At 34.5% G+C, this 72,089-nt stretch overlaps 2 protein-coding genes across 6 annotated transcripts; both read left to right on the forward strand.

The window, feature by feature from the left end:
- Positions 16,630-54,497, forward strand: LOC18587138 (probable cyclic nucleotide-gated ion channel 20, chloroplastic). Of its 5 annotated transcripts, none has more exons than XM_007010818.2 (14): positions 16,636-17,073; positions 18,493-18,633; positions 21,466-21,988; positions 26,178-26,369; positions 28,293-28,391; positions 30,481-30,618; positions 31,117-31,365; positions 34,242-34,490; positions 35,857-36,002; positions 46,354-46,431; positions 47,269-47,398; positions 52,112-52,358; positions 52,528-52,690; positions 53,925-54,497. In XM_007010818.2, the coding sequence occupies exons 3-14, from the start codon at positions 21,482-21,484 to the stop codon at positions 54,040-54,042; spliced, it is 2,316 nt and encodes a 771-aa protein (XP_007010880.2). In that variant the 5' UTR covers positions 16,636-17,073; positions 18,493-18,633; positions 21,466-21,481; the 3' UTR covers positions 54,043-54,497. The 5 variants fall into 5 exon arrangements, with proteins under 5 accessions (XP_007010884.2, XP_007010880.2, XP_007010883.2 ...); XM_007010821.2 differs by having other exon boundaries at positions 18,493-18,583; XM_007010822.2 differs by lacking the exon at positions 52,528-52,690 and having other exon boundaries at positions 16,630-17,073.
- On the forward strand, positions 64,867-69,102 carry LOC18587139 (homeobox-leucine zipper protein HDG11). Its single transcript, XM_018118346.1, has 11 exons — positions 64,867-65,287; positions 65,427-65,575; positions 65,705-65,822; positions 65,904-66,092; positions 66,201-66,674; positions 66,779-66,880; positions 66,953-67,153; positions 67,262-67,442; positions 67,513-67,781; positions 67,897-67,986; positions 68,131-69,102. The coding sequence occupies exons 1-11, from the start codon at positions 65,264-65,266 to the stop codon at positions 68,518-68,520; spliced, it is 2,187 nt and encodes a 728-aa protein (XP_017973835.1). The 5' UTR covers positions 64,867-65,263; the 3' UTR covers positions 68,521-69,102.

Genomic DNA, 72,089 nt, shown 5'->3' on the forward strand with positions numbered 1-72,089 from the left:
CTCTTTTTCATTTTTTAGATTTAGTTCTTTAAAAAAAGTTGTTTCATTTAAAAGCTTCTCAAAATCTTGTTTGACCTAGCTTCTGCTTTTAAGAGATAAATAAGATGAAAAAACCCATGATCAATCCATGAAATTAAATGGGTGAAAAATATGTCAAAATCAAGCAAGGTAGAAAGCATGACAACAAGTTTCTCGCTGTAGCGAGAAACATTCTTGGTTTGCATATGTTTTGGTTTTTCAAGCATAACTCTTATTACAGAAGTCCAATTGACATGATTTTTGGACCATTAAAAATCTAAGAGATTGGGATACAACTTTGATGTTTACCACTTTGCCTAGTTCTAACCGGAAGGTGGTCAAAATCATTGTCAAAGTGAAAGTACTGCACTAGGATTTTGGAACCACCCGAGAGTTTCTCGCTGTAGCGAGAATCCATATTTGCTACAGCGAGAATTCTTTTTCGCTACAATGAGAAATAGGGCTGGTTTGTGCCCCCACCACCCGAGAGTTTCTCACTGCAGCGAGATTCAGGGCAGATGACAATTAAGGGATTTTCACATGCCACAAAATCTATTCTTACCATATTGCACATCAAAGTGAACACATTGACAATAATCAAGTTTCTCATTATTCATTTCAATCACATATTATAATCATAAACTTTCTATCACATATACATATATAAACATATATAAACACGTACACCACCCCACTTCATTCATCGTCATGTGCACTCCATGCTCGCACATTCTATCATCATCATGTGTGCACTTCCTACTCACACGCTTCAACATCATCACATAACATTATTCATCAATGCACAACATATATTCATATATATACATACCAACATAATATAGGAGTACATGGATTCATCTTTCTACACATTTCACATTTTCACAATATCAAAACATTTTATCAAGGGCTTGTTCCTATGCATAATTTAATGAAAAGCCAAGTAAAATCATTTAAATGCTTCATCCCAACACATATGTATTTCCCAAAAACACTTTGATGTAAGTTCACTCACCGATATTTGTTGAATCTTTAATTGACTCTAACTTCGATTATTACTTCAAACGGACATGTGAGGCCTTGTTGGAACCTATCACACATAATATAACCATAAAAAATATAACAGCACACAATTCTAATTATTAGCCATCTCTAACCACTTAAAATCAACCCTAACTCATCTCTCACCTTGGTGGACTTATAGTTGAACTCCTTTTCAAGAGTTTTCAAGCTACAATGGCAAGTCTCTCTTTCTCTCTCTAAAACTTCCAACTAGTGAGATAAAGTGCTAAACAAAGACTTTTGAGGGTTTTAAGGTGACAGAGTGAAAGAGCACAAAAGGTTTTATGAAAAAGTGCTCAAAAGCATGGAAATTGAAGCTAGAGAGAGAGAGAGAGAGAGAGAGAGAGTTATGGAAGCTTTAAGGGAGGCTTCCATGGAAGATGAAGAAACGTGAGATGGGAGGAAGAAGAACAAGAAGCTACTGAAAAAATGAGGAAGTTGCTGGAGAATTGAGATATTTATAGCCTAAGCTTATCCAAACTTCACTTAAATTATGAAAATGCCCTTAACAAGTTGGCTTTGTCTTCTTCCAATCCTTTGTGCAATCTTTTTACTCTTTTGACACTGAGGCAAAGTCCATAATAGTCTAGAAATACTCGGGTTCACAAAAACTTGAAAATTTTGACCAAAGATGAAAATTGACCATTTTGCCTCTACCTTGGAAATCATCATTATTTCTATTTCCTTCGTCATTTATCCTTATTTTCATCATTCATTTATGTCTTAGGCCTACTTAGGCCTTAATAACATTAGAAAACCCACTTCTAGGAGCTTGCCAGGAAAATGACCAAACTACCCCTACTCCACATCATAAGGTCTACCTCCACTACATGTCTGTGAAGGTGAGGTCTCACAGATTTGTCGTTTGCGGGCTTGACGAAGCTGGTTGAAGATGTTATTGGGGTAAACTCAGAAATTCACGAGATTGAGTTACATGCATTGATCAGTACACTTGGAGAGCTATCACTCCCAATTATCAAGGACAATAAAGATGTTGCATTAATTCTGCTAGAGCAGAGAAATGTTCTGGCAGTGTACATCACTATTAAAGAATGCCATATAAATGTTATGTCACATGACAAAGCTGTACAACATGGTAATCACCTTAATCAAAATGAGATTTACAATGCTTCACATATACCACAACATTTAGTCCCTAACCCACAACAATGAAAATTGATGTATGCACAAGCGTTTGTTAGCCCAGTAGACAAACGACATTCACAAAACAATGTGCTACACAATTTCGATCAGCATATGCATCGAACTAATTACTTGCTTCTGTCTAACAAATACAATGATCTGGTGACACTGTAGAGAATGTAATGCCATTTTCAAATGAGACTGCAACACTTGAGGACAATATGCGACGTTGGAGGATGACATTGCGACGTTAGAGGATAATGTTGCATATGATAACGAAAATGAGGATTTGTTCTTTACTAGTGAAGATAGATTTGATGACAATTCAAATGATGGGCTTGATGAATGGCATGCTAACAGTTTAGACAATGATTGGCTTTATGACAGTGACATTTCAAATTGCAATAATGTGGAAGGTGAAACGGAACATATTGAAGGTGTTGATGTAGGAAATGTTCAGTTTGATGACCCCATATACAATTACCCCATCGCTGGTGACAACGACATTCGTTCGCCTAAGACATTGCTCGATGATAGTTATCAGAAAAAGAAAAATGTAAGGATATCTCATACGTGGCTAATTCTAGTTGCAGAAAAGTTCTCCTTCCAAACAATTACCATAGAGGAGTTGACATGCGCTAATGATCGCTTATACAAAAGAATAATGTTTTCCTCAAATGCTGAGTTGAAATGAGCTTTGAACATGTTGGCTTTAAAAAAGCAGTTTGAGATAAGAGTAAAAAGGTCATGTAAAGGTTGTTTTGAGGTTGCTTGTAAGGACAAGGCATGCAAGTTCGGTGTGCCTGCAATGAAGTTACCTAAAGAAGAATATTGGCAAGTTCGGACCTTCCACAAAATACACATGTGTACTGTCGATGGTTTGCAAGGGCGATTTCGAACCACGAGTGTGAAAATAATTGGTGAACTTATGTCACACAAGCTTCAAGCTAAAAGAGTAGCATTGAGACCTAAAGACATAATTGGTGAGATGAGGGTTTAGTAGGGATCGAAATGCTTGTATGGTAAGGCTTGGCAAGCAAAGGAGTGTACGAAGAGGCTAGTTTTCGGTCCCCTTAAGGAGTCATTTCAACTACTACTATCGTATTTTTATATGTTGGAATGAGAAAATCTTAGCACTGTCACTGCAGTGGCTACTAAGAGGCACAATGATTCAAATATTATTTCTGGTCATACGGAGCTTATATTCGGGGGTTTAGGGATGTAATGCATCTTGTAGTTGCAATTAATGCAACACATCTGAAAGGTAGGTTCAAAGGTGTTATGTTTGTTGTTGTATGCAAAGATGCGAATGAGTGCGCATATCCAGTTGCATTTGGAATAGGCCATGTTGAGGATGAAGACTCGTGGACGTGGTATCTTAGCAAGCTACATTATGTGGTTAGTTGTCCTAAAAACACTATGTTCATTTCTAATCAACATCTCGGCATTAAGAAAACAATCCAAAATGCATTCTCAGAAGCACACCACAGTTTATGCGGTTACCACTTGAAGAAAAACTTTAAAAACAAGTTCAAGCATGATGACGTTTCAATGATTTTCACTCATGCTCAAGACTGCTATAAGGTTTTTGATTTCAACAAACATATGGACCAGCTCAAGCAGATTAACGCGAAAGCCCATTTTGACCTTATGAGAATAAGCCTTGGGAGATAGGCATGTGCACGATCACCCGTAAGGGAATACCAACTCATGACATCTAACATTGCCGAATGTGTTAACTCATGCTTGAAGCATGCAAGACAAATGCCAATCACTGTTATGATCGAGTTCATCAAAGACATGTTCTAGTGTTGGTTCCATGATCGGTACGAAGAGGTCGTCAAGGTGTCCATGCCCCTCAGCCCTTAGGTTGCCAGGTAGTTGAGCAAACGGTTCAATGATGCACATCACTTTGTAGTTAAACCTATCAATTAAGTAGAGTTCAAAGTTAAAGACGAGAAGATGGACGAACTTGTAAACCTGTCGAGGAATATGTTCATCTTATGAGTTCCAAACAGATTTACTACCATGTAGCCATGCCATTGTGGCAACAAGGTAAGGATATGTTTATTTCTTATTTGAACCCTGATTAACATAGCTTTTACATTATGCTTCAACATTGAATTCATTAGATTTTTCAGTAAATGAAAACATGAAGCCATTGAATTCTGCACTAACTACTACAAGACAACCTTTTGGTGGAAAGTTACGTGGGGTCCATTCGCCCGATAGGGCATCCCAGTGACTAGGACATCCCCCTTCATTTGAAACAAATCATCGTTTTGCCACCACCTTGGTGTGGCCAAACAAGAAAACCTAGGAGGAAAAGGATTCCATTAGTTGTTAAAGGCAATCGACCATGGAGATGTTCACAATGCAAGAGGTACGGGGATAATAGATAGAATTGCCCATCCCCATCTGTAGTTCCATCCACAAATCAAGCACCATCTCCAAGTCATCAGTGCCTCCACAAGGACGACGACCAAAAACATGTTCAACTTGTAGACAAACCGATCACACATGCAACACTTGTATAATACGAAAGACAATGTCTAAGAACATAAGGTGTCTTGTAGATGAAGACAATTTGTCAACCTAACTAAATGTGTGAGCCATGTCTTGTACCTTTCTCAAAATTTCCTCTTAAAGTTTCTTACATTCATATTTTGTGTTTAAGGTTTAATAATGGACTAAGAAAATGTCGTTGTTGTATCCATGGGCGAACCCACATTGGAAGGAATATGTAGATATATTATGAGTCTTTCTTTTGTTGATTTATTTTGTAGATATATTATTTGATTATTTGAATTTTGTATTTAGTTTTGATCAATGAATACAAAATTGTCATATTGTTTGTTATTAAACCTGATAATTTGCTATGTAAGATCATATATTATTTATTTCTAATATTTTAATTTATGTCGATGAATAGAATTTTTAACAAGTTTTATAATTTTAGATAAGTAAGTCATAGAAAGATATTCTACAAAAAAATGATCTCACAAAACTCAAATTTTGAGCAACAACAACATTTTACTAATTGTCATATTACATTGTTACATGCTCCAATTATTAAATTTCGTGGCGCACTGAGTCGTTGCAATATTATAAAGTGACACGCCACGTTCCAATTGTTAGATGTCGTTGACATCTTGTCATGACACACTGAGTCATTGTAGTATTATAAGGTGACACACCACACTCCAATTTCACCTATGTTTTTACATTTTGCCGTGACACTCTGAGTCATTGCAGTATTATAGGGTGACACACCATGCTCTAATTTCACCTATGTCATTGGCATCTTGTCGTGACACATTAAGTCATTGCAGTATTATAGAGAGGCATGCCACGCTTTAATTGTTAGATGTTGTTGACATCTTGCCATGACATACCGCCATGTCGTTGCAATATTATAGGGTGACACGCCACGCTTGTTAGATGTTGTTGATATCTTGTCATGACACGCCGCCATGTGGTTGTAGTATTATAGGGTGACACACCACACTTGTTAGATGTCGTTGACATCTTGTCGTGACACGCTGAGTTGTTGCAGTATTATAGGGTGACACAACACACTTCAATTGTGTGGCGTCATTTACATATTGTTGTGACACGCTGAGCCGTTGCAATATTAGGGTGACACGCCATGCTTGTTAGATGCCATTTACATCTTGTTGTGACACACCATCAGTAAAAGAACCACAAGCTGAAGGTAAAACAACCAATTAATTTAATTTACATCTTTCGATCATTATAGGCACTGTGTCTAAAATGAAAAATTAATGTATAAAATATACGTATATTAAAATTAATTGTATCTACAAAAAATGTGTATACAACTTCCCATATTTTCATTGCACAAAGAGGGGTTCGCTTTCACAACTATTGCTAAAAATTTCTAAGGCGTATTGGCTATGCATATTTGCAATCATTTTCTACTTAACTCTGATCGGTTCTAATTGCAAAATATCATTAATGTACCTTACTATAATTATACTGCAGTTGGCACTATCATTCTAGTGATGCACTAATGATTTTGGCAAATGAGTTCCAATGGTGTCGGCGTGGAATCTCATGTCTTGCAGCTCGTTTTGTTGAAATAACCGAATTGGTGGCAGATGATGGGCATCATCATCATCATAAGGGATGTCATATAAGTTACATGCAATCTAATATCCTTAGCAGTAGAACTTCTTGCGGAGTCCACCACCTTTATCGTCCACTTCACCAAGTCGATCTTCACAACAACTTAATGCCCACCCACATTGCAAAAAGTAAGGATGAAATCAACATCTTCTGATTTTTTCTCATATTTCGGCCTACCACCCTCCACGTACATCCGCAACTCAACTAGAATTTTCATAGTCGATCATTCAACTTTAGTTAGATATGTGGTGTAAAGCATAAAGATGGTGTCTTGTGAAATATGTTTACATCAGCGTATAGGTCATGCAGTCTAAAACACATATGTAATTTCAAAATTGAAAAATTTTCAAATAAACTTATGAAGAATATCGTATCAACTACACATGCATGGGTGTTGTACAACTTGGACTTAGACCTTGTAAGTCACTTACATAGTACATTAAGGCATGCGTCAATTTGTTCACTTATCTTTTCCTCTTGAGGATCCTTTAATGATGTGAAAAAGTCAGGCTTTTGATCCCTTAAGATCCCGACTTTCTGCCTGCACATATAACAGAATCAATTTAAAAAGGTTGGGTGAATTAATATTTCATTCCAAAATAGCATTTACAATGTTATTTATGAGCTTACCTTACACGATCATCATTCTTGAAAGCTTCGTATGTTTCCATCATTGAGTTCTTGTCTCACGACCCGGAACCTCTCTCGGGCCCATGACAACCGCCGCAACGTCCCGATTGACACTCATTATCCGGAATGCTAATCGAAACCCCGCAAGGCTAACGAATCAGTTTCTTGCCTTTCCTATGAGCAATCGTTGTTAAATATCAAGTTTTAAGAAAATATAAACTATTTTAGATCGAAAACAATCAAAATAAAATTTTCGCCACATAGGGGTATTTTGGTCATTTTTATCAAAAAATTTCAAAACCTGATAAAGATATAACGTATGGTAGAAAAATATCCACTGCCGATTAAAAATAAATTTTTGTAATCTAAATCATTCATTTAGAGTGAAAAGTTGGCTAATTAAACTAAATAAAAATATTTGATAATATATTTCATTTTCTTATAAAACAATTTTTATAGAACTATACATAAATAATTTTTGTAGCGTGAGAATAAAATAAATTCATACATACAATAATTTACAAAGTTATAATGTACAATAATAATTACAATGACAAGTGGCCCATAAATACACCCAGTATTGGTGATAGTAACCTACTGTCTGTGGGATAGAGGGGTCAACTGGAATCCTCGACAAAATCGGATATCTACAAGCTACCACAGGCCTGAAATGTTTGGAAAGGAGGTGGGTGAGATTTTGCAATCCCAATGAGTAAACAGACATTATCATAAATATCTAAAGGCGAGTAAAATGGAGGCAAGTTTAAACAACAAATCACAAACCATTTCATAAGGTTTTCAATTTCTTTCTTAAACCATAAAACATTTGTAATTTACCAAAACAGTTGTCAAGGCTTATAACCTTTATTAAAAACATGGCTCAAGCCAAAATCTAGTCCTCGGGGATACCTTGGCCGAGGCATCTAACCGAGTCCGCCAAGGTTGTTAAGATATTTACATGTTAAACACATTCTAGTTTTGAAAACAAGTCGTTCCTTGGCGTTGGCCGAGTTACACATTCACGTGGGGGTTCGACGTGAAGTGAACTCTAACACTACCCCGGGAGTTACCCTCCTCGCCTCTACAACCGGAGTAACTATGAAATCGGGTTTACCGTGCCCCTCTAATAGGCAGTCCACGAAAACCCGTCACTGCAGTGACTAACCCACCAATTTTAATAAAATTTCGACAGTATAACGTGGCTTTTATTTATTTATCCAGCCTGCATAGTAAAACCAATTACATAAATTTCCCAATGCATTCACAAAATATAGCCACATATACTCATTTCTCATAAGCCATTCCTAGGAAAATATATATTTTTCAAGTCAATTTGCAGCCTCCAATTACTCAATTTCATAATCAATACAATATATTTTTATTTGTCACATTTATTCCTAAAACATCAAAAATCCCGTTTTAATCTCGTTCTCATTTCATAAAATACATAAAGGGCATTTAAAATAAACTCTAGATAATTTACAATAATAATAAGTTTACTCACCGTTTGTACAAACTAAAAGCTTTCTAAGCGCCCCGATCACTACTCGTCGGGTACGACTTCTTTGCCTTTTCCGGAAGGCTCTCCTCCTAGACACATTACAAAAATTTACACAATTCATCACATTGATGCTAAATCACTATATAATTAACTTAAATCCTATACTAATGCATGGTATGAAATGCAATAGCCTAAAACGGCTTAAACGCGGTATTAACCTATTTTTGGCACTTTGCCCGATAAATTGCTAACGCGCTCCATTTTAGCTCTAAATCGTCCCATTCTCTCTCCAACATTTCTAACCATTAAATATCAGCCAATAACCTTCTAAAATCATCAAAATCAGTTCACTTTCCTCCTTGGAAAATTTAACCAAAAATGGGACATTAACTCGGTAAATTTTCTACTTTGTTTTTTTATCACATTTAACCATTTTTCATCATTTTCTCTTCATTTCTCTTAGAATAAAAATCAGATCATCATCATTGTACGTCATTGCAGATTCGGCCAAGGGTGGGTATTGTGAAATTTTAATGCTTTCTTGCCCAATTTAATTTCTAAACACATTTAACTAACTAAAACTATCAATTTAACTAAAAATCAAAACCTAAAAATTTCAATTTCTCCCCCCTTGAAATTCGACCAGCCCTTGATGTCACTTTTAGATCTCTCACCTCAAGCATGCTAAATGGAAACAAAGGCATAGGAAAGGTAGAAATCAAGCTAAAGTCAAAAAATCTTATCGTTAGACGTGTAAACGGGCGAAAAACGCAAATTCCCCTTTGAATTTTCTTGTTTCTCTTTGGTTTTTCTCTTTTCTTCCTTTCCTCTCTATTTTCTCTCTTGTTCTTTCCTTATGGCCGGCCAGCACTTAGTATGGGGTTTAAATGGGCTGATTTTCCATTAAAATAATATTAAATAATTAAAAAGTGCCATGTGTCATTTTTCCATTGGCCCATTTTTAAAATTTCATCCTTTAAACTTAAATTTTTCACCACTTAACATACCATAGTTGTTCATACCAAAAATAAATAAATCCTATGATTTTGACAAGTTTTGGGTAGTGAAAATTACGGTTTTTACCCTAAATGCACCCTCGAACTCCGAACAATAATTTTTAGTCATTCCTGGACTATAAAATATTAAATTTCATCCTACAATTCCTATTTAAACTAGTTCAAGGTTAAATCAACTCAAGTGTATCGTTAGGTACGATACCGGGTTTCGTCTATTCTTAGGTGCTTTCCTACCATAATAACATGCTACTCAGTGCATCAATGTCATGACATGTGTTTATAGGGTCGGTTTTTACATCTTGACATCTCGACGATTTACCAATGTGTTAACATACAAACTTGCCATGTATTTGCTAGCCATTGTGACACGTGCCTATTCAGTTGGGTCTAAAATTAGTGTTTCACGATGCTGGACATTGGACAACTCTAGTGATAACAATCGTGATGCGCTGCCTTCAAAAGTGCTCTAACAATCAGTTTTTCCTTCAGCTTGAACTGATTCAAGGTTTCCATCCCCTCCCGCAACTACCTTGATGACCGCATCGGTCTGAAGAATATGGTCTCCTTCAACTTGAACTGATTCAAGGTTCCCATCCCCTCTAGCAGCTACCTCAATAACCTCATCGGCTTGAGGAACATGGTCTCCTTCAGTCTCAACTTATTCAAGGCCCCCATCCCCTCCCACAGTTGCATCACAACTGCATAAGCTTGAGGAAGATGGTCTCTTTCAACATCTACTGATTGAAGGGTCACATCCCCTGCCATAGCATCATCGACAACGTCATCAACATGAGTTACATTGTCTCCTTCAGCACCAACAACACCATGGTCAATGTCTTCATCATCAACACCAAGTTCATCATCTTGCCTATCATTGGCATCATCGTGTTGCTCACCATCATGGTGAGATAAAGCACCACCCTACATAATGAAACAAATGAGAAATTCTGTTTACTTATAAAATACCCTAAACCCTAAACCAAAAATAAAAAATAGGACTACACCCACTAAACATAAACCACCAATATATGAGCAAAGCTAGAATAACGTACTCGTAATTTCATGTCATCTAGAATCTGACAAATAATACGATCCTCAAACGTCTACATTGTGTCTTTCAATGACTGAATTGAAGCTTTCAGCTCTAACATGTCTCTTCTATGCTTCCACATGCCCGTCGCAGCTGAAGGGCTGTGACTACACCGTCAGTGACTATTGTCGAATGGGTCAGTTGCAATAATAGATATTATTGTGTTATTTGATACTCAAATATGGAATTGTTGAACATAAACCATAAGAACCGTCCTTACTAGCGAATCATTACCACTGTGAGTCTGAACAGGTCCCGTCAGTCGTTGAAGAGATGTCTGAACATATATTACTATGTTATTCGATAATCATGTATGAAATTGTTGAACATAAATCGTTAGAACCATCCTTACCGACAACTTGTTACCATTGTGTGTATGAGCAGATCTTGTTGACCGTTGAGGAGATGTCGTCACGTGGGTCAACTGCAATAATAGATATTATAGTGTTATTCGATAATCATATATAGAATTGTTGAACATAAACCATTAGAACCGTCCTTACCGGTGGCTCATTACCACTATGCGTCTAAGCAAATCCTATCGGTCAATGAGGAGATGTCATAACATGAGTCAACTGTAATAATAGATATTATTATGTTATTCGATAATCAAATATGAAATTGTTAAACATAAACCATAAGAACCGTCCTTACCGGCAATTCACTGATATTGCCATGTTCGTCCCTTTCCTCCATCAACTCAAGGCCTGAGTGTTCATCGTCTCTAGAAGCGATGGTGCGCCTCCATTTAACGAGACCAGCAGCTCTGTTCTCCTTTAGGTTTCTCTTCTTTACCCTCGCACCTAAACCCCATTTCGCTCGATCCTCTATGTGCCCTATTAGCATGTACTAGTGCCCCATAGATAAGGGGACATCAATGTCCACCTAATATTCCCTTAGGCTTCAAGGTTTCGTGTGCCCACAATTGCAAAAAATGTATTTTGATAAATTTTTTTCATAAATGTTACACAGATTCACAATACAAATTAGTAGCTATTCACTCACTTACTAAGATGACTCCAACTTTTCAATTGCCTTGTAAAAGTCTTTCAACTTTTGACTGCACTATTATCTGCACATACATGGGTAGACGTCATCTCCGGAGAGGAAGGGACAACTAATTTTCAAAAATCAGGAATCGTGTCCATTGCCCAGAACTGCAAGTCAAATGTAACCATTATCATACCATAAATGATAAACGAGTGCAATCATAAATTATTATGTTACAAGAAAACTAGAAAATGTTACATTAGAGTACCTGTATCACCCACACAAATCCGTAAATGTTGTAAGGTAAACGATTATCTTTCTGTAAGTTTGTGACAAGCACTTCGAACCTTTTCAATAGGTAGTTCTCGGTCAGCCTCCAAACATAATGACCCTAGGGGAAGACATTCCAAGCGTTGATGTTCTCCACTAATGACAAGAGCCAAGGTGTCACCCGTTCACAATAGTCTTGACCAAATAAAATATTATTCGTGATCAAGATGAGTGCCATCTTAGTTATGTCTCCTAGTCCCGGGAAGTTACGTCCTTGGAACATATCAAGCAATGCTTGCAGTTTAACACTTTGCTACCCGTTCCAATATCTCGCATGAATTTTGTCAGGAACAACCTCACACGGTCGTATGAATACATCAGATGGTGGGCTAAGCTTTAGTCTGGTGATAAACTCCTATTTTGATAAACACGCCTTGCTTTTGCCAATGGCAAACCATAACTCATGGTCCATTAACTTTGTTTCAGTGATTCGACAAACCATGATGTTATGTAAGAGAACAGCGCAAAAGTAGCCTTGTGGATCAGCATACCGAAGCATGTACGCTTGATTGCATTGTACTCTCTTTTTTCTTAGAGTCTCTTGTTAATATAATGTAGTTGCGATCACTTACAATTGGTGTTAATGGAGACTTTGAATGCCCACTTCTCCCTCAACATAACAAGTAAAGTGTTAAGGTCATCATACTTTTTGAACTCCATTTGCAAAACATAGCACAAATGCACTGTGAGATAGAACAACAAACAGTTAACCCATAATATGCAACACACTAGATTAAAGAAAGAAATATATGTTGTTACACGCTATACAGACTAAGTAAAATGCTGTTACACGCTATGCAAACCAAGTAAAATGTTGCATGTAATGCTACCCTAAACCCAAATACATTTAATCCACAACACGTTAGATTGAAGAATATATGATGTTACACGCGATACAAATCAAGTAAAATGTTGTTACACGTCAACGCTGAGCCATGTCGTGACACGCCAACTATAATTACTAATTCATTACATGAACTATCCTAAAATACCCACTCCAGTGACACGCTAAGGATTATGGAAACTATGCGGTTTACACACAACACGCTAGACAAAAGCTAAAAATCCCAAAAACAGTTAACCCATTACACACCAGATCGAAGACCTTTTTATTCTTGTTACATGATATGTAGACCCCCTAACAAATTTTGGTACGACCCTAAACCATGTTAGTAAAAATGTAATAGTTTTCTCCACAATTTACCTAAAAACCATAAAACTAGGAAGAAAATAATTAAAATATATCACAGGCAACAACACAAACATTTCATAGAGCAACCCAGCAAAAAATTACCAAACAGAAGAAAGTTTTAATTAACTACTGACTAACTTCCTCACACAGAACTGACATTGTTGTTGTAATGTCGTTAACTTTGCTCAAAATGAAGTCGAACACTTTGGTCCCTTTGGGAATGACAAATGAATCAAACTCTCTTATTTCCTTCACACAACCGTTTGTGAATGCTGAAAATATAATAAAATGCAATGGCCTTTTAAACACCTCAACAGTTAACATGCATGCCGTGGAATTTCAAATAGTTTCTTTATTTGTCCGCCTTTTTTTCTATTTAAATTTATGTCATGTCACATATTCAAGCCATGGCATGTCACATATTCCATCCATGGTGTGTCACATATTCCATCTATGGCATGTCACATATATTCGCACCATGCCATGTCATACATTCTCACCATGCCGTGTCACACATTCCCACCATAGCTTGTCACAAACTCTAAACCCTGCCATGTCACATATTCTCACCATGATGTGTCACATATTCACACCATGGCATGTCACATTCTCACATTAGCATGTCACATATTCTCACTATGTAGTCTCACATATTCTCTCCAGGGTGTGTCATATATTCTCACTCTACCGTGTCACATATTCTCTCCATAGCGTGTCATAAACTATTAACCTTGCTATGTCACAATCGTGTCACATATTCTCACCATGGCGTGTCACATATTCTCACCATGCCATGTCATAGATTCTCACCATGCCATTTAAGACATTCTCACCATGCCGTGTCACACATTTCCACCATTGTGTGTCACAAACTCTAAATCCTTACGTGTCACAACTATGTCACGTATGGCCTGCTGTAGCGCGACCAGTTCATGCTTTGGTTTCACATCTTCCTCCTTTCAATTCACCATCATATTAGGGATTTTTGGTTTTACATCATTCTCAAAGCTTTAAATTCATCACGATCGGTTCCTCGTTTGGTTTAATATCAACCTTTTTTTACTATTTGAAACCCATTTTCAACGGAATACAGTAATGCACATTTAACAACAAAACACTAAACCATAATCTTAATCAATGTGGCATTCAAATCACTAAACCCATAAAAAAATGGGCAATAGACGTGTCGTGTAATATGCACAGAGTTTTGGTTTACGGTAATGTTCGAAATATTAGAAAAACCATCTCCTGCAACATAATTTTTTTTGCACAAGCTTCTCCAAAAAAAAAAAGATGTTTTGCACAAAATTAAAGGGAACAAATTCTATGCAGATTTATTTTCCCCAATATGCACGCGAATGAGAGTGTGCGTCATGAAGAGGTCTCATTAAGGGCATTTTTGTCTTAAAATCTCATCTCTTGACTAAAAATAGTTAAAATTATCTGAAGCGCTATTTCCAAAAACACCTTACATTTTTGGGCTAAGAAAATTTTAGCCTTTACAAAAATATGCTTTTAGTACTATTTTAATATTTATAATAATCATTTTATTTATGAAGGGCATTGTTATAGTCTACTATAAATGTACTTGTGCATTGCACACGAATACAATAATACATATTGTAATGGATGTGCCTAGTTAATTTTATCAAACACTTAAAATAATTAAAAAACAGGGACAAACAAAGTACTTTTTATTTCATTTTCTCATTTGAACCCCTTATAGCTTCTTTTTTGTTCGCATCCAAGTGACCTTTCAAATTTTCACATTCAAGTGGCCTTTCAAATCTCTACCAACTACCAAATCTTTTTTCCTATTGTATCCCTACTCACTAAGTTCCTAATTGCTCTTGTTAAGTCAGTTTTTTACAAATAGCTATCTTTTTTTTTTTGTTAAGTAACAAATAGCTATCTTTTTTTTTTTGTTAAGTTATAGATAGCTATTTGTCTCAATATTATCTTCATCATTTTAACTCCCTCTTGGCACTTGCTGTGACTTTTCCTCATTAGCATTTCCTTCTCTATTGGGCTTTCAACATCAGTATTTAACGCCATGTCATCATCTTCTTCCTCTCCTTTTGAAATATAGTAGGGGCTATATAGTGGTTCTATATTGGCATTATTAAGTCAAAGCAATTTTATTCAAAAATTAAATTAATTAAGTGTTGATGTAAAATAAAAAATCACCTACTTTAATCTATACAACAAAGCCACTAAAGAAGACAAAAGGTGGAGGTCATGAATCATGATAGCCTCGCTAAACCTCAAAGCATATTCAGTGTGATTTGGAAAAATAAATATCTTCCTCTTAGGACCTTTCCACAACCCGTCACATGTCACCCAAAAGGGGTGACGACGTGGCTAAACTTGGAAGCACCTTTTGGGTGTTTCTTTTAGATATGTTATAGATATTGTTCTTAATTTATTTAGTGTTTCCTTTTATGTTTTTTTGGTTGGTCTCTTGCATATGATTTGCCTTTTCGTTAGTGAGTCTTGTGCTTTGTTGGTTATTGCATCGTTGATGTGTTTTCCCTTCATTTCTTGATCTTTTCTTTGTTTTGTAAAGGTTGTGTTCTTTGTTTATTATTGTTGTTTTTTAGTTTGTTTTATGGTCATTTGTTAGAAGAAAGCAAAAGTGTATTTTGTTTTTTTTTTTATCTTTCATTAATATGGATACCGACAACATGTTTGGGTGTTTATTTATTGAATTAATATTTGATGTATTGATAATGTATAAAAGGTATACATTATCAGCTCATCAAATGCTATCACCTCATTAATGAGGTAAAATTAAAAATCTTAGAGACTTAAACTTAAATACTAAAAAGATTTCAATAATTAGTTAAATAAAAAACAGAAAAAAATATCTTTTTTTTCCCTCCCTAACTCCATTATTTTCTTCTTCCTTTGTTCTTTTTCTATTAAAATTACTAGAGTAAGGCCGATGCAATGCTGTAAATCCTGACCCATCTAAATTGAAGAAAAGCCCAAACATGCAAAGACAGTCCAAAAATAATGAAAGTTCAACTTTTAAAGAATATAAACACAAAATCAACCCCGAAACTCTCCCATTAACATCAAGTAGAACACGTGTATCTGTGTGTGATAGACTATGACTTATTTATTTATTCAAGCCCGTCATGTGTCACCCAAAAGGGCCACGATGTGGCCAAACTTGAAGGCGTTTTTAGATATTCCTCTTAATTTAATGTATACTTTATGTAAATTTTAAATTAAGTTAATATTTTAGTTTTGGATTGAATATTTATCGTAAATATCAACCAACATGTATTAAAATTCACATGAAATATGAAAATAAGAAAAAAATCACTTAATTTAATTTATAAAAATTGGAATACCCATTTCTATTACTATAAAAATTTGCAATAAACGAGTCGCTTCTTTTTTCTATTAAAAAAATCAATAAGAATATTTGTCAATTTTAATAAGTTTAAAAAAAAAAAAAACTTGGCGGTATCATGAAGGAATCGGGGAATGTGTCTCTCTGTCAGAGGAGCAGAGGCCATCTTAATTAGTTATGGATGGATGAGTTGGCGTGGGGAGTGGAGCAAAAACAAGAGAAAAATGAGCATCAACGGCTGGCTGGCTGAGGAAGGGAAAAAGGAAAGTCACAGCATGGTTTGTGCCAGCCAGGCCCTCCCTCAGTCCCTCTTCTCCTTTCCAATATTTTTCCAAGCAAGTGGGCCAATCCCATTCGCTTTCTTCCAAGACTGACTTTTCAAAGTCTTTCTTCTCCTCTCTCTCCATCAGTCAGCGCTTCTGCTTTCTCTTTCTCAGACACACAGCTCCCTCCATTTCGTTTCTTTTTGTCAAGTTGAAGAAGCCATTCCAACTATCAAAGTGCTTCTTGGTTTTTTCTTTTCCTGTCTCAGTTTCGGTGGGTGAAGGGTGGTGTAATCTCTCTTTTACTACAAGGGAATTCAGCTTTAAGCAGGTTTTTCTTTCTCTCTCAGATTTGGACTTCCGTTTTTAATTCATGTATTTTGTTGTATCGAGAAAGCATTAGTGCGATAAAGGAATAGAAATATGCTAAGCTAAGCTATTGTTAGTCTCTGAAATGCACCATGAAACATAACTCATTCTGCCTTTTAGTCTTGGCACTTAGGTACCGCTTGCTTTTTCTCTCAGAACCATAAGTTAATTTGGATGCAAAACCAAAATACTAGTCATATTTTTTAACAATTAAAAATTAAAATTTTACTTTCTTGTTTTGGAGAGAAAAAGCATGCTTCTGCTATAATATAGAATAATTATGTTAGAATAGGTGCTCGGTCTTAGTAAACTTTTCATTTTTAATCAGTTATGGTTTTGCTTTATACTTATTTGCTTTTGCTTTTAAGTAATCTTTTATTAGGATGTAAAAAGCATAAAACAAGTTGCAAAAGCGACAACTAGACAGACCAATGCTATTTTAGTGTGGTAAATGAGTTGAATCCCATTTTCATTGGCTTCACTTTGAAATTGGTTTATCCAATATTCTTAGATACGTACCTTTCCATATCCCAGGCTATTGATATCCCATATGGCTTGATATTAATACTGATCTGAGCGTTTCATGCTTGTATCTAACTCTTTCATGGAAAATGTTAAGTGTTGGGTGGAATGAATGTGAATTCATAGCAACTGTCAGCTGAAAAAGCCTCAAAAAGTGTAGGCTTATGTAGCATGTGAGGTAGAGAATGAAACTTAAAAAATATGTTGACCCGAAGGGGTTGAGTTGGATTGAACCTGAGAACAAAACTTGCTCTAATCCTGTCCACAAATACTTGAAAACTATGTTTTCTATGCTTAAAATAGGGAATGATGATAATGACACCAAGGAAAAGAGTGAAGAAACTAAATGGTGGACTTGAGATTTATAGAGGTTTCGTCTAGCCATGCAGTGCCTGTGTCATAACTCCATAAGTCCATCTTTTTGGGAGTTTCTTCACTTGCTTTGTTTGAGCTTACCATGCAAGCATAATGCACTATCTATCTTAATAAAATCTACTTGATTTCTCAACCCTACATAAGTTTAGCTAACACCCAAAATTTGCAATCTCTACCAAAGACCTTTTTACAAAATTACTAGGTAAAAGCCTCAAAAAGTTTGGAGATGGTATAATGTTCAGAACTTACAAAATGATATGCCAATTTAGGCTCTAGGGGATTTCAATTTGATTATGAATATCTTGAAGATTCAAAAATAATAGCTCTTTGAAAACATTCAATTTTGAACCCTTGTTTTGTAGCTTAGAAGTTAAAATAACCAGTGCTAAATTCTTGGGATATGTTGTCATTGTTTCTTTTTCTCGTTTCAGACTATAATTTTTTGAACTTTATGACCCAAAGATGCCCTTTTGCTTCTCAACAGGTGTCTTTCTTATAGGGTACTGAGTTCAGCATGATGGTCCTTCAAGCAACCTTAGAGCTTTCTTCCGTTTTCTGAAATTTGAATGTTCCAGGTGATTCCATGATATTTTGACCTCTACCAGCAAATATTTTTTTAGCACAGGTATATCATTAGTCACTCATAATTTCATTTAAGCTTCTTTTTTGGAGGTGCCTGTAGGTTTTTGATCTTACCCGTTGGGTCCTCTTGAAGCTACAGAGGGCTTTCAAACTTTTAACGAAGGCCTTTCTTATTTTACCATAGGCAGTTAAAGAGGCTTGTTCTGAGATACAAAGTTTGTCTCGTTTAGGAGAGCCTTTAGGTGCCTTTTGATTAATGGTGACTTCTTTGAGCATTCTATCCTACTGAAGCACCTGACTCATGTTGATTAGGGACCTCTTGCTAACATAATGCCATCAAAATTTTTCGCACCTAGTAATGATATTTGATATCCATTGTACTTTACTACCATTAAAATCAGCACAGTGAAGCCAACATAGAATTCAAAATGAGTAATAAATGCACCCTCTGGTTGCAAGGGACAAGCTAAACTACCGACTTGTTTTGGTGCTGCTAATGATGTAAAAGAATGTGATAACTGCGTTGGGATTCAGAGTGTGATTAATATTAAATATACTGGAGCAAGGTGACGATAATTATTGAAGTAGGAGTGACGGAAGGGGAAGCACTGGCTTTGACAGTTTATGTGCTGTAATTTTAATTAGTGATAGAATCCAAGAAACTGATGCCAAAAAGCAGTTGAAAAAAAAAATACAAAGCATTATTCCTAATGGGAGATTGACTGCATGGATCACATTATGCCATTGTGCTCTATTTAGATAGGACCATATTTTTAGTTGATCATTACGAGTGAAGCATATTTTTTGATAGTTTCCCATGTGCTCTGCACACCGCCCCCACCCCCCTTCTTTTCTTCCCCACAAGCATCTTCCAAATCTTATCTTCTAATAGTGGCATTTGCAAGCCTCTATCTCACATGCCCAAGCCACCTTAAACATGTTTACCACATTTCATCCTCAATTGGCAGTGGCCCAACTACTTTTTACTAAATATTGTTATTAAATGATGCCAACAAGCAGTATCATCAATTGGACTTGTGGCAAGCTCAGAAGGGAAAGGCATTCACTGATGGCATTTCTTATAAGCAGGGTTAGGTAGATATGCAAAATTCAAAGGCTTTACAGATTCTGCATTGCTAATCATAAGCAAAATTGCAGAGACAGGTGGAGTTGTCTTATAAAAGCAGAGGATTTTTGTTAGATTTCATTAGACCTGGCAGTGGCATTGGGCCTCCAGCAAGAACATGGTTTAAAAGAAAACTGATAGGTTAGGGGGGTCCAGACTTTTTTATACATGATATTAAGACATTTAATTAATTCCCAATTGAATTGTGAGCATTTGCAACTTTAACTCCGAAGATGTCAAGCCTTGGCAGCTTCAATTATTTGTTTTTCTAGTTAATTGAACACGAAAGATATGAAAAGAGTGCATTTATGGAACAACTGATAAGTCAATATTGAGGAAACGTTTTGTTAAATTTTTGAGATAGGCATCCATCCTTATACCAATTGACAATAGGTGGAGAGAACCTTGTTTTATTTAAGTGCTCAAGATCAAATTTAATCAATGTGAGATTTAATCTATCAGTGCTTAACAGTCTTGTTTTATTTTTTCTGCCAAGAACTTAACAGTCTTGTTAAGCCTGACCTTTGTGACTTTACATAATTAGGTTATGTAATCAAATTATTATGTAGAGGAAGTGCTAAGATTTGAGCTGGCTGCTCTTCTCCACAGTGTATTTAATGGCAATTGTGAGATCAAACATGAGAAATCCCGCATATATAATTCTATCACCTATATAAACGTAGAAGCTGTGTACCTCTTGGAGTAGTACCAAGTTACAGAAAGTTCATTCTGAAAAATGAACTTTGAAATTAAATTTGGCTTTTATGTATAATCTCCTTTCTATCAGAGCAGCTGACCTACTTTGATGTCCAATTGTATGCATACTGGAAAATGCATTTTGAGAAAAGTTTGTTATAATTGATATAATGTCTAAATAATTAAGTCAAAAGTATCTACACCTACGAAGATAATAGCAGGATGGCGAGGACTAGTTATATGTTCTCTCATTTCCTATCATTGGTGGTTATTATTTGCGTCTGGCCGTATGTTTTGAAGAAAAATAGTTTGGCTCAAATCTATTCAGAGATCGTAGTTTCTTGGACTTATTTCTAAATCCTGGATAACTAATTAAGGAGATAAGGGTCTTTTCCCATTAGATTTAGGAGAGAAATAATCTTCTTTGTGGTTATAATAAGAGTGTAAAAGTAGCAATTGTTTTGGATAAAAAAGGTGAATATGCATTTCACAGCCAAATTGGTGGTTTAGGTTATAAGCCTTTCTTTGTCAAATCAAAGGAGGGAAAAAGGGAGAAGAGGAAGGAAGTAGTTGTTTCTGTGTGAACTGAAATAGCAGGTGAACCACAATAGAGAGGGTATGGTGCCAAGGAATAGAATATCTATATAGAATAAGTAGAAACTGTAACCTTATGATAAGTTCAGATTTATTTCAGGACATATTTAGTTGGGTTGATGGACTCTAACAGTGAACACTGTACAAAAACTTATTGACCATCAGTATTGCCCCACTGTAATTTTACCTGCTGCTTTTTTTATCATAGATAATCGAGCATCTGGATGATGTCTCTTTATAAATTAAAATCAAAGTGATGCTGGCTAACTGGATGATCTCTTCATTGTTTAAATCTAGAAGACTAGGAACAGAGTTATTTTCCTTTATGCTCTTGAATTTATCTTTAAATATGCTGGGCTAATTTTTTTGTCTACCCTCCCACCCCCTTTTTTTGAGCCAAACTAAATATATAGCAGCACGTGCAGCTAACTAAGCTGACTGTTTATGTTTCCTTTGTAGATCTAATATATGAGACATGGCATGTTATGATAAAGATGAGGTTCCAATGCTGTCAGATATTCATCCTCAACCATCAGAAAATAATCAGGATTCTCAGTTTCAGGCATTGTTTTCTAGGACTCAGAGTGCTTCAATTTCTATCCCAATGAACTCTATAGAGTCCTATGAAAGTACTAATCTTGTCGGACATACTGGCCCCTTGAGGAATGAAAGAAAAATACCATTTATACAGATGAGTGGTCCGCTATATATTAGCCGTAAGCCTGAAAATTCTTTTCATCCAAATCAAAGTGTAGCAGGCCATAAAATGGTGGAGTCTAAGGCAGAAAAATTTCCTTCTTTTAATGGAGTGGATGAAAAAGATTGGTCAGATAACAACTATGTTGGCAAAAATGAACATTTACTGAGGTCTGGACAACTAGGAATGTGCAATGATCCTTACTGCACAACTTGCCCAACATATTACAATTTCAAAGCAGATCAAGAGAAAAACTCAAAAGCTTCAGGAATCTTTGATACCAAGGTATTTTTCTCCACTCAAAATAGTGTTGTTGGTACCAACTGACTTTCATAGATGGTTGTCAATTTATTTCTTGTTAAGTTGTCTTATATGCTTTGGAGTGCATATAGCTTCATTCATGAGAGGTAACTTGTTTTTAAGTCTTCTAGTCTGTTTTCTGTCCTTTGACTAGGATTTTAGCTCAGAGTAGCTAATTTGTGTGTCAGCACACCTATGGAACTCATAACATGAAGTTCTTACAAGTGAATATAATTTATGTGTCCGTCAAGGATGCTATGATTACTGGATTATGTGCACAAGATGGAAAACACCTCTTTTTTTCTTTTGATTGTATGGAAAAGCTTGTTTGAAACTGCAGTTATCTTCACATGAACCTCTCGTCATTATATAGTCTCTGGTGCTGCAATTTTTAGATTGGGGATGTCCATCCTTTTTTTTTGGTATGAAACAACCATCTGCTCATGTAGTAATTTTTAAGATTTTTAGACTTACCATTTAGTTCTATATTCTCGGTACAAGGACCGGCGACCGCTTTTACTATCTCTAGATGGACTATATCTTTGAGTGGATTTGGCCCAAAGGACTAAAAAATTCAAGCATATAAACAAAATGTGAGAAACATTTGTTAGTGTTTAGCTCTGCTAATAAATCTGCCTGTATTTTCCATTTTATTCAAGATATGAGATTTTGAGATTTGTTGTTTTCAACAGTTTGGGCATTTCGAATGGATGCCTTTTCCTCATTAACTCATATTCTCCTAGAAAACCTGGTCAAGAATCAAGCAATTGCACTTTAATGACCCCCTGGCCCCCAAAAGAGAGAAGAAAAGAACTGTATTCGAGAAGCTTGTATATGAAGTAGCTTAAAATAGGATATGTTTTTCCATCAATATCGTTTGTGGTCTACACCAATTTTATATCTAGATTTTTCTCTCTTCCACTTTTTCAGGGATATTATTGTATCTGTTATATTTGTTGTACATCCTTTAGTTTTAAGTGCTCCATTTTTTTTGCCTTCACAAGTTTAATCAAGTTTTAAAAGCCAGCTGCTTGCTGCTGAGACTATCCGGGTCTCCAATATCCCTAATGAAAGAAATAAACTATGATCATGCTACTAGAAGTTTATTTTGCTTTTATACCGATGACAAGTTTGATTATTGATTTTAGTGAAATGTTTTACTTGTTTGGGTGTTGTCCACCATTTATACAATGCAGCTCTACCTTCAATTGCACCCTCTAAAATCAGTTCATTGTGAGTGGTAGTGATTTTGTTATTTATTAATTTTTAAAAGTACACACCATTATGGTGATAAGGGAAGTGGGAATGCCTTAAGGTATTACTTTATTGCAGTAGGTGGGCTCTTTGGCCTAAGACCTTTTTAGTGATGGGGAGGTTTAGTAGGACTATCTATAATCATAACATAGTATGCATGGTGTTGCTCAGAAAAGGTTAGCATCACACCAATGCTTATATGTTGAGCATACTCTCATCCAACTTGCTTAAAAAGAGAGGGGAAAAAAGTGAGAGACAAAGTGAAATTGAACACGTAGAAGCCACAGAAATGATCGATACATGGCAGACACATTTTTTCTTATTTTGTATTTAATTTTTTCAATAAAGATAATACTTTAAAAAGCCCTTGAACTATTCAAAAAAATTCAAATAAGCTCTTATTCTTCTATTGCATTCAATCAAGTCCTATTTTTTTATTTTTGAGTCAAATAGGCCCTTATGACTAACAATTGACTAACTATCATTAGTCAAAACGTCACTTGTCATTTTTATATGATGTGGTATTGATGTGGAGTGTGAAAATGTCATGTGGGCATGTCATCATGCCACATTACCATGCCATGTTATCATCCACTATGATATGTCAACATGCAATGTCGGCACGACGTGGCATAAAATAATTTTAAGTCATTATACTTTTATTTGGATCAAATAAAGTCTTATGACTAACAGTTGACTAACTGTTGTTAGTCAGAATTCTACTTGTTAAAGAGTAAAGACTTATTTGAATTTTCTTGAAATAATTCAAGGGCTTCTTTAGATCTTATGCCTTTTTAATAAGTATCAATATATATTTTTTAAATAAAATGTATCAAAAGTTTTGAGTTAATCTATTGGACAAGACAATTCTTTCATCTAGAAATTATTTTGTAAACTTATCAAATTATCAGAAGGTAATTACTTTGGTTATATTTTTGTTTTAATTAGGTTATATTTTACCACTTAAATTATGATATTTAAAAATAACAAAAATTAACTGAACAACTATATAAACTCAATCCTTGGGTTCTAATATATTTTTTGATATATATGAAGATCCATTAGATTTTGGGCTACAGAATAAAAGTAATCCCCTTTCATCTCATAAACGCCAATCCTTGCACCCTAGATTTCAAACATGAGACCTTCAAGTTGGAGTTTAAAGTTCTAACTGATGGGGTGTCCTTTTTGAGATAAATAATTGAAGATTTCATGAATACTGAATAGCTAGAATATACCAAAGAGCATTAATGAAAAAAATAGTTAGTCACCATATGGGTTTGGCTCAAGTGGTAGGGCGGGTGGAGGTTTGAGTGAAGGTCTTAGGTTTGGATCTTGCATGAATATCTCTTATACTAAAATGTTTTTATGTATTATAAACTTGTAGATTATGATAACAGTAAAAGTTATAATATATGCTAATAGTTTTCCCATCAGCCTTACTTTAAAATATTCGATACATAATGGTGCTTTTTTTAAAGGGTAAAAGTCTCACTTTATTAAGAATAAGAGGTCATAAAAGCTGCTATGCATGATGTATGGTCTCTATTTATTTGTTTATTATACACATAAAAGCACAGATATTAGTAAAACATTTGTCTTAGTGTAAACGAACATCAAATTTGATATATTCCTAAATTGTTAGTTTCTAAATTTTTTTTAATATTATTGACTTAACATTAATCTTCTCAAAATTAAATTTTAATTGGTTACAAACTTATAGTTCTATTCCGCTTTTTTCCTTGGCAGAGAATGGTTAAGATAGTTTTCATTTAGTTTGACTTCTTATCACTTTTTTCCTTAGAAAGGTCCAATTTTTAATTTTAATAATTTCAATTTTTCTTCGATTAAATAACCAAATTAAAATTCTCTCAAAATGTTCTAAAGGAAATTTACAAAGGCATCAAATTTGAAGGTATTTCTGAATTATGCTGTATAATTTTGATATTATTAAATTACACATTAATCTTATTTAAATTAATTTATTTAACTATAAACTCCTAATACCCTTTTACTTCTTTCTTGGTTGAGAATCGTTAAGAGAAATTTCTCTTATTACTTTTTTGCTTAGGAATAGCGACTTTTTAATTTGAGCAACTACTAGTTTTCTCAGATGAAATAAATCAAATTAAAATTTTTCTTGAAATGCTTAAAAAGAAACTTACTCAGCAAATCTGTTTTGATAAGAGAGTTGTAGTCATATTGAGTTGTTACAATTAAGAAAATGTTGAAATACTCTATATTATTAATTCCAATATTATTAAATCACTTATAAATTAAAGAAAAACACAATTCAATCATTTATACTTTGAGTTTTATATATTCAAAAATTCACATTTAAAATTGTAAATCTATAATTAGAAAAAGTACTAAAACACGAATAATTACGTACGTGACTATAATTATTAGTATGATGCTGAATGGAAGAATAACATTTAGATTGATCAAAATATACCTTTTCATTTAATTTACATTGTTAGAAACAATAAAATTATTAAATGGGTACTCAAATTTGGTTAATGACAAAAAGTTTAAGACTTTACCTGTTAAGTTATTACCGCTAGATTTTTCTTACTCTGAAATCATTATCTTATATATATGCATGTATGTGTTGCATTTTTATTAAAATCTTTGGAGAAAGGTACCCCTGGCTGCCTCCATTTCGCTTTGCCCCTTCTACAAATAATGCCACTTTTTTTCTTATATGACCAGAAAACGTACTGTAAGTTTTTTTTTTTTTTAAAGCAAATGTACTATAAGTTGTATCCATATATTTGTAAGAGTGTAATCCTGAGAGATTTTTGCTTGAAGATACAAGAAACAAGATATTGAAACATGAACCAATCAAGTCTTTATGACATCCAATTATTTGTTCCAAATACCATCATAACCATGCAGCTTTATTTTTGTTCATTTGCAGTTCCATAATGTTCTCTATGGGGATGCCAAAGGTTGGGCTAGGAGATTGATGTCTTTTCTGAGTTCTTATGTTCCCGGAGTTATGAATCCTCATGCTAAAGTTGTTCAGCAATGGAACCAATTTTTTGTCATTTCATGCTTGATGGCAGTTTTTATAGACCCATTGTTTTTCTTCTTGTTGTCTGTGCAGAAGGTCAGTTCATTTTCGTTTTTCTTCTTATTGCTTTCTTAATTACTACGATTACATATTCTTTTAAGACCTTTTCTTCTCTAGTTGGCCTCATTATCTTAAGGCTAGCAATTGGGTATTGTCTTTTGCAGCAATTTGGATTTACTTGTATTATTTGCTTTGATCTAACATATGGATTCTACAAGATATTGAATTTTTTGTTACAGACTTTTTTTGATCTTTTTAACATCAAGCATGCTATATCGAATTCTTAAATGGTGCTGGCCTCTTTAGACCTTTTACTTCTATTTACTCCTTTTTCCTCTTTCTTTATGGGCAGGGTGCTTGTTTTAGTTAAAAACATGTGATATAAAGTGTTGTTAAAAGTAGATGATATCAGTTATGTTTGTAGATAAGAATTCCTTACAAACTTTTTAATTAGTGAATGTGTTCTGCTTTTGGAGCTTTATTATTGTGCTAAGTGAGGGAATGAGGTTATGTGAATGGAATGTTGAAGTATACATGCGTGCTAATATTACCATGAGAGATTGTGGGTGGTACAAATTAAGGCAATAACAAGTCAGAATAAAGCCATTCTAGTTCCCTGATGAAGAAATTAGAGGGAGAAAGTGTGAGGGCAAATTAATGCTGCTGATGAGTAATGGGATGGCTTATTTTTAATGCGAGGGGTAGCTAATAGGGGATGTCTTTTGCATGCCTTTAACAATTGAAATAGAAAATTTTATCGGACTAAGGCATGGTGTAGTAGATGCAGTAAAGTGTTGTGCAAAATTTGGAGCAAGAATTTGCATTCAAAACTGAGGTGTGAAAGTATTTTTCTTTTTTTCTTCACTAACAATTTGATTGTTTGAACACAATAAGTGAAATCCCATGATGAGATAAAATGTCTAGAAAGGACATAGTGCTCAAAATTAACTGGGGTTTTTAACCTTTTCAACCCCAAATTGAACTTTCAGAACTCAAAAGTAGTAAATACCTGCTTTGCTTTTTGGTTGCGGTTGAGGTGTGTTCACTCCTAATATTACTTTGAGCCAAAACTGGATGTGTTTTTGGCGTTATGTTTGTGGTACTGAGAAACATTAGTGATCCCAAACTGAATGCTAAATGGGGCCTGATAATTTTGAGAATCTCTTACTAGAAGAAGAGATGGGGCTTAGATTTGGCCCATGATTTCATATGCAACAGGACACTGCTTAACCGGACCAGTGCCTGGCACTGGTCTTCTGCGATGAAAGATGTAAAACATACTGATTTAAAGGGACAGAAATGATGTGGAAAAGATATTCTTTCTGTTAACACACCCTTCTCTCAAAACATAAGTACAAGAAAAGTAGAGCCATCATCTGCAAAAGCTCTACATCAGAAAGTAATATGGTAGGCTTTTGTTAGAAAAGGATTGGCCTTTGAGGCAGTGAACTTCAGATTCCTAGCAAAGTACAGGTAAAAACTCTAGCAATCAGGGTCAGCCCTTATAAAGGAGGTCAACTAGGACAAGACCTTAGGTCTTAGTGCAACCTAAGCTGCAAAACTCATAATGTCTTATATCCAAAGTGTTAACTTGTCACATAATCTAACCAATTTTTATGTTTTGATGAAAAAAATTTAAAAATTTAGCACATTTTATCATGTTTTGATCAGATTTCCATGGTATTTTAACTTTTCATTACCTGCTCCTGATAACAATCAAGGTTCTCTTAATTTAAATCTCATCCATTTTCTCTTTTTGTCCTAAACATATTTCAAATATTATTTTCCGTAGTTAATTAATTAGTTATTGGAAAATTACATTATCTTTTCAATATATATTTTTCCTTTGCTAAAAAATAGTAGCGTACAATCTATAATTGTGTATTTGGCTTTCCTATTTCTACAAATGACATTGCTTCTTATGTAGTATGCTGTAAGCTATTCCGATTTTAAATGCAGGATAACAAGTGCATAGTTATTAACCAGCCTGCAACTAAAGCGTTTGTAGTTTTGAGAAGCATGACTGATTTTATATACCTGCTTAACATGCTCCTTCAGGTAGAGAGCTTCTTCTCCTCTTTTAAATCTTGCTTCTTCATTTTTAGTATCTCTCTCTCTCTCTCTCTCTCTCTCTCTCGTAGTTTCCAAAATGCTGAGATGGTAAATGAGAATATTTCTAATACGAAGTAACTCAAACATATCAGAGAAAGGGAAAAGAGACATATCGATAGAAGCATATTATCTCATCTAAATATATCAGATTAGACAATGTTGTAAAAACAGGATAACAGATGGGATGAAAATGGGCAACCAGAACCTGTTGGTGCCATATGATTGAGAAGAATATTCATCAAGAGTGAAAATGGATGGATAAGGAGTATTGAAAAGTGTTATGATAAAATGGTTTGGTTACACGTGTCTAGAAGGTGGTTTATGCATAATTCAGTTGGACAGGAAATTTAAAATCACATTAAAAATTTTTCATTGATTTTTTTTCTAATTTTTTGGGGTTTTCCTATTCCTTTCTCAAGAAACAAGTTGAAAAAGGTTTTTTACGTATAGTTTAACCAAAATTATGAGACTTAAAATTTCAAATTTGAACCATTTTATTGAAAAAATTGAAATAATCCGGACAAACAAATCAATTGTGCACCGCACACAAATATAAAAAAAAAATGCGGATTTTTAAAATATATTATTTCTCCTTTTAAGCTGAGTTTGGCCAAATGGAAAATATGAACTAGACGAAACTAAATTTCTTTCGAGTGGAATTTGAATTACATAAAATTGAAGCAAAAGTTGCTTATTGTTTCTTGGTTTAGATACTCTTTCTATACAATGATACAAGCCTAAGAGGAATGATAATGGTTCCCCAAAGTAGGCCTAAATTAGATTTATAGTCAACATGGATATGTACAAAATATTACGCAAAAATGCACATATATTTTCAGCACTCCATCTGTTCTAGATGATTCAAATTTTAAACATTTGAAATTTGGAAACTAATTAGCCAAAACAAGTGATTAGGAAAGAGATGGTACCATGATAGCAACTCTTCGTTCCTCTTGGTGAATGAAGTGAAAATGTATGCAATGTTGTTGGTCTACTCTTGAAAAGCATCATTATGTGCAATTTGAATTACTCTTGTTATCACAGAGTGAAATATGGTTAGGAATGTTATGCTCATATGCATAAGCTGCCAACAGAACCAGACCAGTTCTGCGGTGATATTTGACAAGTTTTGTTCTTGGCTTAACCACTAGAACAAACTACTTGCTTTTTTATCTTACAAAAAATTAAGGAATCACCCAAAAAGATACAATAACCAATCACAAACATCTATTAATCATTTCCTCTGCCCATTGAGAATAGATAAAAAAAATGAAGCATGAAGCTTAATTTAAGACATAACAAATCTTTATATACTGTTCTTTGCAAATATTTGAATATTTTAAGAACTACAACGATGTGTACTGTTCTAGCTGTTAAGAAACAAACTCAGAAAAAATGCACTGCATGATCAATAGCAAGTCATGTAACGATAACATAAATGAGATTACCAACCAATTATCCATGTTCTCAAATAAGATGTTCATTTTGGTAGCTGTTAAGTCAACATTCATGAACCATCCAAACAAAGTTGACATTCATTTTAAGAGGGCCATTTATAGTTGTATTATCAGTCAAGCAACTGAATTTGGAATATGATAAGAAGCATATAAAACTTAGCCCTAAGTGGAAAAATCCACTTCTATACCCAAAAAATATTGCAGCAGACCATTATCATTTGTCTTGGATTTTACCAAGATGGTTCTTACTATAGTAAGTACCAAAATATCTCCTGTTATTGTCATATCATCAACATAGAGGAGAAAAACAAAAAAGAAACAAAATCTCACTTATATTTATGAATGAATAATGTTGAATCATAAGGGCTTTGCATGAAACTTAAGTTAAGCACCACTGTACCATATTTCTCAAACCATGCATGTGGTGCCTAGTGAAGATTATATAATGCTCATTGAAGCTTACGAAATTGATTAATTTGGAAAGACAACTGTATATTTGTTTGTCATATTCAGAACTTTGGCTAAATCTCATTTCCTGTGCAAGTTTGACAAATATTTATTTGATTGTTCCCATGCAGTTCAGGTTGGCTTATATAGCTCCTGAGTCTAGAGTAGTTGGTGCTGGAGAGTTGGTTGACCATCCAAAGAAAATTGCTGTCAATTACCTTAGTAGATACTTTTTTCTTGACTTATTTGTGGTACTCCCACTACCTCAAGTAAGTTATTCTTGTCTCCCTCATGTATGACAATTTCATGTTTCTTGCAGTCCACTTGTGATAATCATATTATGTTTATTTCCTTTCTTTTACACATGTTTTTCTTATTCTGAATCAATCTCTGAGCTTGACTTCATTTTGTTGATATTCATGATTATTTCTTCCATGTTCAAGGTTATCCAAATTCACTTACCAAGTTATAATGTATATATCGCAAATTTTCTATCTTAAGGAGTTTTCTTTTAGCTCAAGTTTAACATCAGTAACGTAAACCATTTCTTTATCAGTTCTTATGCAGCTTGGGGTGTTTATTAGCAAAAAACTGCACGTCATCTACAATTACAATCTCTAGCTCACCAAAGTTTATCATAAAATGACTACTTCTATCTGATGCTCCATTTCCATATTCACCTTATCGTGCATTCTTTGTATTGATGGTAATTATCTTTTTTTTTTTTATCTGTTGTCATAAACTGTCTTTTCATGATTTCATTGCAGATCATGATATTGCTGGTCCTACCAAGATATTTGGGATCATCAGGAGCAAATTTTGCAAAAAATGTTTTACGTACAGCAATTCTTATTCAGTACCTTCCCAGATTGTATAGGTTTCTACCTTTCCTTGCTGGTCAGTCTCCAAGTAGCTTTATATTTGAGTCGGCATGGGCAAATTTTGTCATAAACCTTCTCACATTTATGCTGTCTGGCCATGTTGTTGGGTCATGCTGGTACCTCTTTGGATTACAGGTGGGCAACTGTTATTTTAACATTTAAAAACATTTCTTGTTCATTTTTATCCTTTCAGAAACTGTCTTGAAGTGGCATTTTGTGCATAAGATCACTGATAGGATAGGATGAGACAAAATTAATAAGCAAATTGCCTTTCTTTTAGCAGAAGCATAACAAAATGCTCCATCTTATCTTACATGTATACTCATAATTCGTTGCAGTACAAGTAATTCTTGTCTCTCCCCGAAAGTTAGGTAAACCAGTTCACTAACTATCTATAGGCTCATTGATTTAGTGGAATTCTCATTTTGCAAAAGTCTCTTTTTCAACTGCAGGAAATCATCCTCCTATATTGCTTGGTTAGTTCACACGATACTAGATTAGTATATAGCTACCTAGTTGGCATATATGATATTCCTCACATGTGAACGATCAAATTCAAGCTCTTGTAGTGTTTTAGTTGAACCAATTCACAGGTGGTATGAGCCATAGCTCTACTTTGATTCAGCACTCATAGTGGCTACAACTATTCACTTCTTACTTCGAAGACACTAAAGTACAATCAACACACAATAACGTGTAATAGACTTTCTTTCAGTAGGAGATTCTACCTAATCTTAATTAGAATAATCCTTAGTAAGCACCTTGAGTATTTGGATTATTTGGTTGTCTACATTCAAGCAGAAGGGAATGATTTTTCTTTCTGTGAGAATAGAAAGGTGAAATTTTAGTACTACCTAAACCTTGTGGTTACCTTTTTGTATTCATACTGAGAGTTATTAGCATTCAAAGACGATATTATCCTCACTACACATTACAACTTATAACACTCCCTCTCAAGCTGGTGCATATACATCATATGCTGCTGCTGATTAATCTGTATCTCACTCACCATGTTCGAATCTCATTGTGAAAAAGTCTCTCTAACTTGCAACAATCAACTCAATATGCTTAGTTTATTTGTGAGCAGTTGATTAGAAGCAACTTGTATAGCTGCTTGGTTGTCGCATATACAGATCCATAAGCTATGAATGTTTGAATCCAAGCTCTTCTAGTATGTGTCTTATTCAAGCCGAGTCACAAATATGAACCATTGCTTTCTAATTTTTCTCAGCACCCAATATTATGAGAACAATCTGCTTCTTACTCTTGCAAGACACTCAATTTTGACCAACACAGTCCTATATTTAGGCATCTAGCCTAATTTGCATCTAAATAACCCTCAACCAATGTATCAATGTGATTTTTTGAAGTAAACCATGCACTGGAGAACCCTAAAGATACCTCATAATGTGTATCCTTGCATCCAAATGGCTGGTTCGTGGGGCATGAAGAAACTAAGAACACCAATTGTATAAGAGATATCTGTTTGAGTTACTGTCAAATAGCCTAACTTACCAATTAATTTGCTAAATTGTTCTAGAAGAGATAGTACTCACCAAGATCCAGTTCAGGTTTAGTGTTTGCATCCATAGGAATATCTACAAGTTTTGATCCAACATCCCTGTCCTAGAAAGCAAATCAAATCATACTTTCTATGTGACAAAGATGATGCCAAACAAGGTCTAGCCATGTTGTTGCCCAAGAAGTACTCTTTTGTTCAAATATGTCGTTTGGAATTTACTCTGAGAACCACTTCAACCCTTTTATTCGAACACCATCATCGCTTGTGATAACAATATTTACGTAGACAATTAATTATACTTTACCTGCAGGAGTATAGTACTAGAAGATAGAATATTCTTTCTCTCCTATATGAAGACCTAAATAAAGCACTAACACACTAAATCTTCCAAATCAAGACCTGGGAGATTGATTTAACCATCCAAAGATTTCTTTAAACAACATACTAGACCTGATTCCCTTGAGCACCAAACCCTAGTGGTTACCCATGTAAACTTACTCTTCGAAGTCCCCCTCTCACAAATCCATTTATGATACCTAACAGATGCAACAACCTTTAAAATATCGTAGAAAGAGCAATAAATGAACTGGAGAAATTTTGGCAATAGTTGAAAGAGACTTTGAAGAATCAAAACCAGGCCTTTAGCGAGCAAACTAGCATTAAGTCTACTAATCCAAATGTCAGGATTTTCCTTGACTTGTACAGACCTATTAAAGCCAATCACCAACTTGCCATAGGCATCTGTGTAACTAGTCCAAACAGCTGAAAATGGTAACTCATCTCTTTGAAAGGTGTCTTAGGAAGAATTACAATGAACTTTTGCACAAGTCCGAAAAAATGCAAGAGTTCAGCTTTAGGACTGATAGACTTAAACTCTAATTTTAGGTTTCGTAAGAGTTTCAGAACTACCTCTCTTTGGTTTTGTGTTCGCTTGCATCAATAGCGATTGGCATAGCAGGATGCAACTGTTCATACACTTATTTCCAACTCGACATAATATTCCCCACTTGCAACTAAATTAATCTAAAGATAAATCATAATTGTGAGTCAGATTACTAAAACGAAGTAGTTTAGCATAAAGCAAACATCCTTTAGTGTGTTTACATTAGTATCATATAAGTAATATGTGGTTCCTTCCAGTTCCACAATATACTAAGCGTTTGAGTGTCTACTTGTATATCTATTTTAGTTTTGTATCTGATACCTGCCAGCAAATTTGCGTCCTCTTAGGATTTGAAATATAAATAGTTGTATACCTCTTTTGCTTCTGTAAATTTTTTATTTTATTGTATTAAACTGAATAACTTGGTGTAGCATATTCATCAGCTTTCTTTAGATCTTACATTATGAAGTGTGCATTGAGTTCTGCTTGTTTGATTTTCTTGGTTAATAGACAGAAGTTGAAATAGCTTTTGTTAATAAACGCATGAAAGATGATTGTGATTCTTTTATTTCTTTTTTGTCCCCCTTCTAACTTTCTCTTTACCAGAGGGTTAATCAATGTCTTCGAAATGCCTGCCATGACTCCAACATTTTAAATTGTGAGGAGTTTATAGATTGTGGATATGGGCATACTTCTAATCGTACTGAATTGCCAAGTTGGAAGAACAATGCAAATGCTTCTGCCTGTTTTTCAGAAGATGGATTTCCTTATGGAATATATATACAGACAGTCAATCTAACAACAGAACGAAGTATTATTACCAGATATGTATATTCATTGTTTTGGGGATTTCAGGTAATTCATTCACTCTATCATCATTTTGCCAATGTTAACTAAGTTGTACTTCTGTACTTTGTTACATGTTTGGCATTATTTAGTGGCAATAAGTTTAATTAAATAATAAGGATGTTTGGTTGTTCTTTTTGGCCTTTTCTTTAGATTTGTTTTCAAAAACAAAAAATAAATAATTTTTTCTGATATAAAAGCAAGTATATCTCTGAAGAGTTTAAAATTAAACATTTTAACATTTTTCAAGAGCAAAACACATGAATTTTCTTTTATGTGAATCAATTATGTTTGAATTATGTTGCGTTTTATCCATTAACTCATTTTTTATAAAAAATTTGATATATATATATATATATATATATCTTTTAACTATATGCTTTTGGTTTTTAGCAAATTTTGAGGAAGAAAAAAGTAAGTAAAAAGCAACAACAAAGTGAAGCCTTAGAAACTTGCTGCATAAGCTAGTGATAATTGAGAGAACACATCAAGGGCCACTTGCAAGGCTTAATTTAATGGGCCATGAGGAATATATATTAACACATGTTTTTGCCCATTATGTTATAATAGGTGCAGTACTAGAAAATTCGTTGAAACTTTCATATCCTCATAGTGGTTTGTTCTACTCATTATTCACATGTATTTTCTTTAGGTTTGCCCTTGTGACGTTAACCAACTCTTTAGTGAGGACTCCTTGTGTGAGTAAATCCAAGTTCATATCTCCAATTGATCTTTGTCTTCAAAAAAGTGTAACATTTCTCCATGCTAAGGTTCATCCTTGATATAATATTAGTCATTAAAATGTATTATTTTCTTGCTGGAAAACTATAAGTTAATTGGATGGGAGTTTAACCTCTAGTGAATGCTCTTGAAAAGGGTTGTTGACAAATTGCTAAGTAACTTTTAAAGCTACAATATACTACCTACATTTCCCTACAGTCATCCAAGTAATGTACTATGTTCTTCAAATGATTTGCCAAATTCTCTTGTGCAAAGTCCTATATTCTTTTTCTGCTTTCCCACAAATTTGCGAAACAATTCTATCCTTTGCATTCGTTTTTATCTTTCTTTCCCCCTTCCCTAGAGAATCTTGTTACTGATGAAACATAGAGTAGTGTTGTTTTCAATTTGTTTCCTTTCTACTGACCCATCTTCTGCGCTGCTTATGTGCTTAATGCTATCATAAATTCGCCTTTAAGTAATCAACTGAAGGTATTGAAATGGATAAATTCATTAATCTATCATGCGTGCAATTTTGTCTTTCTTCATTGATATATTGAGTTTGTTTGGTTAAATACTATGAGCATTTCTATCAACTAACAATACCTTTCATTGACCCTTTTTTTTTTTTTTTGGTTAATTCAATGTTATCAAGCAAATCAGTACTCTGGCTGGAAATCAAACTCCAAGCTATTTTGTTTGGGAAGTTCTTTTTACCATGGCCATTGTTGGACTGGGCCTCTTGCTTTTTGCTCTTCTGATTGGAAATATGCAGAACTTTCTCCAGGCACTTGGACGGAGGTATAACATTGCAACAAGATTGTTTTTCAAAATGCATTTTACATTCCCAAAGAAAGCAGAATTGTTGGTAAATTCTCATAAAGTTGCTCTCTAATGAACAGTAAAACATTCAGGCTTGTTAGAGTTCAATAAACCTACTCCTACAGGGACTTAAAAATTGGAAACCAAGGAAACACTTCAGAAAAATGAAATCTAGAAACAAATCCTTACCTCAAAATCTGCAATTCTCAGCAAATATGAACATTACAAATACCCCTAAAACTTCAAGCTGAAGAAGAGAGAATAAATAAAACTACAACTTTCTATCGTAAAATGAAAAAATAGCTTTATTACCCAGAAGAAAAAATCTATTATAGCTTAAGTAAGGTCCTAAATTGATTCACTATAAATAAAGCTTAGGCTTTCTCATATTCTTGGTATTCTTAATGTTGACTTAGCTTGACATCCTTATTTTCTGCAGCACCTACATACACTCTTTTTTTCTTTTCTTTTTTTTTTTTTCGTCAAATTGTTTTGCTAATCATTTATCTAATTACTTGGAAGTTTAAAGAGGAGCACTCTGCTTAGCAATTTGTTGCCGCTAAATATGCTTTGATGTTATGAAGGCCACAACTTTAGGCCAAGTCCTTGTTTCATGTGGTATCCATGATCTAGACATAAAGTTTAAGATTTGTTTGTTAATCCAAAAGTCCTAATGCCAAGCAAACTTGAGACGCTGTTAACTGTATCTTCATATTGCAATAAGCAATGCAAGAAACAAGATTTGGAGACATCCTAATACATTATGAAAATCAACGATCATCAATTTTTGCCTCAACATGACTTATGTAACAAGAAGTTGATACATGTCTTCATATTCATGTTCTTGTGAAAGAAATTTTTGGAACTTCTTAAAAGTTATTCTTAGTGCCTTAACCTTGACCTTGCCTAATTTTTACTGAATAAATGTTGTATTATTCAAGCTATGATTGATAGTTAGGGTACAAGGTGCTCATCACTTTCCTTTTATTCGGACTTGCATAAGCAGTATACCATTATGATTACAGATGCACTTAAGGAATAGGCTTGACCTTGCAAAATAGCTGATTGATCAACCACTATTTTGTTACATTCTTCTGCTATTAGACCATGTTATTACTAAGATGCCTGTTCTTTCTTCAATGTAACCCTTACATAGCGCATCATCATCAATGCCACCAATTATCACCAAAAATTACAATTAATGAAAAATATACCATGCCGGGGTCTTTTATCTGTGATTCTTTTATCTCTAACTTCTTTCTCTCTTTCTCTCTAACCAGCTTTTACTCCTCCATAAACTTTTGCTCTACACAATTTTAAATCTATTTTAACTTGTTTGTAATCTACTTTCAATAAGGAACTTGCTTAGGAATATATAAACTATAATAATCATAACATTGGGGTTAGATTTGATGGAATAGAAGCCTTTAGTTTGTGATTTCAATATGGAAAAACCATTGAATTGGAAGATGTAATGGCCATTCATGGAGTTTGATGACACGAACTCACCACTTCAATGCATTCTGAGCAAACACCATAATGACATTTTCTTGAAAAGGAGTGTCACATAGCTATCCTTATTGATGCAAATCTATGGTGTTTAAGTTTTTAGGCAAAAGAGAGGCTGTGTCCTATGTTGGGGAGAACAGCTAAATCTTGAGCTCAATGGAATTGCATCAATAGAACTGACTATATACATGTTGAACACCACTTGAACACAAATCTAGGTTGATGAGTTCTTAGGTCTTCCATTTATGTCCATGATAGACCCCATTTTTTATTGTTGCTTGAGAATCACGCCAGTTTGTAATCACTAACAATTTTCCCTCATTTACTTGTGATTTCTGGTAATTGATGTAAAACAAAAAGCTCGATGAAGTAAAAATGTCTAGGATTTTATTTAATTACTTTGTCGTATTTTCATGGGTTGTGTTGTAATCTCTAGTATTGAGGGTATTTTAGGTTTATATTTTGTATTTTGCATTTATGTTAAGGTTTAAGGCAATGTTTCAAAAACCGGACCAACAAATGACCCCGTTAGGCCTGGTGGTTCATGGTTCAACCGTCAGTCCAGAACTTGTCTTGGAAAAGTACAGACTAGGAGTGGAGCTTTAAAAGTTGAAAATTTTGGTTGTCCTTTCTAAGTTAACATGTCTATCAAAGCATACCTCTTTATTGTCTTTGACTTTTTAGCTTAATAAAGTGTCTTTCCACTGTCCCTTTTATTTTCCCATTTTTAGTTACTCAATTATTTATTTATTTGAATTTCTTGTCTTGCATTTTTTTGTTGAATTTGAGTGGATCTGAGAATTTTCTTTTATTGGTTTACTTCATCTGCAACTTTTGCTCATTTTCACAAAGTTTTGCATTAGATCTCTTCTTGTACATCCTCATCAAATAATCCTTTACAAATTTTTATTCTTTTCGTGCACTCTCAGTCTTTCTCCCTCAAGTCTCACTTTAATCTCAAGCTTACATTTTCTTCTTTGCTCTCTTCATTATATTAAGATGAAGATATATGATAAATAAATTGAAGATTTGTTATTATGAATGATATGGAGGCAGGCATGGTTAAAACTTCATTTTCCAAGCTTTTCATTTTTTATATATATATTTTTTGTTTTGATTTGATTCAATCAGATAGGTTGGTTTATATTATTTGAATTTCTTGGTTTTTGACCTTGTTTAGTCTCAAGGGGTTAACTGGACTAGAGGCCTCAACAATTCCTGATCCAAGTGGTAAATCCCTTAAGGTTTTTAAACATTGATCTAAGGGTTAGCTTATAAGGAACTGTGCTATTTCAGTTTATGGTAGCTTTTGGTTAGCATGAGTTACTGAGATTTGACTTGTGGATTACTTGTTGAGATTTTGGATGTTGAGCTTTTCATATTTGAAATTTTGATATTGGAACTATTGAGTTTAAGGTTAAAGATTTTGAAATTGAGATTTTGGATTGCTTTAGCGAGCAAGCAGAGCACAATAGAATCATTGTTTAAACACAAACCATAACAAGAGCTACTTTGTCAACAATATCCAAACATGTATTCTGCAAGTGCATAGATGAGGGATTAACTTACATGAATACAAGAGTTATTAAGTTTTGTAGTACCCAAACATAGCATAGTTACTTGGTTTTTTTTTTTTTATCAACTTAAAATTTAGTAAGCATGGTTTACATGAATAGAGCTTGAAATTCAATGGTTGGATTAAAAAATTTGTAACTTGTCTACAAAGATAGGGAAGGGTATAAAATTCAATTATTGTTACGCCAGTGTAACTTCATCCCTCCTTTACACACACACACACACACATGAGGACAGATCCACATATGCCGGTGTAAAACTAAGTTTTACACCCTTTCATATCTTGTTATACAATTTTTTACATTTCATTAATAAACCCATTGGATTTTTCTCTATTCACGTTAATCATGCATGCCAAATTTCAAGTTAATTGAAAATGTCTAATTATTTGTTGAATAACAATAATATTGCGCCATTAAATATATATTGAGAAGATAGTCTTCTTGATAGATGTTATATGGTTACTTGATTGACTTGAAAATTTATATGCACGATGGATACGAATAGTTGTTAGATCCAATGGTTGGTTTGTTGAAATATTAATTGTATATGAACTTATAGAATGGTGTTGAACTTGATTAGTTTTACGCCAATATATATATATATATATATATATATATATATATATATATATATGTGTGTGTGTGTGTGTGTGTGTGTGTGTGTACACACATACATATGTATGTGTATATGTATATATACATATGTATGTATATACATATATATAACAACATATCAACCAAACTATATTTGATTGAAATTTAAAATAATTAGCTATCCGTCCTAGCTCCACCTGCACAAATACAGCAAGCCATTTTGTTGCAACTAACCCTAAAACTTGTGAACAAAGAGTAAGAAGTATGTCTAATTCAAAAGTCAACTCTTTATCAATAAATAGTCATATGAAAATAGGATATCATACTTGCTTCGCGACCTATTACTTTGCACTTTTAGTCAAGTTGATACCATAACTCAAGTTTGACTTCACTAACATGAGTTTCAAAGCAACTCAAAACTCTATACATATAGCTATGAACTAGAGAATCAAAACAGGCTACCAAATGAGTTAACCAAAGCACAATGGTTTAAAGCCATAACTAGCATGCTATGCAAATAATCTCACTAAGTATTATTATTTTGAGTAGGAAAAACCTGGCCTATTTTTTTTCAACTCAATGTAGTGTAGCTCACTGAATCCAACTTTTAGAACACAGCCAAACCAAATGCCTTAAAACTCAACAAATCAGAATGACTACTAATGAGCATACCAATGACAACAAGCAAAACCAAATTAGTAGAAATTGCATTGTAAAAGAAAGATAAGGACTCAGATTTTGGGTGGATTGGCTTGGTAGACTGCATCTATGGTTGATAAGAAAGAAAGTTTCACTATAATCTAACTAGAACTTGAGATTACAAGAGATATGTGCTCAAATTTTGCAACAGTTGTGCCTCAAATACACCTAATGACTTTGTGTTGACAGCTTATCAATTTATTTTATTGACTATATTCCAAATTTGTAGGGGTTAGTTTAGGGATATTATTTTCTTTCTCTATTTTCCTCCTTTTGCTGGATTATTTTCTAATTTCTTGTTCTCTAATTTTTGGTAATTTACCAGATTTCAAGACCTAATTTAGATAGGTTTTCTTGTATATAATTAGCACCTAGTAATTCCAATAGAGACATCAGAGAATTTTGTCTCATTCTTTGTTTTCATGGTATTAGAGTCTCGGCTCCTCTGACCATTATTATTGGCCAAAGTAGCCATGGCGGATGCAACTTAAGAAGGTTCCTCAGAGGTGTCATCCTAACCTTCTAGAAATGTGTTTTCATATGTGATTCCTACTATCAGGGAAACCCATTCTCTCCAAATAACCCAACACAAACACAATGGGGCCAATTTCCTTAAATGTTCTCAGTCGATTATGCTAGTAATACGAGGCAAAGGAAAACTCGACTACTTAACGGGTACAAAGGCAACACCAAAGGAAGGAGCAGTAGGTCATTCAGCTTGGGAGTCAGAGAATTCCATGGTTATGGCATGGTTAATTAATTTCATGGAACCTAAGATTGGCAGGACTTATTTATTCTTCAAGACAGCAAAGGAGATATGGGATATGGCGCATGAAATGTACTTAGATCTAGAAAACTTAGCACAATGTTTTGAGGTTAGATCTGCCCTAAGAAACACAAAACAAGGTAATCTTTCAGTGACTAAGTGTTTCAATACTTTGACTTAGTTATGGCCGAAGATGGATATGTTTTATGAAACAAATTGGCATTGTCTTGAGGACAACTTAAAGTATAAGCAAATGCTTGAAAAAGAACGGGTATTTGATTTTCTTCATGGTTTAAGTAAGGAGTTAGATAAGGTACGAGGTCAAATTTTCGGAACAAAACTTTTCCAAACATTAAAGAGGCATTTGTAGAGGTGAGAAGGGAAGAGAGCAGGAAATGTGTTATGTTAGGAGTGACCACACAGGTCATTTTAGATAACTTGTCCCAAAGTTTTGCTCTTGTTTCAAAAAAACATGAACCTACAAATTCTGGTGATCAACATGGTAGTCGAAAAAAATGATAAAGCCTGGTGTGATCATTGCCAACATCCATATCACACTAGAGAAACTTGCTGGAAGATACATGGAAAACCAACAAATTGGAAGGCAAGTAAACAAGGTGAACAAAGAAGAGGTTTTCAAGCTGTTGCAAAGGAAAACAAGGCTAGAGGATCAGTTTTTAGCAAGGAACTGCTTGAACAACTATAAGTCTTTCTTGCCCAACATCGAACTGGTGCGTAAGTTCTAGCTTCAAATTGTTCTATAGCCCAAAAAGGTTATTATCCCTCTGCCTTGAGTGCAAATTCTAAGTCTAATGGCCCTTGGATTGTGGATTCAGGGGCTTGGGATCATATGACTGGATGCCATAGGTCTTTCTCTACCTATGCCTCATCTCGGGAAATTTCAAAATTAGTGTTGCTGATGGTGCTTTATCATATGTTGCTGGAAAAATATCTGTAAATTTGGCTAATATGACACTAGAATCTGTACTTCATGTCCCAAATTTAAAATGTAATCTAGTGTCTATTAGCAAATTGACAAATGATTTGAATTGTGTGACTAAGTTTTATCCATCATTTGGTGAGTTTCAAGATATACTATCAGGAAGGACAATTGGCAATGCTAAGATGCGTGACTGGCTGTACTACCTTGAGGATAATGGACAAGTGAATAAACAAGCTCTAGCTCTAAGTGATGAATTGACTCCTGTTTCCAATAAGATTATGTTATGGCATAATAGGTTAGGTCATCCTAGTTTTCCATATTTGAAAAACTTGTTTCCCTTGTTCAAGAATAAAGACATCAATTCTATTCGTTGTGAAACTTGTATATTTGCCAAACATAGTCGTACTTATCTAAATCAACCATACAAGTCATCTAAACCTTTTTAATTGATCCATAGTGATATTTGGGGTCCTTTAAGGGTAAATAATATTTCGGGAACCAAATGATTCATAACCTTTATTGATGACCATTCAAGAGCATGTTGGGTCTATCTTCTCAAAGAAAAATCAGATGCAACCACCATTTTCCAACAATTCCATAAAATGATCCAAAACAATTTGATACATCAATTCAAATTCTTCAAATAGATAATGGTCGAGAATATTTCCATTCAATTAGTGGCAATTACTTTGCAGAAAATGGAATTTTCAACCAAAGTTATTATATCAAAACCCTACAACAAAATGATATTGCTAAATGTAAAAATCACCATCTGTTGGAGACTGCACATGCGCTTATGTTCACAACTCATGTTCTTAAACAGTTTTGGGGTGAGGCAGTCCTAACTGCATCATACTTGATAACAGACTTGCATCTCGAGTCCTCCGATTGAAAACTCCTTTGAGTATCTTACTGGAAACCTATCCTCAAACTTGATTTTCACCTCCTTTTCCTTAAAAGTCTTTGGCTGCACTTTCTTTGTCCATAATACCAGAGCTACCCATGAAAAATTAGATCCTAAAGCTATAAAGTGTATCTTTGTTGGATATTCTCTTAGTCAAAAGGGATACAAATGCTATTGTTCAACCACAAAAAAAATATTTGTTTCCTTAGATGTCTCTTTCCTTGAAGATCAATCTTTCTACCCAAATCCTACTCTTCAAGGGGAGATATTGAGAGAAGGGAAGCTTTGGGATTGTCTTATTCCTTTTCTTGTAGTTGCTTACATATCTGAAATCACCTAGAAATAAAAATCCTCCAATTATAGCATCAACAGATTTTGGCTTGGAAACTGGGGAAGATCCAAATGGGCTTAGTCAACAACAATCAGAGCTTTGTGTTTATTCACAAAGAAATAAAAGCCTCAAGAAGTGCAAGCTTTCACTCATCAACCGTGTTGCCAAGAGTCCAATCAACAGGTAAATGCTGAAGCTGAAACTGAAAGTAAAATTATTGGTGCTGGTGATACTTCTAATTTGCCTCAAGTGGAGACTCAACTTAATGAGTTGGACATTCCAATAGCTTTCAAGAAATGGGTTACATCATGCACCCAACATCCAATTTTTAATTACTTATCTTATAGTCGATTGTCACAGCCATTCCGAGCTTTGACAGAAAAGGTTCAAAGGGGTGAGATTCCGAAAAATATTCAAGAAGCTTTTGAAAAAGCAGAATGGAGGGCTGCTGTACTTGAAGAAATGAGAGCCCTAAGAAGGAATGAAACTTGGGATGTAGTGGAATCACTTAAGGGTAAGAGTTCTATGGGGTGTAAATGGGTGTTTACCATTAACTATAAGTCAGATGGTGAAATAGAGAGACACAAGGCTTGTCTAGTTGCCAAAGGATTCACTCAAGTTTTTGGGGTGGATTACACAAAAACGTTTGCTCTAGTTGCAAAGTTAAACACTATAAGGGTGCTATTATCACTAGCAACTAATCTTGATTGGACACTACATCAAATGGATGTCAAAAATGCCTTTCTCAATGGAGAGCTTGATGAGGAGGTTTACATGGATTTGCCTCCAGGTTTTGAAGGGGCAATTGGTAACAGAAAAGTATGTAGATTGAAGAAGTCACTATATGGATTAAAACAATCGCCGAGAGCTTGGTTTGACCATTTTGCAAAGACTATAAAGAGGTATGGTTACCGACAAGGACAAACTTATCATACTCTTTTTTTCAAGCATTCACAAGATGGAAAGAAAACTATCTTTGATTGTGTATGTGTATGATATTATTTTAACTGGAGATAATACAGAAGAAATGGAGAGGCTTAAGAAAACTCTTAGGAGTGAATTTGAAATCAAAGACCTCAGGCAATTGAGATATTTCTTAGGGATGGAAGTGGCAAGAAGCAAGAAACGTGTTATTATCTCTCAAAGAAAATATACATTAGATCTTTTGAAAGAAACAAGGATGCTTGGTTGCAAGCTAGTTGAAACACCAATCATTATGAACATGAAGCTTGGAAGAACAAGGAGTGGAATTCCAATAGATAGGGGGAGATATCAATGTCTAGAAGGAAGATTGATTTACTTATCTCACACAAGACCAGATATTGCATTTTCTGTAAGTGTGGTGAGCCAGTATATGCATTCTTTGAGTGAAGAACATCTTGAGGCAGTCAACTGAATCTTGCGGTATCTAAAATCTACACCCGGTAAAGGCTTGTTCTTCAAGAAAAATGAGCTGAGAAGTGTGGAGGCATTTACCGATGCAGATTGAGCAGGTTCAATTGAGGATAGGTCTACATCTGGTTATTGTACAAAGGTTTGGGGGAACCTGGTTACTTGGAGAAGCAAGAAGCAACCAGTTGTAGCTAACAGTTGTGTAGGAGCAGAATTTAGAGCCCTTGCACAAGGAACTTGTGAGCTGATTTGGTTAAAGAGACTAATGGAAGAACTGAAAATGTCTAGTATGGGACCCATGAAGCTATATTGTGACAATAAAGTCGCAATAAGTATTGCACATAATCCGGTTCATCATGACCAAACAAAGCATGTGGAGATAGATCGACATTTTATTAAAGAAAAAATAGAAGATGGGGTAATTTGCATGACCTATGTGCCTACCAAACGACAAATACCTGATGTTCTAACAAAAGGGCTGCCTAGACCAAGTTTTGAAGTGCTAGTAGACAAGCTAGGAATGACCAACATCTATTCACCAGCTTGAGGGGGAGTGTTGATAGCTCATCAATTTATTTTATTAACTACATTGCAGATTTGCAGGAGTTAGTTTAGGGATATAATTTCCTCTCTCTATTTTCCTCCTTTTGCCGAATTATTTCCTGATTTTTTGTTCCCTAATTTCTAGTAATTTACCAGATTCCAAGACCTAATTTAGATAGGTTTTCTTGTATATAATTAGCACCTAGTAATTCCAATAAAGACATTAGAGAATTTTGTTTCGTTCTCTGTTTTCACTGTCATTCACAATGGACCTACCAACAAACCTCGTATATAGCATTAAGAAAAAAATTCAAAATAATTTGCAGTAGGTTAAAAATAAGCCCATATACTGAAACCCAAGCCACAATAACTATTCTATATGTTTTTGATACATATGATCTCAAGGTACACAATAGGATGGCCCTTTTCCCATCGTATAATTTTCGTCCCTACATCCAAAGATTTGAAGTAGAGACCTCCGAGTTTGAATCTCATGTGTTAATAGAGGTACTTATACTAGAACTTGATTACAAAATACAATACTCATACCTTATCCGAACATGATTAACAATACCTTATTGGAACCCAATTAACCAAACCCATTTATTTAGTTAAAAACGGTGCGGTACAAAAACTTGACTTGACACCAATTCAATAATAAAAAATATAACTTAATCAATTTATGTATTTTATTGATTGAAATTAAATCAATAAATTCAAATTAATTTTTTTATTTAGACAATTTATAAATTTTAATACATAATTTGTCAATTATAAGTAGTACATATATTACAAAATATATCACTTAAAACTAAATATTAAAAAACTCATAATATACAATTGAGTTCAGGTAATGGATATCCCAAAACTACATGTACCCTACCCGAATCTGTTTATAAGGTATCTTAGTCCTACTTAAATGGGTTGGGTAGTATTAGATACTTGTTTATATGCTAGCCATCACCATCCCTACTCTTTCTTCAATCTCACCCGTACCACAGGCCATACAACTTTTTGTTAGATTTTTTTGACTACCATTGTCTTTGTTTGGTAAATTTTAATTTATTTGTAGGAGGTTAGAAATGTCACTAAGACGTCGTGATGTGGAGCAATGGATGAGCCATCGGCGCTTGCCAGAAGAGCTTAGAAGGTACATATGTTCATTTTTCTTTTCTTTCTTCCCCCTCCCTCTTTTTTTTTGTTTTGCAATTATTCTCATTATGTCTTGTTACCATTTTTGTCATTTGTAAATAGAATTAAAAGTGGCCTGATTTCTTGATATGCTTTTCTGATTTCTATTTTTTGCTACACAAGTGTACATTACATCTAACACCAAAGTTTCAAGTTCTTATATCATTACTCTTTTGGTAGGGTACATGAGGATAAGATTCACCATCTATAAAGCCCATTTTTTTGAAGGAATTGTTTATACGTAGTTAAACAAAAACAAGATAATTATTGTGTATACCACTCACTCTGAAGCCTAAATCATATGTGCCCAAAATTAAATGTGCAATGATTGTGATAAATCTACATTGACTTGTGTTTGTTTGTGAATTCCTACATTGAAGAGCAATAAGATGGAGATGTGGTATTTATGTTCAACTCTCTCAAAAGGTTAAGCCTTTTTTGGAGTGGTTGGAGGTTATACTTAAATACCATTATCTGATTTATTATCTCTTTGTTGGACTTGTAAAACTCACTTGTGGTGTGTGTGTGTGTGTGTGATTTCTCCTCCTCTTGGTCAAAAATAAAATAAAAAGGTTATTTTGGTAGATTTACTATCTTGCACTGCTACTTGGAAAGTACATGTTTCTTTGCATACGTCTTCCCATTTGTATTATGGTTTTTGGTTGGCAGTTTATATGTTAGGTCCCTTGGAGGCTGCTGCCTTTTAGATGATTGGCTTCAACCAAAACCTACTTTTGCTAGTATATTTAGACGTTTGATGGTTTATTTAGAATTAACCATGTAAATTGCTATGTAGGAAAGTACGAGAGGCCGAACGATATAATTGGGCTGCCACAAGAGGTGTGAATGAAGAAATGCTTTTTGAGAACTTACCCGAAGACCTTCAGAGAGATATAAGACGCCATCTCTTCAAGTTTGTTAAGAAAGTAAGCTTCAGAATCTTTAGGTGAAATGAATAATACTCTTTTCCAAGTACTGAAGGTTTAATAAACATAGTTGCAAAAATATCTTACTTGGAATCCTTTGAAGCATACCTTTTGTAGATGCTTGATTTAGGCTAACTAATTATTTTCTTAAGAGTTGTCTTACAGAATAACAACAAACACCAAAAAACTACGTTGCGTGAAGAGTAGTAAAAATAACTCTGAACAATTGTCAAGATTCATGAGTTTGGCTTGTTGGCTTAAATATAGAGATAGTTAAGAGGCTTTTCTCTTAACCTTTTTCTTAAAATACAAGTGCTCTACCTTTTCCCTCATTCTTAAGAAACACGTGACATATTGTTAAGTGCTACTGAGTTTAACTATATCATTAAACCAAAACATCAGCCCACTACCCAATATACGTTGTGGGCTAATGTGCTATCCCCAGGATGAACGCGTTCTTACATGATAGGCTTGTTCTTTTTAGAAAGAACTTATTCTTTCATAATGAACATGTTCTCTCTAAATGTGCTCTACTCATGATGTCCAATAAGCACTTTTTCCCAACTGTTGTTAAGAAACAACTATTATATATATAGGAGCTTGACAATTCATTGGAGACAAATTAAAACTTCAACCCTCTTTAAATTACTCTCTAAAAAGCTCTCTCTAAGCTCTTCTTAGAAACTCTCCTTTACTTAGCTCTTTCCACCTTACTCCACTGTGCTCTACAACTACCTTTTTTCTACTTTTCCCTAATTTGTATCCCTCACTTACTGTTATAAGAGCACTTTACATTTCAAGAATTGCTTTAATCTTCTTCTTCTTTATTGTCTCTAGTCCATCTCACTTTACTTCTTGTGACACTACCTTTCTCTTTATGAGCAAAACCCTTTACATTTTGACAACTTTACTGGGTAAGAGTGATTACATTAGGTAAAACTCACCAAAAGTTGCATTATTAGAAAATATGGAGAGTTCTCCCGACAACCAAGACACCTATTCCCACCTATGTCCATGACCTCATGAAAATACTCCAAGCTTCTAAAGAGTGAATGCAAATGTTGGAAGAAAACACCAAGCGGATGACGAAGACAATCTTCCCACTTTTTGCCTTTACCGTCGCAACCTCTCAAGCTCAAACTGTGTAGCTTAATGTTAGTGAAAATGTGACTAAGGGAATCAACAACTCGAATGGGAATGGAGAAAATGGAGAGAGCACAACTGATGCAATGGCTGTTGGAAGTGCCAATACAACCAATCCTTCCGTTGTTAGCCATACAATATTGTTAACCACCACTCAAGGCTTTGTGATAAAGGAAGACCTCTAGAATTTGCTTGACCATAAGATCAAGAGCATCAATTTTTCAGAATTTAATCTTAAGTTGTTCTATCTTGTTAGAGTAGTTGCTAGTCGTATTTGAAAGAGTACACCAGTACGAAGTTCAAACAGTTTAATGGCAAGATTGGGGATGCTTGAAAGAATTTCATGAAGTTTGTGGAGACCCTTGGAGTAATGGGATTGGACAATAACGTGAACTTAAAAGAGTTTTCTAAGTCGCCTACCCATAAAGCCTATGCCTAGTGCATCAATCTCACCCTTGGTTTTGTTCAATCTTGGAGTCAAATGTGTAAGATTTTTAGGGAGAAGTTAATTTTGGTTAACTTGGGAAAGAGCAGTAAAAGTTTAGGGAAGATCTCATGGAATACATCCAATTGTTTTGAGAAAAGGTGCTGGATATAAAAGATTTTCACGAGGAGCTAGTAAACTTTGCATCCAAGGTATGCTTGATGAGTATATGGTACATTTGGAAAATTTATCTTTTCTCACATTTGCTATTGTTGGTTGAAGTGACATAAAGGACCAACGATATGATTTTTTGGCAAAAAGGAGCTAATCGTTTTGAGAGTAGAAATACTCCCAACAGTAAATGCAATTCAATAAAATAAAAAAAGAAAGAGGTTCTCAACCTCATCCGCATTCTAGAAGAGACAACTTAAGAAGAAGAGATTGATTCTCCACCACCATTCTAAATCCCACTAGATAGAGTAACAGCGTTTTCTCCACATTTTGCGACCACAAACAATAGAAGAGAAGTCCAACCCAAAGTATCATAAATATCATTGTATAGTTGGTCATTTATTTGCTGAATGTAGGGACCTACGTAAAATGTTTTATCAAAGGGTGCAAGTAGGAAGAGTAGTGGTTACAAACAACAAGATCTAGAACAACTTGTTTCCCTCATCTATGAGTTAATTTCACTTTGAGATGTTCTTGATATCCTGGCTTGGTAACTCAAATATAGAGATACTTAAGAGGTTTTCCTCTTAATTTTACACGTGCTTTACCTTTTCACTCATTCTTAATAAACATGTGACACATTGTTAAGTGTCACTTAGCTCCACTATATCATTAGACTGAAAAATCTGCCCACTACCCAATATACATAGTGGGCTAACGTGCTATACCCATATGAACATGTTCTTAAGTAATGGACTTATTTTTCTTATGATTAACATGATCTCATAATGAACATGTTCTCTCTAAACGGTGCTCTTCCCATGAGGTCCAATAAGCACTTTCTAAGCAATTGGTCCTAAGAATTGCTTCTACCTGGTCTATATGTCACAACTTGCAAATTCAAGGTCCATGGGGAGGATCAGTGGCACACATCGAGTACACAAGAGACAGTGGAGGCTCAAGAAAACCCCCTTTCTTACTAGCCATAGCAAACGAAAAACCCCCTTTTGTGTCGGGAGGTAGTAGCATTCTGCTTGGGAGCCTAGGTGAGTCAATATGCATGGGCCACTCAATCTACGCATGCATTTCCATGTCAATATGCTTAAGCCCTATCATGTGGATGATGATGACCCTAGCCAAGGGGTGAGCTGCAAGGCATCAATGGGGGTCAAGGCTGCATACGAGAGTGAGGTGGAACAGGTGATGGCGGTTATGGTATTGAGACAGAAATACTATTACACAAGACATCAGTTATCTTGTGAAGCGGAAGGGGTTGCTATAGAGTGAAGCCAGTTGGGAACCAGTCAAGGACTTGTGGCAGTTTCTAGAGAAGGTTAAGGTCTTCCATGAGGCAGCGGGGACGTTGCTAGATTAGGTGAGGATGTCATAGCCTGCAGATTCAAGGTGCATGAGGAGGATTAGGGGTGCACATTGGGTGCGTGTACGAGGCAGTGGAGGCTCGAGAAAACCCCTTTTCCATTGGGCCATAGTGAGGGAAAAACCCCTTTTTGTGTCAAGAGGCAGTAGTATTCTGCTTGGGAGCTTGGGCGAGGTAGTACACTTGGGCTGCACAGTCTGCGGGTGAAGCTCGCAGCATTGAGCCCGCCCTCACCCACGCTGGTTGCCGAGCTCGCAGGTCCAGCAGGCAGACCACTGTGGCACTAGTAGACACATAGAGGTAGAACTGTGAATACTCTGGGGGGAGCCTCTTCCTGCATTTTGAATGCCACTAGTCATTAGACACTCTACATTACCCGTTAAACACTATAAGCTTTCCTTTGGCTCCCTTTTGAGATGTATATCAGCATATAAACTCGCTTTAAAACCCATGTAAGTCTGTTGATTCATTGTCGATGCAAGTGCCTTTACTCTCACACTCTCTCTACTCATTTGTGTGCCTTAAGGCTTAGGCCTTTGCTTGCTTGTGTGCATTCACTCTTTTGCATGATTGTGTTGCTTGCAAGAGGGTTGCCACACTTGCCTGATCCCTGTAGATTAGGTTGCTTGGGTTCAGGTTGGTTAGACAGGGAACTCAAGGCCACAGGTTGTGGTTCCAATTGCCTCTGTTTCATAAAATTATAGTTTCACCATAATTTTTGGTTTCCTCCTATTATTTTTCTGGAGTACCAAAACGAATTTTTTTTCTCTTGCAAAAGAATGTAATAGTTCTCTTTAAGTTTATTGCCAGAATCAACTGTATTTTATCTGTGCAATAGTGGTTTTAACAGATAATTTTACTTTTATGGTTTAAGTGTTAGGTTTATTGTGATAAATGCACCAATTTTCTGAATCTAGTTCTTTCTTCTATGGCCATTATGCATCTTCAAGTATTAATATAATGAAAGAAATGTCTTTTCTAGTATCTAGGTTCAGCACGTTATCTTTCATACTTTGTAATGGATTCTCACATCAGTAGCATTAGATAATGTCTGTTAATCATTCATCAGCATTGCTTGACGTGTATTTACTTTGAGGGATTAGTATGTTTGCTATTGTACTTCAAAAGCAATGCAAAGACTTTCCTAGCAATGCAATCATTGATGTCTATTTCGTGCTTCAAACATTGTGACTATAGTTGAATATTGACTGCTGTAGGAATGGTATAAATTTCATGCTCTAGACCACTTGGCCAGAACTAAATATTATTTGGTTCACATTATATGGAAATCTTGTGGCTGACCTAGAGTCTGGCATAATAAACCCAGAAAAACTATACTCAAATTGTGGGAGTACACTACTCAATGGCCTCCAGAAATGGCTTATGATTTTCAGTTTTTCCCCACCCCTCTTAAAAACATCAATTATGTATAAATCATTGGTGTTGCAAATATCATTACCAGATTTTTTTTTTCTAGTGAGAACTTTTACCTGCAAATGTTGGTTAGCAGCTAGCATTACTGGGATGATGTTGATTAATGATATTGTAACCACTGAGATGCTCTTTCAGAGATAATAAAAATTGTTTCATTCTGCAGGTTCGCATTTTTGCTCTCATGGATGATCCTATTTTAGATGCCATCTGTGAGAGATTAAGGCAAAAGACCTATATTAAAGGAAGCAAAGTTTTGTCTCGTGGTAGTCTGATTGAAAAGATGGTTTTTATTGTGCGTGGGAAAATGGAAAGTGTTGGAGAAAACGGAGTCATAGATCCCTTATGTGAAGGGGATGTTTGCGGCGAGGAACTTCTCACGTGGTGTCTTGAGCATTCTTCAGTAAACAGAGGTATTGTTATGATTCATAATTTTAAACTAACATTCCCTTTTGGTGCATTTGTAGATTCTTAAATATTTTCAAATTGTTATCAACTCAGACTTTAATAGTAGTATTTTAAGCCTGTAGAATTCCTGATCTGCAAGCCAAAGATATTTTATCAACATAGTTTCTGTTGCAGATGGAAAGAAAATTAGGATTCCTGGACAGAGATTGCTTAGTAACCGAATAGTTAGATGCCTGACAAATGTAGAAGCATTTTCCCTTCGGGCTGCAGACCTAGAAGAAGTTACCTGTCTTTTCTCAAGGTTCTTGCGCAATCCTCGTGTTCAAGGAGCCATAAGGTTGTTTTCATATCAATAGTCTCACACTTGAGAGTGCATGTTTTTTCTTTCTGTTTTGTTTGTTTGTTTGTTTGTTTGTTTGTTTTCTTATTTACCTCAAACAAGAGTGTGCATGTTGACTTTAGCTTTTAGGTACTTTCCTCAAGTAAAACAACTAATTTGGGACTTTCACTTATCCTAAACCTTATAGAGGACTAAGTACATTAAAAAATTTCATGTACAGAGCTAAATACAAAACTTTGAAATTTATTGGTGAATGAAGAACTGAAACTGTTGATCTAGTTTTTGCAGTTCTACATATGGAACTTAGGCCTTATCTCCTTTTTTTAAAAAAGAAGAACAAATATCATGATTAACATGGCTTTCACATAGGACTTTTTGAGTGACTGTTGTGACTGTTTGAGCCAGGACTATTTGGAAATGAAACTTTATGGTGTAAGCCTAAACTAACACACTGATAATGCTCTTTGAAACCTTTTACTTTATACGCTGTTAGGCAGCACAGCATATCACGAAAAGAATAATTAACTGAAATTGTTCTGATTATTTAAATAGCAATAGAGAATGCTCACAAGTTAAAGATTCTTCTGCATTTTTTACCATTCTCTTAGCATGTCAATTCTTCATTCCTTGGGCTCTTCATAAAAGGCTCTAAATCTTACTCTTTGAAATTCGCTCTCAGAAACTACAAGCCTGCCATGCCTTGTCTGTTTGTACGTAGTAAACTCAGGTGCCAAGTTTTTTTCTGCCCTCCTAAAATCTAATTAGATGAAATGTTTTTACATTCTTGCAAGCTCTTTAATTTAAAGCGTCAGTTTTCCTAGTTTAAGTAGCTGGGTTGATAATTATACAAGTCAAGTCTTAATTGATCACTATATTTACTACCCACTGCCGCATGCATTTCAAAATTTTGGGGCATAAGTAAGTAACATGTGATCATTCGATGGAATTTTGTTTGGTGGTAGCAGCATCACATACAGTCATGAAAGTTAGTATCTTAATACCAATTCAGTTTCTGGCTTAATTTACATTGAAGGATGTGGAGTTCATGACCTATGCAAAAATATGCATTCCCGCAGTTTCAACTAAAAGCTACAGTACATCAATTTTTCCCCTTAGGCCATTCAGAGGCACATTTTGTCAATAAAAGCTAGGAATGATGTTGGACTCTTTTGAGTGCAAGCTGATTTTGTTTTACTCAATTCATACATGATAAAATTGTCCTCAATGGCAGGTATGAATCACGCTATTGGAGAAGCCTTGCTGCTACTCATATTCAAGTAGCATGGAGATACAGGAAAAAACGTCTGAACCGTGCTGACACCTCTCAATCTGGTCAATCTTCAAGGTAGTATCAGCTTTTTGTACTGAAGAAATCGAAGGTTCTTATGTAATATAACTAGGTATATTGAATAGGCAGCCATCTATTTAGGAAATTTGTTGTAACTTTTGGCAGTTAGGTTCATCTCAAATTTTAGCATCGGCTGTCAAAGTGCCCTTGAGATAGAGGAAAAAAAATGATGATTCTATGGTCAGATTTGTGATATATAGCTAATATGTGCAAGGTGTGTATGTAATATGTCTAAAGGTTGCCATTCAAATATATATATATATATATATATATATAGTTATGTATATGTCAAAGGTCCCAAGCCATTGCATGTCATAAAATTTCATGTAAACTATATGAAGCAATGAGATTTCCATTTGGGATCTGCAATGTCAAGTGAAGGACAGGACAGTTGTCACTGATGTAGTTCTTTTGGTGTAATTTATTTATATGAAAATTTTAGTTGTTGATGTTAAAGTTTCTTCTTCTCTAAATTACCTCTACCCATTCCCAACCTATTGATGAGGGCAACCATTGCCAGACTAATATATTCAATCTGAGGATTTGAAGGCATCCAAGTATTTTGACATGGTTGGTTTCGGACAGGCAAAGGCTTTACATTTAAGAAGGAAGAACGGGTTGCCCTCTCCTCTGGAGTCTGGACTGTTGAAGTTCCTTCGGTATTACAATAAATTTATGCCGACCCTAATAACTAGTGATTTTGGTTTTTAATTGGGAATGAAAGGCAATTCAGGCTGGGATGGAGGGTACACGTTGGCCTAGCAATGAAATTGTTAGATTGACCAACCCCGTCGTGGATTCAATAAATTTAGTAATGTGAATGAGAACGCGTCGTCAATGCGTTTTTACCTATCTGCCTTAATTCGCTGCAAGGTTTCAATTTTTCTGCTCTCACTTCACAATCATTGGATGTCTTCTAGTTTAATTACATTTGATCAACCACTGAAATAAATTCTAATTTTGAACAGGTCCCATTACTCATCGTTTAGATTCAAACATATATTGAGGTTTTTCTTGATATATATATATATTGTCATCCATCCAGCAATGTCCAATTTTTGGGATTCGTAAATTGTGAAGTTGGCATCAAATTTGAAGGCCAGCATGCATAAATATGATCAACAACAAAATCATGTTCAATTGAGTGGCGAGTCAAAGCTTAATTTGATTTGAGCAATCGCATTTAAGCATGAAAAAGAGAGAAGTTGCAACTGTTTTTTATATAAATTTGTTAGCTCAAGCCTGTAAATGCATTCCCATCTACTAGCTCAACATATACTTTTATTATGCAGCTCCTCAAAAGAATCTCCCCAACCCATCAATCAAATTATGTCCCATCGTCAGTTTTCCTGTTTGAAAAGATCAAGGGCATAAATATATATATATGCCCAAACTGGTGAGGGAGAGGGACTGTTTAATCATGAAAATGAATGGAGTCCCGTATGTATGAAGATGAATGAGTATGATACGCTAACAGACGTACGTTGTCATTCCTTCGTGGAGATTAACTACAATTGGGGACTTGTCGAGGAAGATGACAATTAGTAGTGTAACTTTGGGAGAATGAGATGGCAACCGGTTGAATGAAATGCATGGTTAATATTTGTTCGTGATTCCCATAGTTGAAGAGCTGAAGGATGGTAAAGAATAAATTTGTGGATTAAAAACCGTATGTATCGCTGGACCATCCGTTTCCATTACGGTATTCAAGTGATGATCTGAAAGTACACGGTCGACCATCGATCATGACCTGCCTTGATGGTTAGGTTAACTATCCACTTTCTTAACCTACTGTATTCAAGCTTTCGTTTAATTATTTCATCTTTTAATTTCTTTGGAAAAACCTAAGGTTTGTTAATCATGCATTGCACAAGCCACCGCCAATTTGAATAAAGGAAAATGGTGATATGATGAGTAATATTGTTGACAATGTCCTTCAACCAGCTCGTTTTCGGGTGATGATGCCACCACTTCTTCTTCTTTGAGTTGCCTAATTAAGTTGAGTTGCCAGGTATGCTTTAATGAACCCCTGTTGCCTAAGCTGCATTGCTTAGTTAACCAAGCAATTGAAATGTCCTGGCCCATAAAATTTATGGCAGTTTCTTCTTGATGATTTATTTTTCTTGTTTGACCAACACAAAGTCGATGTAGATTATGTTAATCATTTATTATGTTTAAATATCATTGAAGGGGAAAACATGGTTACAAGAATTGTAATCAAATGGCCGTCATGTATATCTCATGGTGACTTTGGCATGTGCCCTGGTAAACAAGGAAGGCTCATCAACATTAATTGCCTATATATCACTAGAGGAGTTTTCCCCTCGTAACAGTGACGAAATCAGGATTTTTATATTCCGGGTGAAAACAGTATCTATAAAACAATCATATTACAACATTCAATGTTTGTGGAAGTAAAATTATAAAGAAAAAGTTAAAATAAAAATAAAATTATAATTTTCTTTTTCAAAAAATAAAATAAAATTTTAAAACTTATCCCTTCGCCTCTGCCTTGTAAGTCCTATGGATGGACGGGTTAGGTTAATTAAATTGGTAACCTAGACATTTATTTGAACCGTTTCACTTAACACTGTAATTTTCAATATTATTCAACAATGTAACAATACATATACATATGGGATATTCTCTTTACTCCAAAGATATCTACATCACATCTCTTTTCTTTTCTTTTTTATTTAAAGTTTAGGGTTTAGGGTTAAGATATAGGGTTATGAACAACAATTTTTAACTTGTTTAAAAGTCAAAATGAGCTTTCCCAATTACAATATTGATAGTAATACAAACAAATTAAATAAAATTTTAAATAGATAAATATATTCTTAATTATCTCACCTTGTTATAAATCGACATAAATCTCATCTTCAACAAGTACACTTTTTTTTTTTGCAACTTGGTAATGTGAAAGAGGCCCAAATTAATTTTCTGTTGTTATAAAAAATTTGTGCGCAAGAGTAGTCTCATTTTAGTTTAAATGTAACTATTGCCATGTGTCAATTATATATAAAAATAAATAAAATTAAACTATAAAGTTTGACATATTAATGTTTATAATTTTGGATATTTTGAAATTCAAACAATTTCAGATTTAGGTCATTTCAAATTCATATCATTTTGAGTTCAAGTCGTCTCAGATCGGGTTCAAAATAAAATGAGATTGATAATTAAATTTTACATTTTTAGTATTAAATTCTACAACAGATTGATTTCAAGTTTGAGTTACTTAAGTTTGATCGGTTCGAGTTTGAATTCTTTGGAATGAGTTTTCATATTGGAATTTAGTTTGTTACCCCAAACTCGAAGGGAAACTCTACTATTGTTTTATTGTAAGTTAATGGACGGACGCAACAAAGTATTTAATAATGTGGAAGATGTTACTTGGAATGTTTTGCATGTAAATCAAATGAAAATTAATGTATATGATGGTTAGGAAGCTGTGTCAATGCAGTCTACTCATTGGTAAAATATGGAGCAACATTTGCAAGACATAGAGCAAGTCAAGGAATCTTCTGAATGAAAAATGGGGATAGGGAAATTATAGATATTGACAAGTGAATTGGTCTTGGGAAGTCTATTTCTTTTCTTTTCTTTTCTTTAAAATCCCCCTGGCATCAATTAACAAATCTTAAATATTAATTGGTTCCAATAATTGTGTGTTATTTATAATCTCCTTAAAGACTTTTGCATTTCCAAGTGAAGGAAAATGCCAATTAAACTAATTAAGGAGAGGCTTAATTATTACAAACAACAATTGTGGCAAAAGCAATCATCAAGGATGATAGGCTACTGATTTATTTATTTATTTATTTAATACATTAAATACATTTGTTCAGTTTTTTTATTTGACATTAAACACATTTATGGATTTGGGATAAGGGATTGATTCCATTATTAGTTAATGACCAAGGAAAACAGCCTATAGATTTATCAACATTATGTAAGTAGTTTAATCTGAAAATTGAAGGGATGAAACATGATATGGAACATATATGATATATCCTCATCAGTTGTTGACTGGGATGCTTTTGCAAATGTATTGGAACATTTATGCAGGAGAGTTCTTAAAGAAAATAGAAAAAGGAGGTTTGGGAACCTGATGTTGAGCTCATAACAACAGGCAGAAAACTGCATTAAACAAGATCCTAAAGACTACACAAAACAAATAAAAGGGTAGGCATATGCCTGTCTGTATTTGTTCAAACATTTAAGCCATGTTTTCTTGTGCTTACATCCCAACTCCTTTGTTAGGGCCCACCAATGTATATTATTAATACACAAGTGAATTTCATACTTTGTTTCTATAATAAGTATCACATCCTCAAGTTCAAATCTCATTATATGTAATTTTTTATTCTACTTTATGTTAAATTTGTCCAACTATGTTACATACTGGTTTGTTTCATTAATTTCTTATATGAGAGATGTAGTACATAATTAAGTTGGTTGTGATTGTGATTTCTACATGTACATGTAATTTTCTCACAAAAAAACCTATATGCCCCGTATGAAATGATGCAATACCGTTTCCTTTCTTTGGTTTTCTCATTTGTAAGAAGATTCATTTGATGTAAAATTACATAACAGACGGTAACGCTCTTTTATCACTTAAATCTCATTTTATTTGATCTCAAGATTCGAATTCGAGATTCTCAAATTTTAAACCCTTATATGTTTTATGTTATTTGTTTCCCCAACTTTCATTTCCATTGAAGAGAATTATTACTTGTAGACAACAAAATACGAGTTGAACAGTGCCTTGAGAATTAGATAAAGGGTGTGCGTGTGATCATATATACTTTATAAGTCTTCTTGAGAAAACATAATGGTTATATATATATCTAATGTAGAATGTACAAGTACAATCTAATTTTTATTGAAGAGTCCAATACGAAGAAGAATAAAGGTTAAAAATTTTTAAAACTAATATGTTGAACTTAACCATTAACAATCAAAACATTTATAATAGATAATAATTTTATATAACATGTAAATCAAAAGAAATAAAAAAGACTTACAATAGTTCTCTAAAAAAGTTTTGTTTAACAATGGCAATCTCTTTCTCAATATAAACAACTAAAATATCCACAAAAAACTCATTATCTATTTTATTTTGAAGTCTTGTCTTTTTCAATATAAACGACTAAAAAATTAATACCATCAACATCCAATATTTTTATTTTATTCTATTTAAACTTAAAATACTAAATATTAAACTATAATGCATAAAATATAAATAGTTAAATAGGATATACAGAATTAATAATTTCCTCTTATATCATCTGGATTGTTTAAAAGGTTAAATACTCGAGATAATTTCTTTTCAACAAATATAAAACATAAAGCACATTAAAAAGATATATACTCAACGTAATTTTTCTTATATAATTAGGATTAATAAAAAAATAATATATTGGTGCTAGAACTTATATTTGAGAATTATATAATAATTTTTTAATTTTGAAAGACTAAAATCATTGAAAATAAAATCCATATAACTGGAAAAAAAAAAGATATACATGGCAAGTAGAAGATAAAACCTACATAACAAAAAAAAGAATATGGTTGATGGTTCGTAAAAATTTGAAAAAGAAAATCTATAAAAGCTTAGAACATATAAGCAAATAAAATAGAATTGAAAAATAAATAAATAAATAAATAATAATAATAATAATAATAATAATAAAAAAAAACTTTACTTCTTTATAATTTCACAATGAAATGACAAAAAAAAAAAGAAAGATAAGGAAAGGGGAGTGGAGAAACTCAAAACCTTAAGGAAAAATTTAAGAGTTTAAATAAAATTGAATGGAGCTAGTAAGGTCATTTTATTATTATTTTTCATTTATATTAATTATTCAATAAAAAATTATTTTGAGAGAATCACTAAACATATATATAATATATAAAAAATTTTAAAAATTTTGAAGGGCCATGCAAAGGGACACCCTGCCCTTGATTGTGAATTTGTTTAATGTTAAATAGATGTAGCGGGTCTATCATGGCATACACTTTAAAGGTTTGCACCACTAAAAGAATAAAGACATAATATCTAAAAAAGCTTTTAATATATTTAAAAATTTTTAAATAAATTTTTAATTTTTTTATAGTATTCAATTAAACTCTTATACTTTTTTTTAGTCAAATAAGTCTTTATAGTTGATGGTTAATTTAAGTAAAAATGTTATTTACATTCTATGTCACATCACAGTGACGTGGCACACTACATGTTATAGTGGATGATAGTGTGACATATTAATACGATATAATAACATGGTCATATGACATTTTTCGTTATTCACATTAATACCACGTGAGTAAAAAATGAACAATACATAACAATAATTGAATTACAATATTTTTTATAAATTCAAATATTTCTAATATAAATCAAAAGCAAACTAATATCGCATTCGAATTTGGGAATTAAAGAAACATTACCTATGAATTATGATAGATTAATGCTAAATGTTATGGATTTCAAATTTGACAACTTGTAATTTGCTACAACCTAAGCTTGGTGTTGAGGATTGAAATTATGCTTGAATACCTTGTGATTATAACTCTAGGGTAGAATGTATAACAATCTTATTATTTAGTTAGGACTCGTTAATGTTAAACGATGAAAATTTGATTCTACCTAAGAGAAAATTTTAATAGTTATGATGTGCTTATAATGTGATTGCATGCTTTTTCCCTAAAAGTTTAGTTGATGTTTTTACTATTTGTTTTTTGCTATCGAAAGCAAAAAAGGTGATTGGATATAAAAACAAAGGAAAGTTTTGAAGAATTATACAAAAGTAAAAGTCATAATTGTACTTTGATATAGACTAACTATGATATAATAATTGGTATTACATTTTAATTATTTGTTTATATGAAATTAATTATGATATTTACTTTTTACTTTTGCTTTATTATAATATTTCAAAAAATAAAAAGTAAATAATAAAAATTTCAAGTAAATGGAGTGAGAACAATGAATAATGAAATATTGTGGCGTGAAGCATGCAAAGCAATTGGCAGGGCCTTACTATGACATTGTCAACGAAATGCTCAAGGGGAGGCAGAGCTCGGGGGCGATGAGTGTGAATGTACATGTGGTGCTCCACATAGAAGAGAAGAAAAAAGATAAATAATATTAAAAGATAGAGGGGTTTTATGCCTAACTACATTAAATGGGTAGATCTAGTGGTCCACAACTCTCAAAAATTCTGCGGGAACTTTTGTCAAATGTAAGAATGGACCAGTGATGTAATGTTCGATAAATTGAATCGTACTGCATCACTCGCGCCCAGCCATCCGTAGACTTAGCTCGCAACTTAGCCCATTTTTACTCTTATATATCTTTTTATTGCACTCCTTTTTTTTTTTTTTATTAAGATTCAAAAAAGTTCTATACGTTTAAGTTTATGAAATCTTTCATTAACAACTATTAAAAAAATTTACATCCGATAAATATTCATGAACGAACAGGGATCAGAGTCACAATCTCCCAAAATTTTTAAAATCTTCTATATATGGTATTTTTTGTCTTAATGGTCCATTCAAAATTTTATATCCCTTTTTCCTCTTTGTCTTAGAACCTCAATAAAATTTGATTAGATCTGCCCTGTGAACAAAGGCTATCTTAACCTCACTATTGGATCAAACATAACAGGCAATAAGATCCAACTTCTTTCTTTTCCTTCAATACTTTTATCTAGCTACTGTCTGTTAGTGAAAGTTATAATATACTACTTCAAGGAAAGATTAGAAGATTAATGAAGTGTATACAGACAAATTGTCAGGAATATAGTAATTGAAATAGGGTGACCAAGATTGAGGTGCGGATTAGGTCACTTCTCTGTAATAAGAATTGGTTGCTTGGGATTAACAAAAAAACAGAGACAACAAACTCAGTCTCCCACTATGCATGTTAACCTACACAAGGTAGAAGGTAGAGGCTCCACCAAAAAATACAACTTCTTCACCTATTTAATTAGTTTATCCTAGTTCTCTTCATTCTTTAGCTTTGGGGTAGGACATTTCAGCTAAATTTGTGATTTAGGACATTTCTGAGGCTCTTTACATGTTGGAGGAATGTCTTTAAATGCTTGATGATTGTATGCACTTTTGGGTGATGGGAATTTATTTGTTTGATGTATGCTCATTATTTTATGCTTTTAGGTATTTAGGTTTTCATTACTTTTATAGTGGTATGGATTTTGGTTAAATATCATTTGGATGAAGTTTCATTTCGTTGCTTTGCTTGAACATCGATCCAATATGCCATCATACACAACATGAATTGCATGAAATTCTTAGGTTGAAGTTGAATTGTTTCTTGGTATCTTGTATAGCACTTGCATGAAATTTGATGACTTGGGTCTTGAAAATTTAGAGTTCAATGTTTCAAATCTTTCATCTCTATGGCTTTTCATGTGAATTTGTCTCGTGGATTCTAAATGAAGTTTTACTTATAATTGCTTGGATGTTAAATTCATTTGATGTTAGGTTGATTAGAAGTAATTTAGAGATTTTTTATTTTGTATGAACTGAGTGCTTACATATAAAAATGTCAACGAATAGAGTATCCATTATTGTTAAGTTTTCTTACTTCGAATCTTGTTATTTGATAAAATATCCGAATCTTATAATTACTTGATTAAAATTTAAAATTTAAAATTTAAACACTATTTGTTAAATATATTGACTCATTAAATACTTGATTAAAATAAATTTAAAATCAGTTTTAATGTACATTATTAATGAACATTAAATTAATAAATTGAAGTTAGTTTGTAAAAAATAAATTGAAATTCAAAATTGTATTTAGAATAATTAATAAATTTTAGTTGTATTCATTAATTATAAGGAATTTATAAAAAAGTAATATATAAAAATAAAAATTATTATTTATAATCAGATTGGGTAGTGACTGGGTATCCTAAGATCACTACCCAAACTCGTGATCTTTAGCAGTTTTACTATCCAAAGTAAATTATATAATATCCTTCCTTATCTAATTTAATCAGATTGGAAAATACAAAACACTGGATTAACAAATAACTTATTTATTTATTCTTCAAAAAAAAAAACAAATAATTTATTTACATATTAAAATTGATTATAGATATGCTTGATTGAAAATTAGGAGCAATTGTATTGTTTGAATTTATTGAGCTTTCTTCTAAGTATGAATGCTTGTTCAAAATTGTTTTGGAAATATGGACTCACATATTTGGTCTAGAATTGCTTGTTTTGCAATACATTATGCAAAACGGATTTGAAAATAGAAAAAAATTGGAAATGAAAATTCAAGATTTGGATATGAATGAATTTCTTGTAAATTAAAATATTTATGCAAGTTCCAATATTTAAATTATAATTAAAAATTTATATATTGGTTTTAATTTTATCTCAATATTTGGATAAATAAGTTAAAATTTTTAAATTAATTCTTATAACATAAATTTCATTTAATTATATATTTATATATTCTTATGCAATTTTTTCATGTAAAATAAACATTTGATGATAAAAATTACTTGATAGTCAATATGGAAATAACCCAAACTTGAAATGGCTTGAGATTCAAAATAAAATATCCTATGAAATAACTTCATTCAGTATGATCGAATTCAAAATAATTTAAAGCTAGTAAGAATTTGATTGGCTTGAACAATCGAAACACACCATGACCGGACTTGAAACAGTATACGACCAGACAAAATTGGTAATCCGAATTGACTAAAACCCGAGGTTTTCGTATGTCCAAGACAAGCATGGGTCCGAACCTCAAGTGCGGAAACTTAGTGAAGTTGAGCATGAAGGATACGACTAAAGAAATATGACAATAAACGAAAAAGAAAAAGAAAAAAAACCATTGATTTAAGGAATAAAAGAATTGAGGGAGGGAAAGGAAAGAATATTTAGGCCGCACGATTGTGTAACATGATGAAAAGGAGGGTTTATAAATGGCGATAGATTGCGGTCAGGAAATGAGAAGGGGTGAGCGCAGAGAATGAGGGCCCCCCCCCCCCCCACTCCCCTCCAAAAAGGTATCGTGTTTGACTTTTAGCAAGCGGCCTTGTAGTGTGCGTAAACAGCCAAGAATGTAAGGCTCAGCTTGGAATTTGGGTCCTAGCGAAAAGGTGAGGACCTTTTCAAGACTCGTGAGAAAGATCAGAGAAAAAGAAAACAAAAGGGCAAAAAGGTTAGTTTTGTCATTATAGGCTTGTAATGATTCACTTTGTAGGCTTTAATTGAAAGATCAAAGTTACAACATTAGTATTGGTAATCAGTATATGTGTTTTTCAGAAATGGCGTTAAAATTTGGAAAAAGAAGAAAAGGGCCAATGGGAGGGGTTGGTTTGGTAAATTTAATGTTAGTTAATTCAGGATTTGAAAAAAGAGCTTGTAAAGGGTTTCAAAATGAGATCAAGGAAGCATGTCTCGTTGTTTTGTCGCAATTGGTAAATTAAAAGGCGTTTTTGTGTTGTGCCTGCCTGGAGAGGGGACACGGTGAGTGTGAGTGTATGATGAAGTAGTACTGGAAAACTAGTTGTGAAATGCAAGGTAAAATAAAAAAAAATAATAAATAGAGAGAGAGAGAGAGAGAGAGAGAGGAGGAAGAAGAAGAAAATAAAAAGGTAAAAGGGAGTGTGTGTGTGTNAAAAATAAATAAGAGAGAGAGAGAGAGAGAGAGAGAGGAGGAGGAAATGGAAATAAAAATAAAAAGGGGGATGTGTGTGTGTGTAGGTGTCCAAAACGGGCAAAAAGTTCTCTTATTTATTTAAATATTTGGAGAAGAGGCAAAGGCTCTTTTAAAACCCATCAGTTACGCACTTTTTGACATAGTGAAACAAAGACGGAAGGGAAGGGAAGGGAAGGCAGAGAAATAAAACATTGATTTATGCAAATGCAAGAGGCGAGGTAGAGGGTCGTAGCAGTGGCTGTTGCTGGCTGGTTAGGCTGCTTGGCTTATCGCTACTGCTACTTATTAGTTAGTGTGAGAGTATTAGTTATTAGTAATAGTGGGGAGAGCGGGGGGTGGGGTGGCTGCCTGCCTCTCTCTGCCTTCTGCCTGGTCCTCTCTCACAGAGCCTTTATTACACCGCAAAAAATCCACTACCCATTTTCTGCCTAAACTCACTCACCCAAAATCATGCCACTATCTTTGAAATTTCAGCCGTTTTTCTTCCTGTGAAAAAGAAACCAATAATATGCCTATTTCCATTCAAAAACAAGTACGATACTCTTTTCCTTGTCTTGCTTTTGATCTCGAGTGGTAGAAAACACACACACACACAAAGGCGATGATGGGCGGTGTTGAATCCCGAAAGGTTGTTCCAATTGAATAAACGGCCTCCTTTTTCTTTTTTCAAGGTGTTTCTGGAAGGGACGTCCAGTCCATATATGGAGTACGGAAGCGGAGGAGGGAGTGGGTCCGGTGGGGACCACGATGCCTCCGACCCTTCCCGCCGGAAAAAGCGTTACCATCGCCATACTGCTCACCAGATTCAGAGGCTTGAAGCGTAAGAAGACAGGCGACCTTTTTTTTCTTGTTCGTTTGGTTAATTTTCCTTGTTATTTTTGTCAATAATGATAAAGAAAACAAAAACTGGGTTTTTGTTTTGTTTTGTTTGGTTGGTGGCAACGTGAAGAATGTTCAAGGAGTGCCCACACCCGGATGAGAAGCAAAGGCTACAGTTGAGTAGGGAGCTGGGCTTGGCACCCAGGCAGATCAAGTTTTGGTTCCAGAACAGAAGGACCCAGATGAAGGTAGGTTAACTCTCTCAGTCAGTCGCTTAGTGTGCTTTTGTTTTTCTTCAGTTTACCTTTGTCTCTGTGTCTCTCCTTCAGGCGCAACACGAAAGAGCCGATAACTGTGCTCTTCGTGCAGAGAATGATAAGATCCGATGTGAGAACATAGCCATCAGAGAAGCACTCAAGAATGTCATCTGCCCTTCTTGCGGTGGCCCTCCTGCCACCGAGGATTCCTATTTTGATGAGCAAAAGTTGCGAATGGAGAATGCCCAATTAAAGGAGGAGGTTTTTTCCTTTTCGTTTTTGCTAAGCTTGCTTTTCTTCTTTTTCCTTCAGTAAACAAACAAAACAAAACCAAAACTTAACTATGTTTTGTTTTTTCGCACTCTGCAGCTTGATAGAGTGTCTAGCATTGCAGCCAAGTACATAGGGAGGCCGATATCCCAACTCCCGCCAGTACAGCCTATTCATGTTTCTTCATTGGATTTAACCATGGCAAGTTTTGGCGGCCATGGGGTTGGTGTTGCTGGTCCTTCCCTCGATCTTGATCTTCTCCCTGGAAGTTCCTCCACAATGCCGAATTTACCTTTCCAACCAATTGCTATCTCGGACATGGATAAATCCCTCATGACCGATATTGCGGCAAATGCAATGGAGGAACTGCTCAGGCTTTTGCAGACCAATGAACCTTTGTGGATCAAGTCCACCAATGATGGCAGAGATGTTCTTAATCTTGAAAGCTATGAAAGGATTTTTCCTAGAGCTAATACACACTTTAAATCTCCCAATGTTCGGATTGAAGCTTCTAGAGACTCTGGTGTTGTCATCATGAATGGTTTAGCATTGGTTGACATGTTCATGGATTCTGTAAGTTGTTGTTCATTTTATTTTTTAAAAAAACGTAAACCATAAACCCCTCCTCTTTGGGAATCGATCAAAATTTTGATGGGTGAACTTCAAACTTTTTACAGAACAAATGGGTGGACCTATTTCCAACTATTGTGTCAATGGCCAAGACTATCGAAATAATTTCATCTGGAATGATGGGCAGTCATAGTGGTTCTTTGCAATTGGTAAAACCGCTTATGAATGGTGTTTATTGAATTTTTACTTCTGGCTTTTTTCTAATTCTCTGCTTGTGGCAGATGTATGAAGAGTTGCAGGTGCTTTCACCGCTGGTACCAACGCGTGAATTTTATATCCTTCGCTTCTGTCAGCAAATTGAGCCAGGCTTATGGGCTATAGTGAATATATCATATGATTTTCCCCAATTTGCTTCTCAATGTCGATCTCATAGGCTTCCTTCTGGATGCTTGATTCAGGACATGCCTAATGGCTACTCCAAGGTTGATCAAGTTTATTCTTTTAGTTGATTATTTACTCATCAATTACACTCAACTTTAATCTTAAATGAATGGCTTTTTTTTTTTTTAATGAATGGCTAATACTCATAGGTTACCTGGATGGAGCATGTTGAGATTGAAGACAAGACTCCAACTCATCGGCTCTATAGGGATCTCATTCACAGTGGTTTGGCATTTGGAGCAGAAAGGTGGCTTGCTACTCTCCAGAGAATGTGTGAGAGGTTTGCTTGCCTAATGGTATCAGGCACTTCAACCCGGGATCTTGGGGGAGGTAAGTTTCAATAATTCATGCACTCCGTTTTACTTTCGCAGAGCTCTGAATAAATTTCCAAATGTTTCAGTAATTCCATCTCCTGATGGCAAGAGAAGCATGATGAAGCTTGCTCAAAGGATGGTCAACAATTTCTGCACAAGCATCAGCACATCCAATAGTCATCGGTGGACAACACTTTCTGGTTTGAATGAAGTTGGTGTTCGGGTTACTGTTCATAAGAGTTCTGATCCTGGACAACCTAATGGTGTAGTTCTTAGTGCAGCTACTACCTTCTGGCTTCCTGTTACTCCTCAAAATGTCTTCAACTTCTTCAAGGATGAGAGAACTCGACCTCAGGTATAATCAGATTAATCAATGTCAAGTGTTTGCAACTGCCCTATAACTGTATATATAAGTCAGCTTCTTAGTTTCTTACTGTTACATTGCTTTCTACTTTTGTTCTTTTCTTTAGTGGGATGTTCTATCGAATAGCAATGCAGTGCAAGAGGTTGCTCATATTGCAAATGGGTCACATCCGGGCAATTGCATATCTGTTCTACGAGTGAGACTCTTTAAATTGAAGCATTTTTGTTTGTTTTCTCCAATTTAAACTTCATGCTTTCTTTCTTCTTTGGTTTAATAAGAATTTGTTGCAAAGCTCTGATGATTTTTTGTTCTGTGTACTTGAAAACTGTTTTTGAAATAGGCCTTTAATACTAGTCAGAACAATATGTTAATACTTCAAGAGAGCTGCATAGACAGCTCAGGGTCACTAGTGGTATATTGCCCAGTTGATTTGCCTGCCATCAACGTAGCAATGAGCGGTGAGGATCCTTCATATATTCCACTGCTGCCATCAGGTTTTACAATTTCACCTGATGGCCATCCAGACCAAGGAGATGGAGCATCAACGAGCTCTACTGTGCATGGAAACATGGGAAGATCTGGGGGTTCACTAATTACAGTAGCTTTTCAGATACTAGTGAGCAGCTTGCCATCTGCTAAGCTGAACTTAGAGTCGGTGACAACTGTTAATAACCTTATCGGCACCACTGTCCAGCAAATTAAGAGTGCTTTGAACTGTCCTAGTTCCTGATGATCTGGTTCCCTTACTGCTACACAACTGTTTTACCTCTCTCCCCATCGTCTTTAAATATTGAGATCAGAGAAATTCAGAGTCTCTTTGCGCTGGTGGTATTCAATGTGAGGGAAGTATTGTGGTTAGTTGGGACTTTCAATGCCCTCTCATCAAGAGCTGAAGCCGCTTATTTACTGCTTGCTGCTGCTATTGCTGTTTCTGCTGCCAAACTTGATTACAATCTACAGCAACTAATGTTTTTCATTTATTTTTATTTTTTGGGGGGGTTTTTTACAAGGCATTTTGGGTTTTTGCAATTTACCTTGGAAGAGTGGCTGGCTACTAGTCTTAAGAGGAGTCAAGAACGCACCATACGTTGTCTTTCCTGCTGCACCTCTCATTGTTTTTGCCTTAATGTTTTTTTGTCCTCTCTCTGCTCCATCCTCTCACATTTGCTACTCTACTCTACTCTACAAGACAGCAAGAAAAAGTTGTATGGTTCGGGTATTGACTTCTGTTCATGGACTTTGATTTTATCTTTCTGTGGATCATCTTTTATTCACTGCTGTTCTCTTGCAATAAAACTCTTTCTTTTCTCTCTCTCTCTCTAATATGCTTACTTGCGTGCGTGCGTGCATGTGTGATAGGCGGCAGCCAGCCATGCCTCGAAACAAAGTCATCAAAGTCGTGGGGCCACAATTTGACAGTTAGAACAGCTTTGTAGCTGGCTTTCTATTTCAATGTTGGGCTGCATGCTTTCTCCCTAAGCAGTTGAGTTCCAACGTAAAATTTAGTAATCTGCCTGCCCTTCCTTCGCCTTTAGCCTTTAGGATTTTATTACTGGGGACACAAGACTCAAGAGAGGCGAACCATCTGCACCACTCGACTACCCGGCCTTTTTACGGTATGGGCCCCCTTCTTAGAAATCAATTTACTAATAAAACATGCTCGCATCTCTATTGATTACTGACAAATTTGAGGATCCATCTGCAATTTACACAAATGATTGAATCAGGTTTGCTGCCTACTTGGTACAGTAGTAGAAGAAACTACATTGTATCGTAGCCGTGGCTGTTCTACTTCACCAAATTGTTAATACCCACGACCTTTTTACTCGCAAGAGGTCCGCGCCTCGCCTCGCAGCGGAACCATTTGTTTTAGTAAAATAGACAAATTTTTTTCATATAAACTTTTTAAAACAGTTGTACTGTTTTGCAAGCTACAACGTGTTTTAATAAAATTATGTTAGTTGTAAAATCATGATTAAAAAAATAAGATTTATCATTGAAATATAATGCTAAACAAATTAAATAATACAAAATAATTTATAAAAACTATTTTAACATAATTTACCAATCAACTAATCAAACTTTTTTTTTTCTTTTACAAATCTCTTCTTTTCTTTTTTGCTCTTTATTTTCTTTCTTTTCTTTTTTCTCACTTTTTCTTTTTAAAATTTTCTTCTCTTTTGTTGCCTTTGACTTGCCCTCGTCGACTTGCTCTATTATTAATTTGGCGACGAGGCGGGATTGTAACGACAACTCTCATTCCCTACTCTCTCTCTCTCTCTCTTTGTCTCTTTCTCTCTCCTTTCTTCCCACTCTCCCTTCCCCTCATTTTTTTGGGCATTGTCGGTATGAGTGGCACATGTTTCACCTTAACTTCTACAAGTATAGATAATTAGATAATTTAACCTCTATTATTCCACAAGGAATCGACTTGATTAAATAAAAAAAAAGCACAGTTTCTTTACTTAGTAATTATTCAATTAAAATAGATAACATCTCATGTTGTCATGCATATATCTAAAGATATATAGGTGGATTGACAATCTTGAGTGGTCTATCAATCATTAACATGATGCAAATGTTGGTATATTCCCTTAAGCCAATTGGATTGGTTAAGGAATATATATTGTTATTTAATGCATATTTAATCGCGTAACTATATGTGATAGAGGTTTTCCTTCATGTTAGTGCAATAATAAGCAGTTGTTAAGTACTAATTGGATGATGCCCATGGAACATAAAGGCCTTGCAAGAGAATTGTAAAGTTGTTACAATTATGAGATCACTATGCATCAAAGCCATGTTCCTAAAAGTGTTTTTGGTCATTGTATTGTCAAGACTAGTACATGTTTAACCTTCTTACTTGAGGATAACATGTAGATGCTTGTTAAAGAACAAGTTCACCAAACATGACTTGCTATAAGAACTCCATTTGGTATTTCATTCGAGTGTCTACGAAATATGTTTTTATGTGATAGTCATGCAACTAATCCTCAGACTTGCGACACCAGGTTTGTCACGACCCAAATTCTAGGCCATGACCGTGGCCCAATGGACATAGCCCACTAAGCCCAAGCAAGCCTATCTATATGACCTGTTTATCATTCCATCAAAAGTTGCTAAAGTTATATTTCATAATTCCAATTCAAAATAATGCTAACCATTGCCATCTCGTAATGGCATTTCTAATCAAATATACATATATTGTTTAAAACATATATCTTAATAATTTACATCGGGTTTGTCTATACACAACAAAAAGGATACTCGACTTTCAGAGGAGAGACTCGGGTGAAAGTTCAGCTATTGAATGTCGAGATACCTACCAAGGAAACGAATCTACAAGGACACCTCGACCTAGTTACCGGCTGTGTCACGACCCGGAACTCCCCATCGGGCCCGTGACAACCGCCGCGAGGCCTCGACAAACATTCTTCACCCCGAATGTCGATCGAAACCCCGCAAGGCTCTCGTATCAGCTTTCGCACTTCCCCGGTGAACAATAGCTATCAAATATCAAAATTCAAGGGATTACAAATCATTTTCAAATCAGAACATAACATTTTGTTTTCTAGCTCACAGGGGCATTTTCGTCATTTCATTTTTTTTTTGAAAATCTCAAAACTTGCTAAAAATGTAGTAGGTAAGCAGAGAATATATATTTAATGATTTAAAAACAAATTAAATATCTAAAACGTTCATTTGAAGTGAAAATTTGATCATTTGAATATAATAAAAATATTTAATAAAATAACTATTTTCTTGTAAAATAATTTTCGTAAAACTATCGGTACATAATTCTTATAGCGTAAAAGTTAATTATATTCATATATACTATAAAGCAAATAACCAAAGCATAAAATTTCTTTACAGTGACACGTGGGCCTACCTCTAACCAAAATGCATCGGAAGCTGAAAACCTATAGCTTTTACCGATTCAAGTCCAAATGAAAGTCCTTGTCAAAGTCAACTAATTATGGAATTCCCTGAGCTTGAAATGTGAGGAAATGAGGGTGGTGAGATTATAAAATCCCAGTGAGTAAACAGACACCATCTAAACTATCTAAAATCGAGTAAATGGAGACAATTAAAATAAGTCATCATACTGTAATTTCATTACCTTTCAACTCATTTCAACCAAATAAAATCAATCCATATAAATCGAGTAATCAACTTGGCTTATGAATTTCTTAAAACTTTGGCTCGTGCCAAAACTCATACTCGGTGATACCTTGCGCAGGGCATCCAACCGAGTCCGCCAAGGCTGTTAAAATTTGGTATACACTTAAAATATATTTT

The sequence above is a fragment of the Theobroma cacao genome, chromosome 3, assembly GCF_000208745.1.
Source record: "Theobroma cacao cultivar B97-61/B2 chromosome 3, Criollo_cocoa_genome_V2, whole genome shotgun sequence".
In the NCBI taxonomy this organism is placed as follows: Eukaryota; Viridiplantae; Streptophyta; class Magnoliopsida; order Malvales; family Malvaceae; genus Theobroma; species Theobroma cacao.

Excerpts from the sequence above, each read along its gene's own strand:
- LOC18587138 (XM_007010818.2), top strand. The coding sequence starts at position 21,482 with ATGGCATGTTATGATAAAGATGAGGTTCCAATGCTGTCAGATATTCAT. Across the intron at positions 21,989-26,177 it reads CAGGAATCTTTGATACCAAG|TTCCATAATGTTCTCTATGG; the intron begins GTATTTTTCTCC and ends GTTCATTTGCAG. Across the intron at positions 52,691-53,924 it reads CGTGTTCAAGGAGCCATAAG|GTATGAATCACGCTATTGGA; the intron begins GTTGTTTTCATA and ends CCTCAATGGCAG.
- LOC18587139 (XM_018118346.1), top strand. The coding sequence starts at position 65,264 with ATGCCTATTTCCATTCAAAAACAA. Across the intron at positions 65,576-65,704 it reads CAGATTCAGAGGCTTGAAGC|AATGTTCAAGGAGTGCCCAC; the intron begins GTAAGAAGACAG and ends GGCAACGTGAAG. Across the intron at positions 67,987-68,130 it reads ATTGCATATCTGTTCTACGA|GCCTTTAATACTAGTCAGAA; the intron begins GTGAGACTCTTT and ends TTTTTGAAATAG.